Genomic DNA, 71,439 nt, shown 5'->3' with positions numbered 1-71,439 from the left:
GCGATCTCATTTTGCCCTTGCAGGTGCTGCAAAGGCCTGTCTGGCAGCCCTCCCCACACCCAAGGAAGCCTCTCAGACCAGAGATGATCTAAATCTCCCTGATCGAGACCCTCGGGAGGGGTTGGCTGCTGAGATGGCACTGATAACCTCGTCGCACGGCACACAGACTGCTTTCCGGTTTCCATGTGGGCGTTTTCCCCTCAGAGGAATTCAGTGTCCTTGAGTCGTCTCTCCCCTGTGGAGGTAGCCCTAACCAGCGTGAGGCCGTCCAGGGGAAAGGCCTGCAGCCCCTGGCTCGGGGCCCGATCACGAGAACCTAGCGGGTGTGAGGGTAGAGCAAGGCCTTGGACCCCACGATTGGATTTTTGGATTCATTCTGCTGCTAGTCATCGGTTGTTCCCCAAGCTTCTAAATATTTTCCATCCATAGAAACGAGATAATAACAGTAGCTGTCACGTGGGGCTATTAGGATTAAATGCCATCATGTAGGTAAAGTGCTTGCATGGAGCGGGCATGTGGAAGGACAGCCTTTGGAGCAGGAACAGGATAAAGATTTGCCAATGGAATGAAAGCAAAAACAAATGAATGAGGAGGAACATTTGTTCTAAACCCTGGGTTGTACAGGAATGATTTATCTCTGCTCTCGGAATATGTTGAGTCCCAATGCCATGCCCCACGGACTCGCTTTCTAATTGTGTTTCATCTTCTCATCTTGCTTCATTAAGAAGTAATATACTGAGGGACTTGGCATTCAGGAGTGTCACTCACATCCCACCCAGGGCTCTGTGCCTGAGTGGGTGGTCTCCTCGCCCCTTGGGCAGGGCCTGGGCTCACCAACAAGCCAGAACAACCCGGGGCTGGGCTGGGACCCTCAGGAGCCCTAGCAGGTCTGATGGGGGTGTGACAGGGTGTGCTGGAGTGGGCGGGGCAGGAGTCTTCTCATTGGTTTAAACTGGGGCAGAAATGAAGGATGATGGTGACAACTTTTTACAACTTAAAAAAAAACCTTTTTGGGACACAGATGTTCGGATTGCTGCATAAGCTATTTATAGAAACGCACGTCAAAGGAATGAGCAAGACATCTTCTCAAACAGATGATGAACCAAAGACCTTCTGATGCCGTGTAAAGGCTGCCAGTTCAATTTCTCCAAGGGCCAAAAGCTGGGCAGGGCCTCTTCATTCCATCCCCTCCCCAGGACATGGAGAAACCACGCCATGGGAACAGGGGGGCTCAGGACCCATTTCAAGGATCTTCCCAGAGCAAGCAAGGGTCCCAGAGGGTTTCCACTTTGCCTTAAATGTATTAGATTAGTGAGACCTACTCTTTTCACTACAGCTGGCCCTTTTGTGTTTCCATTTTCCATTCATCTTGACAGAGTAATGCTTTATAAAGTATCAAAGAACGGCACAAGCCCACAATGCTAAGAAGGTGGGTGGCAGGCAGTGGTAGCTCCAATGCTCATTCAGCCACTGATGTGGGTGATTCAGATTCAGCACCAGAGGGGATGTTTAGAGGTGTCTGTGGACAAGGAATGCAAGTGCAGAGGGCCTGAAAGGCACACAGACAAAAGTTGAAGTGACCCCTCCCTCCCTCCCTCCCTCCTTCTCTCCCTCCCTCCCTTCCTCAAACATTTATTGAGCAGCTACTACCTGCCAGACTCTGTTCTGGGAACTGAGGATACAACACTGAACAAAGTAGGCAAAAAAATCCCTGCCCGCGTGGGGCTGCCATTCCAGCCTGCCTCTCCTCTCTATATGGTCCTCTGCTTGTGGTGTGTAAGTCTCATCATTCCAGGCAGGTGCCAAGATCTTTCACTGAATGTTTAACAAGTATTTATTAGCACCAGGAGCAACTGGAGAGTCAGCACAATGTCCTACCCATCTTTGCATCCCTAGAGATGGGCAGAGAAAATGACCCATAGTGGACACTCATAAAATATTAAATTTTATATATGTGTGTATATATATATATATATATATATATATATATATACATTGGTCAGGGGTGGGGCAGTAAGGACAGAAGAAAAAAAAAGCTTGAGGAACTTATAATCTTTAAAAAAAATTTTTACTGAAGTATAGTTGATTTACAATATTGTGTAAGTTTCAGGTGTACAGCATGAACTTATCATCTTGATGGAGAAAATATGAAAAAATAAGAAAGTAAAATAATATATAGAATCGAACAATAAAGTAAATGGATAGTGGGTGGTGGGGCCGGGTTTCTTCCTGCTGGAGAGGCAGGTTATGGGTGAACAGGAGGAGGCTGGGGTACCCACGTGGTACTGGATTAGAGTTGGAGGCATTAGTGTGAGCTCATGCTTACCTTAATATGCATACAGGTGGCTGCAGGTGGATGGGTTTATGGATTTGTATATGCACACAGGTTAGTACACACACATACATTTCCTTGCTCTGTCAGCTACGTGGGCCTAGAGACATCTATGCTCCAGGGGCAACGAGTACACCTAGTACCCAGTGCATATCTTGGTTTCTAAGATTATTCTCCAACAAGAGGAGCCAGGGCTCCTTGGTGAAATGGCTGATTCTAGGACTGGTGCAGGGATTATACTAGATGAGCCTGGAGCATCTTATAGCCAAAAGGTGAGGAAGTGTTCAACAGGCAAAGAAACATACCATGATGGGGTCAGTGAAGTGGTCCTGGAGCCAATGGAAAGAGCCCCCAATGGCCAAAGCTGGCAACTTCGACCAACAAAATAAAGCAGTGTTGGATTAGAGCCCAGAGTAAAAACCCATGAACCCACACTGACATAAATAAATGATTGAGTAAATAAACAGAGGAAAACAGACAAATCTCCCATGCAGAAAACTTCCACATAATTTATGTAGATACTTCATCCTCAAGGGGGTGAATCATTACTCCCTATTCCTTAAATGTGGGCTGTGCATAGAAACTTCCTTCCAAAGAGGATGGTATGGAAAGTGGGGGGGGGGGGGAAGAAGAGCTTTACATGGAGAAACCTGACAAATACTGCTTCAGCCAGGTGATCAAGGTCAATATCAGCAGTGATAACAGTCATGATGACAGATGGACCATTGATGGAGTGGGAGGCACACGGCCCTTTACCTCTGTGGTCCTCTTCCCCCAAACCCATAACCCCACTCTAAGCATGAGAAAAACGAAAAACCACAATTGAGGGTCATTTTACAAAGTACCTGGCCAGTATTCAAAACTGTCTTTGTTATCAAAAACAAAGTCTGAGAAACTGTGAGAGCCAAGAGGAGTCTAAGGAGACATGTTGATTCCATGTCATTTGGTACCCTGGATGGGGTCCTGCAACAGAAAAAGGACATTAGGTAAAAATTAAAGAGATCTGAATAGCATGTGGACTTTAGCTAGTAATAATGTATCAATATCAGCTCATTAATTGTGATACATTTGGCATGCTAATGTAAGGGGTTAATAAGACGGAAAACTGAGTGTGGGGTGTAGAACTCTGTACTATCGATGCAATTTTTCTGTAAATCTAAACTATTCTAAAATAAAAAGTTAATTTTAAAAAATGAAACATGCGGGGCTTCCCTGGTGGCGCAGCGGTTGAGAGTCTGCCTGCCAATGCAGGGGACACGGGTTCGAGCCCTGGTCTGGGAAGATCCCACATGCCGCGGAGCAACTAGGCCCGTGAGCCACAACTACTGAGCCTGCGCGTCTGGAGCCTGTGCTCCGCAACAAGAGAGGCCGCGATAGTGAGAGACCCGCGCACCGCGATGAAGAGTGGCTCCCGCTTGCCACAACTAGAGAAAGCCCTAGCACAGAAACGAAGACCCAACACAGCCAAAAATTAAAAATAAATAAATAAAAAAAAAAAAAAAAAAAGAAATATGCCATAAGAAAAATGGGAAGAAGCCTTGCCTGTAACCTGAGCAGGGAGCAGGGCAGGCGTGAGGACCAGGAGCAATCAGCACAGACACTAAAGACTGAGTTGGCTCCGTCTTCCTGGGTGTGATAGACTGTGGACCGGGTCCTGCCACCTCCCTTCCCTCACCCTGATGATGTTCTCCTGTGTTTACCAGCCTGAGCTGCTCCTGCTGTGTGCCTGCTCCCGGGCACCTGCTAGCCCTGGCTCGCCACCTCTGGACTCCAGGGAGCCCAGGAATGTTGGGAATTCAAGACGTGAGCTCTGCCCGGACACACTTCCATGCCAGGTTCCCCTGTAACTGTCTCTGCCCAGCTTGTGAGCCTCCTGAAGGCGGCGACCCCGTCCTCTCTCGGTTCCAGGGCTCCCTAATGGGCCTGGCCCCAAGGGTGCCCGTTAAAATATCATGACAGAGAAAAAGAAATACCGTATGCTAACACATATATATGGAATCTAAGGAAAAAAAAAAAAAAGTCATGAAGAACCTAGGGGCAAGACGGGAATAAAGACACAGACCTACTAGAGAATGGACTTGAGGATATGGGGAGGGGGAAGGGTAAACTGTGACAAAGTGAGAGAGTGGCATGGACATATATACACTACCAAATGTAAAATAGATAGCTAGTGGGAAGCAGCCGCATAGCACAGGGAGATCAGCTCGGTGCTTTGTGACCACCTAGAGGGGTGGGATAGGGAGGGTGGGAGGGAGGGAGACGCAAGAGGGAAGAGATATGGGAACATATGTATAGGTATAACTGATTCACTTTGTTATAAAGCAGAAACTAACACACCATTGTAAAGCAATTATACTCCAATAAAGATGTTTAAAAAAAAAAAAAAGTCATGAAATGAACATCGCTGAGCTCGTAGCCGTGAGACAGGACTCCAAACACCATCAGATCACATAGTGAGAAAGTGATGCTCTTTTAAACTCTGTGCCAGCCTTTCTCTGACATCAAGGAGAATGTCTCACCCCCACCCTTGCCCATCCCCACATGTAACCAAGAACAGGCGGGTCTTAGGCGCAGATTCAGCAAACCAATGTATCTAGCAAGAGTAAGAGCATTGCTTTATTTTAGAATTGCCTTCAACTTGTAGCAAGTGATACTGGTTTTCCATTTAAAATAGCAACGATAAAGTTTCCTTTAAATGTGTTTTAAATTTTAATACAATTTCATACTTAGAGAAAAGTTGAAAGAATAATACAAAGAATTCTTGGATGCCCTTCATCCAGATTCCCCTAGAGTTAATGTTTTACGGCTTTTCCCACTCTCTGTCTCTCTGTCTGTCTGTCTCTCTCCCCTACCCCCACCCCGGCCCCACATGGATTATTTTTTTAACCATTTAAAAATAGGCTGTCCCTTCACTCGTAAATACTTTCATACTTCAGTTGTAATTCCTAAAAGCAAGAGTATTTTCTTACATAACTATAGTACACTTAACACTGATACAATACTATTATCTAATCTGCAGACCTCATTCTTATTTCACCATCTGTCTCAGTAATGTCCTTCATAGCAAAAAAAAAATCCCAGCTCATGGCTTGCATTCAGCTGCTGTGTCTCTTTTGCTCCTTTAATCTGAAACAGTTCTTGAGTCTTTGTATTTTGTGATAATAGCATTTTTGAAAAGTGCATGCTAGATAGTTTATAAAATGGCTAAGATTTCTTTATAAATAAAGTTTAAAAAACATGACTCTACTTAAAGAAAAACTATTAAGTAAGCAAGAGAACAAATCGTTCACAGATAAAGAAAAACACGTAAACACACAGAAAACCGAGGTTTGAGAACTACTGGTTTAAATCAGCTTCATTCTGGGGCGGTCAGGGCTGGCACGCTGGGTAAAGGATGGTGGGTAAAGCGTGGGACAAAGGCTGTTCCAGACTCTGCGCAGGAGCTCACCCTCGGTGGGAAGGGATCGGGTGCTGGGCTTTCTCCTGAGTGCTGGTGAGTGGCTGGGAGGAAAGTGTGCTGTCGTGTGAGTCCATGGTGCATGCAAACCCCAGCTGTGTAGGTCACCAGAGAACAGGCCATAAAGTCAGGGATGGAGAAGAAAGCCTGACAAAGCAGCTGGAAGACTCGTGTGTGGACAGGAGAAGAGGTGAGTTTCCTGGAACCGGAAGTGGGGCATCTCAGGATCTTTACTGGGCAGGGCTCCAGAGTCCATGCTGTGGCCGTCACCCCTACGCTCTGGGAGGTTCCCCACAGACGGAGATGCAGGGTGACTGGCCTATCTCTGGCCCTATCCCCAGGATAGGTGGCCTGGGAGCTGACAGCCAGGACGGTCTTCTGTGACCCTGGACCCCACAAGGGCCTTCTCGAGGGATGGGTTGCTCTTGCCAGAGGGTGAGTGTGGGCATGAGCCGGGTGGTCCACAGGGAGCCGGGCCTATGTCTTGGGGCTGCTGGGTGCCTCTAGTGCACGAGGGCAAGAGCAGGGCACAGCAAACTTTGGGAAGCCAGGGCCTGCCACAGAAGGGGCCACGGGGCTGGGGGAGAAGAGGGTGACCGTCACAAGGGTGACACAAAGGGCGTCACTGTGTCCAGGTTGTGCAGAAGAGCTGGGGTAGTGGTGGTTACTGACCCCTGGGTGTTTCAGCATCTCATCCTCAGATGAGAGCCACCTCCACTGGCCTCCATGTGGGGCTAGGGAGTCTGAGTGAGGCCCAGGGGAGGGGTGGCCACGCCCCAGAGGGGAGACCGGGATTTGCGGGACGCTCGTGTATTCGGAGGGAGAGCGACGCACGGCCTGGGGGGGCCGTGGGGGACAACGTGCTCGTGAGTGCAGGACATGGATCATTTTTCTCTGCCTGCCGTGTGAGGGTGGAGGGGAGACTGTGGGCCTAGCTCTGCTCAGCCTGCAGGGCAGGAGACCCCACAGGCAGGGAGGGTGCTTGGGAACCAGTCCCCCAGAAGGAAGCTGAATCTCCAGCAGAACCATGGCCCTGGGGGGCAGCTCCCCCTCCTTCTGCACTTGTGGGTGGCCGGGTGTGTGGGCCGGGGGAAAGGGAGCCAGGAAGGGGCACCTGCCTTCAGCCAGGATGGGCTGCGGTCCTCGGGGCGGGGGCGGGGAGGAATCCTTCCCCAAGAAAGGATGCATCTCGATCCTCCCTCGGCCTCCGTCCTATCCCCGTTGCTCTCCAGCATTGACCTTCCCATTTTCTTTTCTGTTCCCCTTCCTGCGTGCTGTGTGGAGCCCTGCTGACTGGCTGAGAATCTGGCTCCCAGGTCGCAGCTGGGTGACCTTGAACTAGTTCCTTGACTTCTCTGGGCTACACTTTTCTTACCTGGAAAACAATGGAAATTAGGATACCTCACTGCCCTAGGAGGGTGTGAGGATTAAGTGGGGCCACAGGTGTGAGGGATTCGGGACAGCGCCTGGCTCGGGGAAGCACAGATAAAGGAGGGAGGCAGCTTGGTGGGGCCTTGCTGTCTGTTCCATTGTCTGCTCAGACCGGCATTGCCTCCTCTTATCCGCCTCTGTCTCATTACACACACTCTCTCTCCTCTCCCTTTGTCTCTCTCTTCTTTGTCTTCCTCTGTTGCTATTTTGGTCCTTCCTCCATGCTGGCGGTGAGGGGTGAGCCTCTTTTCATGTCAGGATGCAGAACCCCGTCAAACTGGTAAACAGCTGAAGGATGTGGTGGGAGATAAACTTTCCACTGAGGCTGCTTTGAACTCATCCCTTCCTTGATGGGTCTCCCCAGCTCCTCCCCGCTTTGGAGACTCCATCCCATCTTCGTGAAGTGGGGACGAGGGCCTGGGGCCACGGCCAAGAGGCATCCATGCCGAGTGGCCGCACGGGGCTCCAGTCCCCTCTGCCCATCTCCAGAACCTCCGAGAGGGTCTCAGGGAGGGGCGGAAGTGGAAACCACAGGTGGGGTGATAGGGAGGGATGGGGAGCTGAGCGGCGGCTCGGCAGATATGCCTCGGAGGTGAGGTTTCTAGTGGAAAAGGTACCAGTAGGCGATGCCCAGCCAGGGCTGGGAAGCCTGAGCCTGTGCCCCTGGGAGTGGTCTCAGAGCCTTGGAACCGCGTCAATGCGGCCCAAAGAGCAGACAGGAGCCGGGGACCCTAGTGGGGTATCCTGCCCAAGTCTCCTAGTGGCCTCATCCCTGGCTGACCCATATCTGGAGGACACAGATGAACTGTGGGCCTGAGAAGCAGTAAGATGCTCGGCTAGGCATTCCGACTTGTAAGCACAGAAACGAGCCTTCAGTGTGGACCTGACCACTTCAGGAGGCTACATGGAGTAGCGGCAGGGCCCGGCCACACCGTGATGAGCTGGTAGCTACGGGAAAAACTCAGAAGCATCCCGAGCCTCAGTTTTCTCCACCATAAGATGGGGATAATAATAATACCTCCCAGGGCTGTTGTGAGCACAAATGAGTCAGTACCTGCGGTACACCCAGAACGGTACCTGAAGCGTTGTAGGTACTCAGGGATGGAAGCTATTATTAATGTCACTGTCCTATTACCATCGTGGCTGGAGGCTGCTGTGTTGGGAAATCACCTCCCATGTATGTGATCACTCTCCAAATCTTAGACTCCTTCCCCATTCTCCAGTCCTGGCCACCAGTGCTCCATGGCCACCTCCCAGGTAGCCTTCCTCAAACCCACCTCCACTTTGCAGCAGTGATCTTTCTAGAGCATCCATCTCATCAGATCAGTTCCCTGCCTTAGAAACTACTCATGACTCCCCAGTGCCTCTAGAACAATGACCAAACTCCTGGGAAAGTTTCACAGACCCTCTGAGATGCTCTGCAGTGACCTTTCCCACTTATGCACTCCCTGCCCAGCCCCAGGCTTCAGCCAACATGCACCACACAACTGTTCAGCAAACTCCTATTCATCCTTCAATAGCCTATTCATTTGTTCCCTCTTTGTCATGCTATCTCCAACAAACTCTGGCAGTTGGTGGCTTCTTCCCCTCTGTCCACACAGCACTCTGTACAATGTGCTGGAGTCCTGAATGAGGCAGAGGTTACGCGCTTGGGTAGCACATGGGACAAAACTTGAATATGGTCAACATTACTTTTGAAAATCCCTTGAGAGGTGAAAAGAAGCAAGGCGCCTAGGAATGTGGATAGAATGCCCTTTTTTGTATAAGGATGGGTGGGGGAGAAGCAAGAGGTATTCCTATTTGCTGGTGTTTGCATCAGAGAAATAAGTGTTTACTTGGGGATGGGGGAAGAGAGGGGAGAGGGTAGATGGGTGGGTAACGAGATATTAATGATATACATTTGTATGTTGTTTGGAGTTTTGAAGCATGTGAATATATTTACTATTTAAAAGAAGGAAGGAAGGGTGGGAGGAAGGAAGGAAAGGAAAGGGAGGAAGGAAGGAAAGTAAAGGAACGAAAGAAGGAAGGAAGGAAGGAAGAAAGGAAGGAAGGAAAAGAAAATGCAAGCTCCTTATGAAGTCTCCTGTAGTTGAGTCTGTCCTGTGCTGCCTCCAACCAGATGTTTCTCCCTCCAAAGTTAGAGCAGCCAGATGAAGCAATGGGCTTGTGTTTCAAGCCCATCACATATGAAAAATGTGAATCATTAATAACCAAGATCCCATCCGGTGTGGTAAGATGCCCACTCAGTGAATGGTTCTCAGGGTCTGAGGGAACAGAGTCCCGGCTCCCATCTCTCGTCTCTCTTCCTGGGTGTTTGTTCACTGATGGGCTCAGTTGTTCTTTTTCTTTCTCTTTTGTGGCTGAGTAGATACACTTAAGTTCCTGTGGTTTAAATATGCCCATGATGCGCCCCCACCGTTCAGTGTGGTGGTTTCACATTGGGCTTTGGAGTTAGGTAGAAAAGTTGTACTACTTGCCGAGCTGCATGACCTCTGGCTAGTCACTTAACCTCTCTGGGCCTCAGTTTCCTTATTTATAAATTAGGGAGGATACTAACTTCTCAGAGAGCTCTTTTGTGGATTATAAGAAATAATACATGCCTGGCACATAGTAATTGCCACTCACTGTCCTCATTATCACCATCATGGTCACCACCACCACACCCATGGAATATATTGCAGTTACTGGTCTTTGTATCTGTCTCCCGCAGGGAAGGGCCAGGTTTCATTCCTCTCCGTGCCCCAGGGCCAGCATAGAGCCTGGCCGCATACGAGTGCCCAGGCAGTGAGCTATCCCATCCCTGAATTTAGCATCTGAGCGCCCAGAAGTTGCCTGTGCTGTCGGTGGACAGACAGGCTGTTGTCTCCAGATCTCAGAGCTGGCTGGGGCTCTGTACCCAGCAGTGTAGCTCCAGTGGGCACAGGGACAGGGATGGGTTTCCACTGGAAGTGCCATGGTTAACGCTCAGACTCTGAAGCCAGATGGCACATATTAAAATCCCAGTGTTGCTGCTTTTTAGCTGTGTGACTTGGACATTTTACTTAACCGCTTTGAGCCTCAGTTTTCTCACCTATGAAATAGAGTTGGTGTGAGAATTGGCTGTCCTCAGCCTCTTCTCAGGCTGGACCACCCTTTACCTTGAAAGACACCTGGTTTCTTGCTCTGTCTTTGCTTATGCTATTCCTTCAACTTGGAATGCCCATCCCTCTCCACTCCCATAGCTAACTCCTACCTATCCTTTACGACCCAGCTCAGGCATCACCTCCTCAGGAAGCCTTCCAGGATGGCCTGCCTCCAGCAGGGTCAGGGGCTCTTGTGGGCCCCATGCATTCCCTGTGCTTCATTCTCTCACTGCACTCACAGAGCCGGAAAATTGCTGGAGCTCCTTCATTTCAGATATAGCCCCTCCCCCATATCAGTGTTTCTGAAATCGGGGTTCAGCTGCCACATCCATTTAACATCTTTGTGCTTCCTCTCCCAGATCATTGAGGCATATATAATGCAAGGTCCCTAAAGAGTGGAGGGTAAGCACACCGCTTATGATTGTAACTCCCCTGCCGGGCTTCCGTTCCTTCCGGTCACAGCGATGTCATTCACCCCAGCCTCTGCAGTCCCAGCTCAGGGCCTGGCTCCGTAAGGAATGGTCTGAGTGCTCTGGAGGCGTAGAGGTGGGGGAAAGGTCTTCCCTGGGAGCAGCTCCCATCACCAGGCCCAGGAGGATAGCTCTGGCAGGAGACCTTGCGGTTCAGGATGCCAGCCCTCAGAAAGTCCCCTGCCATGTGTGACCCTGGTGGTCCCAGGCTGCCTGGGGGCTGGGAGGGAGCAAGGGAGACATGTCTCAGAGTTTCCCCACTTTCTCTCTGTGTGTATGGAACAGAGGGGCCCAGGGATGGGGAGGTGGCTCTGGTGAGAAATGAGGGAGAACTCAGAGGGTGTCACCATCTCCCTGTCTGACTCCCAAGGGGCAAAGGAGGGGAGGGGTAGGGCCAAATTGTGAATCGGCTACTAACTCTCTGAGTGACCTTGGACAAGTCCTTTCCCCTGCCAGGGCTCAGCATCCTCCTCTGTAAAATGAGAGTGAGACAAACCTCCTCCAGCACCAATGTGCTAAGACCCCATGAATTGCTGTCTTCTCTTCTCCCCTTTCTCCTTTTATGGAGATCTCTTGCCTCTACTGATTCATCTACCAATGAGAGGGAACACTTATTGCCAAGCTTCTAACCCACTGCTGTGTGCACTTTACAGACAAACTTTATACCAAAGGCTCAGAGATGTAGAGTGACTTGCCAGAGACCACACAGCCAGGACAGGGTGGAGCCGGGATTTGAACCCTGGCTGTCTGAAAAAAAAGGCTTTCCACAAATCCCACAGACCCTGGGAGTCTGATCCCGCCCACCCCAGCACTATCTCCTCCCCTAGGAATCCCCCACAGCCCCAGGAGGGTTCAGAGGGCCGGAGGAGGGGGCCCCATCACAGGGCGACCACATCCTGTGACGGTTGCCCTGGGGAGTGCCAGCTTTCTTTGCACCTCTGGGACAGGTGAACGGAAAACAGGCCCTGCTCAGCCGCTCAGGGCAAGATCCACTGAGTGGCCTTCTCCACCATCCCTGGCTCTGGGAGGACTCAGAGGAAACCTGACCCCCAGCCTTCTCCCTGCAGGCAGAGCTGGGCATTGGCTGGTGCAGCTAGGCTAAAAGCCCAGCCTCTGAGCAACCTGGGATCAATGCCTTTTCCAGGCAGGTCTGAGATAATATCTACTCACCCTCCCCTGCCTCAGAAGCTTTTGGAGGCCCAGGTCAAAATGCATTCAGCGCAGCAACCCTGGCCCCGCTGATCCAGGGCTCATTGGCAGATCAGGAAGGGGGTGCTGAACTCACAGGCATCTGTCCATCACCTCCAGGAGGGCAGGCGCTGTGTCTTCTTGTTGCTGCATCCCCAGCATTTTTCATGGTGCCGGGCCATAGTATTCAATACATTTCCAATTCACCCTGACATTTGCACCTTGATGGATAGAGCTGCCTCCAACCCAACACACACAGACACACACAGACACACACACACACAGACACACACACACAGACACACACACAGAGGCAGAGCCTGGGCTCTGTGAGTTCAAAGACTTGTCACTCCACCCCCAGTTTCATTCCGCAGTTGGTTTAATCTCGGGATACTCAGAGCAGGACACCAGAAGCTGGCCCTGAGCCCTCAGGCCTCTCCCTGGAGGCTGCCTTGGACACGGTTACGGCTCTAGGAGTGACACTGATATTTATGTGTTCATTGGGGAGGATCCCATCAATCCAAGCAGACAGATGGGGACTCGGGGCTTAGTGCAGCTTCTGGGCCCCTCCTGGAAGACATCTCTGTGCTTCTGCCCCACGGGGACTGAGCCCCACTCTGGGTCTCTGGCGGGGCTGGATGGGACCGTCTTTGTAAACCTTTGGAAGCTCAGAATAAGGACTGCTGTCCAGGAATGGTCACTGCAGATCAGGGCTGTGTCCCTGGTGGGCTCTGAGGCTCTCTAGAGGCAGGGCTGGCCTCAGGCCCCGGGTGGTCGAGGAGGGGCAGCCATCCTGCTCCCTGTCCCATCCTGGGCTGTGCCCAGGAAAGCTGGACTCCCTGCCAGGTGCAGGTACCAACCTGAGCTTAGCCTGAGCCCCAGCACCCACCTGTCAGAGTAACAGCCGTCCAACGGCCCCTGCACATGGGGCCTCCCTGCCCCTCGCAGAGTACCTCTGGGCCCTGAGCTGTCAGAGACTCGGGCAACCAAAGCCTCAGACACATGAGGGTCGGAAGGGACCTCAGGAATCTTCCAGTTCAAACCTTCCACGTGGCCTGCCGAGCAGTGGCCTAGACTCTGCCTGTTCACCCCTGAGGCAGAGAGCTCGGCCCCTTTCAGAGGCAGCACCTCTTCCTTGGGGCTGCTGTCTGGGGCTGGGGGAGGGCTGTGCTGGCAGGTTCTGTTGATGGATGGAGGCTGGGCCATCCTAGGTGTGGAGGTTCCTTTCACATCTCCAGGGGAGGACTCTCAGCTCCTGGGGCATGGAGGGGAGGGCAGGGGGAGCAGGCAGAGCCGGAGTCCGGAGACAGGGAGCGCACAGAGCCGAGCCGGGCCCAGGCTAGGCTGCTCCAATGTCATCATAGTCTTCATTGGAGGAGAAGTCAGGCTGGGGAGTGAGGGACCCTGTGCGGCCGGGAGACTCAGGTCAGTGAGAGGCCCCGTCATTGCGCCTGCTGAGCAGGGACAGAGCTGAGCAGGTCTGGGTCCACGTTCCTCTCCCCCGGGATGCTGTGCGAGACCACCTTATAATCTTGTTCATGGCTACCTCCTTCACTAGAATGTCAGTTCTGAAGGCATAGCCTTTTCTGTGTGGTTCAGGGCTATAGTCCGCGAGTGCCGGGAGCCCCTCTGCTGCCACCGTCTCCCCCAAGGGGCCATCTGGCTGCTTCTGCTTGAATGCCTCCACTAATGGGGAGCTCACTTCCTCTCAAGGCGTTCTCTTTGAATCTTTCTCTGCCCCACCTACATCCATTTTCCCTACCGCCCATATTCTTGTTTGCTTTAAAAAATCCCGTTACTTCTCTTTTTTCCCCCGTGGGCCAATGTATCCAGAGCTACCCCATACATCCACCCTCCAGTCCCTCTCTGTGACCCCTCCCAGAACCCCCTCCACTGCCCCTGGCACCTGGACATCCAAACTGCTCTGCAGATGGGAGCTGGGGCGGCGGCTGGAAGTTCTGGTACCACTCTCCGGAGGAGGTGCTGGAGCTGTCATCAGCCGAGGGCCCTGCTGGAAACCCCCAGAGCCAGTCACCCTCTGCCAGGCTAGTTCACGAAGTGCCAGAGCTGGGAGGCCCTCAAGACTCAGTAGAGTCAGGTCCTTAGCTTGACAACTGAGGAAATGAAGGCCCAGAGAGGGGAGGAGACTTATCCAAGGTCACACAGCACGTGGCCGCCGAGCTGGGACTAGAGTCCTGAACTCAGACTGGCTCAGGGCTCCCAGCTTTACGCTTCCTCTGGCCAGGTCGGCTATAGGATGGGAGGCTGGAGAAGGCACACAATCCTCCTGGGCCCACCTTACCTGGAAAAGCCGCCTGGGAGCCAGCCAGCTCCAAGTTCAGGGGCTGCCCCAGCAGGGGGTTCCTCTCTGAAGAAAACACTTGAGAGTTCCACGGAGGTAGCCTGCTGCTGGGGCTGTTACAGTACTCCTCCCCTGAAGATGTGCTGGAGCCACTCTTGCTCCTTGGGTGGTGCGGAGGGCCCGTGGAGCGGGGTTCTGCAATGCAGTGTTCAGGGTTGGCAGGTGGGACCTGGGAGGCATGCACCTCTTCGAGTCCTGGGCCTGAAAGAGAGAATCATGATAAAGAAGATGCAGTGCAGCAAGAGGGCTTTAGGTTAAACTTGAGAAAGAACTTACTGCCAATGGGAATTGTTAAAGTCAGGAAGGACCTGTTGAGGGAGGTTGCGCTGATGCTTCTCAAGGCGAGTGACCTGCTAAGTCGGGAGGCGGGGCTGGCACCCCAATCACCACCCTCCACGTCCCTCCCCAGCCTGACTCACCTTCCTCCAAGGGGGGCATCTGGAACCTGTTCTGCTGGACCTCTTCATCCGTGAAGCGGTGCCGTTGGGAATCTACAAGCAGAGATGGCGGTGAGGAAGGAGGCGGATAGGCTCCACCTCCTTGTCTGGGGAGCCCGGAGCAGAGGCTGGTGCTCTGTGGGATTCGGGAGGCTGAACAGGGCAGGAGGACAACCCTGATGGCTTAGTCTTTTTCATCAGATCCCAGGCTCAAGTCCTAGTGCAGGCAGACCCCGAGCCTCAATCTGAAACCAGCCTGGGGACAGGCTGCTTCTGGCCAGAAACCCCAGTGCCCTGTACCTCCCCAGCCCCAGCTGTCCCTCCTGCCACTTAAGGGAATACGGGGAGTTCTTCTGCTTGGGCAGCTCAGGGCAGGAAAAGGCCAGATGTTGCCCCTGAGGAGCCTTCCCAGAGTGAAGCTGAGGGGCTGGAATCTTTGTATCCTGGGCTCTGCGGTACCTCTGTTTCAGAATCAGAGCAGTGCAGATTCACAGCATCTTAAGAACTTGAGTGTCTGGAATCTGGGAGTCAGCTTTTTGAATGTGTTACTACTGACTTTTAGTCTCAGTGTCACAGGACTTTGGACCCCCGGTCTTGCATTTTACATGCCTGGACTCAGAATCTCAGGTTCTAAGGACACTCATCTCTGTGGCTCCCAAATTCTGGACCATGGCCCCGCAGAGTGGAATCATCCACACTGCCCCCCAGGGGCCCTGGTTCAGCAGGTGGGGCAAAGATGGCTGCTGTCCCCAGTATCCATCCTACTGCCCCGCCCCCGGTACTAGGAGACCTCTGGGCTTTATCTGGACACACAGCTGCCCAGGACAGAGGCTTCATCTCCCCGCCTCTCTTGCAGCTGCTGGGTTTAAGTTCTGATGGGTGGAAAGTGCATGGGAGCCGTGTGGGCATCCCTGGCGTCCTGCCATACAGGGTAGGGCACGCCTCACCTTCCCCCTTCTGAAGGCCTAGAATGCAGACATGGTGGTGTGCCACTCTGGACCATGTGGACCGGGCAACGTCTTAGGGACTGCAGAGTAGCAAGAAAGGAGCCCGGGCCCCCTCCAACTTCTCCGGATGATGTCATTTGGAGTCTGTGTCACACACAGCCAAACGCTCATCCTAGCTTATAAAGGAGGTCCCGGGTGGGGCTCAGGAAGTTTCAATGAGCTCCCAAGGGATTTCACAGTAGATGTGAGAGTCTCTGCTCTCGTCTGACCTCCCGGCCTCGCGTGGGCCCTGCCTGAGCACTGGCTTTCCTCCTTCTATATCCCCAACAGGCAGAGAGCAGAGCTGGAGAAGCCGGATGAGAAGTGCGAGCTGGGCTCATGGTGGAGGTGGGCGAGGAGGTGAGATTGACGGGGCAGGATGGGACGCAGAAGGGGTGAGAGCACGCGAGAAGCCATCTGAACTGGAGTGCCTCGTATCACACACAGACGCAGCCACAGTTAGGTGAGTGTCGAGGGACTGGTCTTGAGACCTGCACGGCCACAGACAGGCACGGGAGAGAAGGTGGTCCAAGGGGAAATGGCTTGAGATGTCTCCAGGGTCACAAAGCACTTTGAAAACTTCAGTGCAGGACCATTGAGAGTCAGTCCAGCGGTCACAGCGAGGGAGATGCCATTCTCCTCATGCAGGGGTCACCGAGGGGGCAAACTAGTGCAGGTCTCCCAGCCAGCTGGGCCCTCTCCCTGGTGCGGGCAGGTGGGCCCTTGGGAGTCCGGGCCCAGGCACTCACTGTAGAAGGTGGTCAGGGCCACAGGAGGCTGGCTGCTGAAGTCATAGTGCTCATAGTCTGAGTCGGAGCTGGAGTTCGTGTCTTCAGGGGGCGGAGCCTGGACCTGGATGGGCAGCTTGGGAACTGGGGAGAGAACAGAGTGGGGAGCATGGCAAGGCAGGGGGCAGAAAGCTGCAGAGGGAGGCGGCAGAGAGCGTGGACAGCGGGGACCGGAGACAGAGGGGCAGGGAGTGTGCCAGGCAGCCCGTCTTGTACAAGACCGTCGGGCCTGGGTTTTCCAAGCTCCCCCGCATCCATTTCAAACACGGGGAGCTAAATAACACTTATTTACTTAACAAACACATAGTAGTCCCTGCATGCCAGGCACTATTCCAACATTTATAAATATTATCTCAGTTAATGCTCATAATAACCCTGTGAGGTAGTTAGGTGAGTGTCCCCATTTTATAGCTGGGGAAACTGAGGCACAGAGAGATTCTCATATTGCCTAGAGAAGCAGGCAATGTGGCTCTTAACCTCTAGACCATAATATTCAGTGAGTGGCTGCTCTGTGCCTACTCTTGTGCTAGGTCTGGGTTCATATTCTCTTCTCAAATATATGGATATCCTGCGTGCTAAGAATCTTTATAACATACGGCTGAGTTCTGTATTGGTTTTTGTGTCACTGAACTCTTTCAAATAAAGGCGATTTAATATATTCATAATGCAGTATGATTAAACTCGAACTTCTTCCCAAGACTCTCAAGAGGTAATGCATGGATGTATCATTAAAGATGGATGACTGATCCCATTTTTTTTGACTCGGAAAATATGAAATAAAATTATGTTCCAGGAAAATCTTGATGGGGCTTTGCAGGGAGGCTGATTGGGCAGACCATTGGAAGAGGCAATGGTGTTACAAACCTACTGGCCAATTAGCAGAACAGAGCTTTCCTTTGAGAACCAAGGTCCAAAATGTCCTGGGCCTGTTTTGGTCCAGAATTCAAAAGCTTAGAGTTCTAGAGTGAGTGCACTGGAAAGTCACCGGCCTATCAAGGCCCAGACTGAGGCTGAACCTGCTCAAGGTCCCACAGCCACTCGTGGGCTGGCCCAGGTCTCATCTCCAGCTGGGGCACTGCTTTGACCTACGCAGTACTGACCCTCCGAAAAATATCCCCTTCTTGTCCTCCCCCGCCCTCCTCACCCCCAGGGTGGGTGACATCCTACTTTCTTCTTTGGCGATGGTGATGGGAACCTCTTGATAGCTTGTGGTCCCCGCTGGGGTGGTGGTGGGTAGGTGCTGGTGGTTCACCATAGCGGGGAGGGCTGAGGAAGGGGAGGCAGAGATTCTACAAGTCATTTTTGGCACCTTCCAGTCTTCCTGGTTCTGCTCTCATGGGGACACCTCCCTCCTCACCTCCCCCATCCCCAAACGCCCTCAAACACACACACACACACACACACACACACACACACACACACACACACACAATCTGGTCCTCCTGTGGACAACTTCTGGGGGGCATGCTGGGAAAATCCTTCCCATCAGGAGGTGCTTCTTGGGGCCATTGCTGGATCGCTGCCATTCCTGTTGGGGTTCCCCATGGCTCATGTACCCCTGGGAGGACTGTGCCTCAGGTCTGCTTCTTTTCATACCTGGGCCTTTCCCGTGGCTCCTGGGACTCTGCACCTACCGTATTTTCCTTTAATTCTCAAGAGGATGATGGCTATGAAACTGAGTGAGACAAGAAGGAGAATTCCCAGAACGATGCAAAGGATGAGGAGCATTAGCTCTCGAGATTCCCAGTCCTTCATTTTCACCGTCACAGAAGATTCTGGAAGCAAGAACCCCAAATCAGGGAGAAAAAGGAAGGGGCAATGACTTCTCCTTGCCATTCTCACCTCTCCTTCTTCTCTGCATCTGACCCACTTCCCTTTTGGACGTGTCCCCCTCCTCCCTTCTTTTTTTTGAATTTTCCCGTCTGCTTTTAGGTGCCTGGTATATAGTAGGTGCCTGAGAAATGCATATTGAAAGAATAATTGACTGAATGAAACTTTCCCCTGGCCACGAAGCCAGGAGATCTGTCTCTGCTCAACAATTATTGAGCACCCATTGTGTGCCAGGCACTAGACCTGGGGAGACAAATGTGACGGCAGTGTCACAGGCCTTGAGGGTCTCTGTCTAGTGGGAAGATCGACAAGCCGACTCAGTCCAATTCAGAGTTTCCTGCTGTGATGAAGGTATAGACAGGCATGCGGCCCTCCAAGGGGCACCTGATTCTCTACAGGGAAGACCAAGGCTGGATCCCCAGAGAAGGTGGCTCTGAGCATCTGCTGGCAGGGAACAGACCATCAGGAGAGTGAGATCTCCTTTCCTTGCCCCAGATGAGTCCTTCTTACCAGACATGCACCCTGAGGGCGGGGGTGAGGGCCATGATTCCAGACCTCCCAGCTCTGCAGCCCTGGTGTGACCTCTTGCCTTCCCCTCCCTCTTGGCCTCACCCCTGCTGAAAAGAACCCAAAGCAGAGAATGGATGGAGGCTGCAATGAGGCCCTAACCCTCATCATCCCAGAGACACGAACCATCTCCTGCTCAGTGCAGAAAGCCTGGGGTGCGCAGGCCACAGAGCTGGAGGAAGGGTAGTGACAGTAACGCAGGAGGTTGCAGGGATGAGATCACCCAGACCCCCTGGCTGGTGGCAGTGTCTGCTCCCCCTGGGAGATTACTGCACCCGCCCCCCCAGTCCTAATTTTCTCCCCTCTCCCTTTCTGTTTGCAAATGGGGCAGACTGGGCTGGGGTAGGAACTGGATTTAGCAGCAGCAAGCAGGTGCAAGGGAGAGACTGGACTGTGGGGGGCTATGGGGAGACCTGTGAGTGTGGGCCAAGAGGGTCAGGGGCCGAGGGAGGGGCTGCAGAACCAAGGGCTGGAGTGTACTCCTTGGAGACCGGCTCTCCATAAGCGGTCTGCTCTTCTGAGGGCGGCGTGGCTCCCACCCTGACCTCAGCAACTGAGAGTGTGCGAGGGTGTGTGGGTCCTGGCAGGAGCTCGCCCTCCAGCCTGCACAGTCCCCAGCGTTTCATTCCCTCTCCGTGCCCTCAGCCATTGCCAGGTTCTCTGGCAGGACTTGGTGCCCCTCTGTCCCCTCCCCAAGCCGCCCACCCACCTCTGGAGAGGGTCTGAGAGAGGGAGCCAGGAGCCAGGGGAAGGGGTAAGCCTGTGAATCCGGGCCAGCCCCTGTGGTTATCTCGGGGCTACCACGGGGCTCCCTGCCTGGACTAAATAATCAATAAATAAGAATAACTGAGGCCCAGACTGGGCTTACTATGTACTAAGCCCTGTTGTAAGTACTTTATAAAAATTAATTTACCGGAGACTCACAACAATGCTAGGAGAGAAGTACTAGGATTATCATCCTCGTTTTATAGTCAAGGGATCTGAGGCTCAGAGAGGTTAAGAATTGCCCAACATTATACAGCTAGCAAGAGGCACAGCTGGGGGCTGCGCCCCAGGAGTTGGCTACACACAAGTGGAGGACAGACCAAGTGTGGATTCAGAGTTCAGAGCCTTGAAGGCAAATTCCAGCCGACACTGCTGGCCATCACCTCACCCTCTGAGCCCGAGCTTCTGCCTCTGTGTAAGGGTTGTGGGAAGACCTCCCCCAGGGGGCTGCCGGGAAGATTAAAGGGTTGGGAAATAATGACTATAAAGCACTGGCCGGTGCCCAGAACATTATAAACACACTGGCTGTTGCCCTCGGCGTCCCCAACCCCCTGGCTGGTGTCGGATCAGCTCCAGTTCTCTACAGCTCTATCCTCTGCCCTACAGGATCTCACAGAGAGGGGGGAGAGAACTCCTGCCTAAGAAATATCAGGATTCAGGGAGCTGTGGAGCTGACATGATAGAGGCGGGCGAGGTGAGAGGAGCACGAAGCATCCAGAGAGCCCCGGGGATGGTGGGGGGAGTCAAGTTCACTGTCTGGAGGGAGGGGATGGGGGACAAACTGTCAGACCCCTCCCTCAGACACACACACAGACACACACACATACACACGCACACACACACACACACGCATGCACCTGAGCCTCTGAGAAACTGCATCCCCAGGGACACTCACCCACAGTGACCGGCTGACCACTTGCAGGGATTTCAGAAGCGGACAGATTGAGCAGGCTCCGGGCACCTGTCAGAAAGCACTGTTCATTCACTCAGCACATGTGCCCGAGCACCTACTGTGGCCAGGCCTTGTGCTAGAAACTGGACAAGACAGACAAGTGGCCTGCAACTGGGGGTGTGTTCCCACCGGGGCCCACGGCTGAGTCTTTCCCACACCCCACAATAAGGAGGATCTCATGGATTAAATGCCAGGAAGGTTTTTTTGGTTTAAATAAAGGGCGAATGAAAGAATTAGCCCTTCCTTCTGTATAATCTGCTATAGAACACAAGTATTTCCCTTTTCCATCTAGTATTGGATTTGGTCTTCACACCTGCCTCAGGAGGTGGGAATCTGACAGTCTCGTTATTATCATGATCATTTGACTGGTAAGGGATGGGGCTTACAACGTCCCTTGGTGGATATTATCTGACTTCCCGGCTACCCTGTGGAGTGCCTGGTATCAGCATCCACATATTCACAAGACGAAGCCTCCCAGCTGGTAATTGGCAGAGCTGGAATTCATAGCCTGGTGTCTGAACTCCATAGAGATGCTAACGCTGTGTTTGTTTAACGCTCTTGCTTTTTCACATTTTAACACCTCAGAAATCGGGGTGATGACATGTATCGTTACAACTGATGGCACTTCAAGAGTTTATTTTGGCAGCATTTTTGTCCTTTATGGTACATAAAATAATAACAGTGTGCCTTATCATCAATGCCATCTTAGACTTCGTGAAACCCAATTCATAGAGCAGATGGGAGGCTCTGCTGAAATATATACTGAGTGCCCAGCAATGCCTGGCACCTGATTAGGGCTCCAGACACTGTGGCTAATATTATTAGTGTCTCCTAATGTTATTTCTATGATGATCACCAGCCCTGGGATGGCAAATTGGTTTTATCTCCTGAGCCGGCTCCAGTCAATAGGGAACACTGCTTCGCATGTAATAATGCCTTAATAAAGATTGGATTCATGATTCTGCGACTGAGTCAAGGATCTGGGGAAAAGAATGCCCTGATTAATCAGTAATGTCTGCCTGGGCATGGGAAGGGCAATGGTCCCTCTTATGCCAGTATTTGCCATTCCTGATCTAGCCCAAGCTGTAGTCCTTGGGCTATAAGTTCTTAGGCTGTGGATTCAGTTGCAATTCCTGGTCCAAATCTGGGGGTGGGGGGGAGTGGGGTTGGGGGGAGGAGGGATACCTGAGCAGAGGACCCTGGCTGCCTGTGATTGGCTGCAGAGGTTGGAGTTATTGAACCGCCAGAAGCACTCGGAGAGCGTGGGCTCCCCTCCCTCGCATGAGTAGTACATCTTGCCAGACAGGGAGTGTGGCAGCCCCTTGGGCACCCGGGCCAGAGTCCCACAGCCCAAGTCCCGGCAGAGCACCTTGGCCTCTGGTTCGTACCACGTACTGTCACACACTGTGCTCCAGACCCCTCGGAAGTATACCTCCACCTGCCCCTCGCAGGGGTCAGCGCCCCCGGTCAGGCGCCAGGACTGGTGCTCTGCAGGGGGTGGGGGGGGGTCAGAGTCAGGTCAGGATCCTTTGGGCCGAAACCCCCACCAGCCCCAACCCACAAATGCAAACTCCCCAGAGCCAATCGGTCTCCAGATCTTGTGTACTCTCCCTCCTGCCTCTGCATCCCTCCTCTCATCTGCCCCACCTGCTCCAGCTGACCCTGCTGCTGTCTACATCCTGGCTGCTCAAATGTGGTCCTTGGACCAGCAGCTTCCGTATCACCTGGGATCTTGTTAGAAATGCGGAATTTCAAGCCCTGCCTCAGACCTACTGAATCAGAATGTACATTGGACGAGACCTGCCTCCCTCCACATTCTTGGGCACATAAAGAGGAGCACTGGCTCCAGAACTTCCCGTCCTCATCTGGGCTGCCGACAGCCTCCACAGCGCCTCCCAGCCTCCATCTCCTCTTGCTCTTCTGAACCAGGTGACAAACTCCCGCTCAGAAAAAGCCTCACCTCTAATGTCACCTACTCCAGGAGGTGGGCAGGCTTAGCCCTCCAGCTCTGGATTGCCTGCTGTCTCTTAACTCCACCTGGCTTCCTTTCTTAAGGCATTTGCCACCCTCTCTCCTGGATTATGTTTGTCTGGGTCTCATCTTCCCTCTTGGACTATGACCTCCCATGGGCAGGGACCATCTCTCCAGCACTAACTGCAGGCCTGGCGCCCAGCAGGCCTACAGTAAGTGCTGGATAACCGTGGTTCAGCATCGCCCACTGACCTGAGCACACCACGCCGGCGTCCTCCTTGTGGCCACAGTAGCCGTTTCCCGGCAGCCCCAGGCAGTCCCACAGGTAGGTCTCCGACCCGGAACAGTTCACTTGGTCCCGGTGGATGCGTCCATGGCCAGGGGCAAAGTGCAAGCCGGGCAGGGCCTGGACCGCCCAGCCGCAGCTCAGTTGCCGGCACACCACGTGGGCATCGTCCAGGTCCCACGTGTCGTCACACACCGAACCCCACTGTCCGTGCTCCAGCATCTCCACGCGGCCCTCGCACGGGCTGCCACCACCCACCAATTTCAAATCGAGGTTTTCTGGGGATAGGAGAAGGGGTTTGTGGATGTGAGGAAGGAGGGAGAGGAAGGGAAGTTGGGGGGAGGATTGTTGTGCCTGGGGCTGTGGACCCAGTGAGAGGGGCGGGTAACCTAGTGGGCAAGACTGGGGAACACTGCCTGTCTGGGCTGTGGACCTGGGGTGGGGCGGAGGTGGGGAACTGGTCAAGACTGGGGACCCAGGGGCGGTGCTGGATACCTAGTGGGAGGGGCTGGGAGCCTTTTGGGAGGGGCTAGTAACCTGGTGGGCGGTGCTGAGGAATCGTCTCAGGGCGGCGGGAGGGGTAGGCTGAGCGACAGACTAGTGGGTGGGGCAAGAGACCGGGTGGGCGGGCCTGAAGAGCAGGTCTCGGGGCTGGGGGGCGGCAGTGCTAAGAGATCCTGGGAACCTGGCATATTTCTGTACCAGGGGTAGAGGCGCTGCAGCCCTCCGGTGAGGGAACCAATTGTATTCGCGTCGGTGGTGGGTCGGGGTAGAAGTCTGGAGGGCGAGACTTGGGTCCAGTGGCCAGGGCTGGGGACAGGAGGCGGGGGCAGTGGCCGAAGAACTGGGAGGTAGGACAGGGAGGAGCCCGGCGGCGGGAGCGGGTTGGTCCGCTCGTACCTGCACAGGTGACCTGGACCGGCCTCTCGTCGCTGCTGCACGCGTGCTCCACCACCTTGCAGAGCTGCCATTCGGGGCCGCTGCACTGGACGGTGGGCGCCAGGGCCCACGTGGTATTCGGGGCCCAGCTGGCGTTTCCCGCGGCTGCACCAGGCGGCAGCGCCGGGGTCGGCAGGGCGGGCTGTTCCAGCGGCTCCGCCCGGCCGCAGCCCAGCGAGCGGCACACGGCCTCGGAGGCGCGGAGGTCCCAGAGTCCCCCGCATGCGGGCTCCCAGGACTGCCGGAACCAGACCTCCACCGTCCCGTTGCAGCGGCTGCTACCGTTCATCAGGCGGACCTGGAGTCGCTCCCCTGGAAGGGCCAGACCCTAGCTGAGCCTCGGCTGATTCGGATTCTGCCGACCTCAGGGATGGAGGTGGAGGCGGACAGCTGCCAAGGGTCCAACCACTGATCTGTTGCGTGACCTTGGACCATACCCTACCCGCTCTGAGCCTCAGCCTTCCAGTCTGCAAAATGGGGCTGGGCTGCCTCATCCCCTGACCTTTTGTTCCTCCTTAGAGACAGGAGAAGGTAGGGCCGAAGGTGACTGGAGGTTAGGATGGGTTAGCCCTGGGGTGTCCAGTCCCCACAAACTCTTCTTTCTTGCCTCTGTCTCCAGAGTCACCCTTGTGTGAAAGGAGGGCAGGGTTCTGGGTTGAGAGGCCCTCTCCCCCGCTACTGTGGGTGCCATGCTTCCCCTCCCAGGCCCCTCCGCTATTCTGAGGGTACTACCATGGAGGCTGCCATTGTGACACCGGAACCTTGGAGGATGGACATGCGGTTGGTGATGGGGTTGAAGATGGGCGGCCTCAGTGGATGGTGGTTCCCCCTTCCCCAGAGCCCTTCCTTGGGGAATCACCTCCTGTTTTTGCCCAGGGTTGCACACAACTTTGCACAGAGTAGGTCCTTAAATATCTGTTGAGTTCATTGAGGACCCATCTGATGGAACCCCACCACTCCTACCAAGTGTCCTTTAGCTTGTTCTCAACAAATCCCCTTTAAATGCCCGCTGAATACCTTGCCCACATGTGCCTGACCTTTGATCAGTGGCCTCCCAAAGATGGTGGCGCTAAGACCTCAAAGAGAATCTAGTGGTGGAGCCTCAGGCATTGCGTCAGGAAGGAGAAGTGTTGTCTGAAGTCAGGGAGCCTCCCTGGTACCATAAAAACCCACTTCCCTTTCCCATCACCCCAACAGACCACCTACTTGGTCTCAGAAAGCTGACTGTGAGCCCCGCAAGATTGTTTCCTCACCTGGCTCCGAGAGCTGGCTCTCTTCACTGGTGGTGTTGGGCTGGCCAGATGGGGCTGGACTTGGGTGACCTGAAATTAACCAGGAACAGCCGTGGTGGGTGAGTGAGCTCAGGCCTGGAGGGCACACAGGTGCCTTGAAGGGTAGGGGGCACTTTCTGGAGCCTTCTGTGGCTACATGGGACCTCTGGTAGGACAGGGTCCTTGACCTTGGGTGCACTTACCTCCTTTCGGGGTAGGGAAATTCTCAAGCTTTGGAGTTGCAGCATCCTGCACTTCATCTACTAATCGTGCACGCATCCTCAGAAATCAGAGGAGAACAGAGAGGAATAACTGTGGCTTTGGGGCCAGACCCACTTACTGGTTGAGTGATCATGGAGGGGATACTAACTGCTCTCGGCCACAGTCCCAGTTTGTTGGCAATAACACTTACAAAAGTTTAGTGAGTCTAAAAGGAGGCAATACCTGTAAAATACTTCACATACAGAAGCTCAAAAATGGGAGTTACTATCAGGAAAAACCTTTCTGGTTTGGAAAATTTGTCTGAGAAATTCATACCAGACTTTAGGGTAATTGGAGCATCCTGAGCTGGGAACCATTGGACTATGAAGTACTTTCAGACACTAAGAAACTAACATTGGCTGAGGACCGATTATATGCCAGGTCTTTGCATATGTTATTCCATTTTCCTTCAACAACAAGGTGAGGTAGGTATTAGCATCCACTTTTTAGACATCAGGAAAGGGAGGCCCAGAGAATACTAATCAATTGACTGTGCCAGATTGTGTCCATTCGTCCCTCCAGAGACTCTGTCCACTTTGCCCTGGGAGGCTGACCTGTTTCGACTAAATCAGCATCTTCCAGGGCACTTGGGCTTCTGTTGGGCTCAGCCAATGGGGAGCCCCAGCAGAGAGAGGAGGGAAGGAAGAGCGTGAAGTCGTGGTGTTTATCCTCCTGGTTCCCTCCCAGTGGGATCCCTTGGGCAGGTTGTGTCCCTCATCTGAAGGTCACTGGTCCTCTCCACGGGGTCACTTCTCCTTGACTTTCTCCTTCCGGGTCTCAATGACCACTCTGTGGTCCTGTCTCCTCAGGCTCAGGGTGATGACAGCTCAGCTGCTCCGAGTTCCCGGTTACTGCATTAGCCTTTCTAAATAGTCCTTTTCTAAATAAGACCCTTTCAAACTCCTATTTTGAGCGTGCCACCTGTTTCCTGTTGGGACCCTGGCTGATACATGGCCTGAAGCCACCCAGCTAGCAAGTGGCAGAGCCAGGATTTGAACTGTCTCCGAGGAATTGGATCCATGCCGGGCAGGGATATTTCGGTTGGCAGAAACATAAAAGGAGGGATATGGCTGGGACCGTAGTGTTCATAAAGGAGCTCCTCTACACTTCTGGGTTCTCCTGCCCTTAGGTTGGGGCCATTGACGTCTAGGCAGAAGGACGTGTGCCCACTGCTGGACCAAAGTAGGTAGGAGGCAGTGAGCCTCTTCCATCTCTTCCTGCTCTGTTGTGGCCAAATTAGAGGCCCTGGGTTCCCGATGCAAAGACAAGGTGGAGGGGGACGTTGACCCACCTTGAATTTTGTGCAAGAAGTGAGCCTTTCTAGTGTTAAGCCATGAAGATTTTGAGATGTACTTATTATCACAGCCTAGCCTGACCTGGCTTGACTGCTGCAGGGGCTGAAGATTCAGGCATGACTGCTATACATTCTCAGCCTCACCTGAGAATATTCCATGGACTCACATCTAGATGAGCGTACACACACACACACACACACACACCCCTGCAGACACAGCTCTCCTACAAGCATCCAACTGGGCTACTCCCTCACTCAGAAGTAATCAAGCCTTTAATTGCCTGTCCTCACCGACTCCCCGGTTGGCTGCCCAGCCGCACCCCCTGAATGGGAAATGATTCAGAATTCAGAGCACAAACTCTGCAGCTAATGTCATAGTCAGAGCGAGGATTCAAATGCTCCCAAGCTAGGATTTCAGAACCCCGGTTCCCACAGCAATGGTCCCAGTGCTCCTGTGCAGTTGTTATTATTTCTCCCTGTGCTGGGGTGGGGAGGGGGCTGGAGGGACTGGGGTGCTGGCTGCGGTGCGTGTGTGTGTGATTGTGGGGTGTGTGTGTGTATGTGGCTGTGACAGTGTGTGTACCATTATGTGTATGTCTCTGCGTGTATATGTGAGTGTGTATGTTGTTGTGACTGCCTATGTGTCTGGGGGGCGGGGGGGTCTCTGCGTGCCTCTGTATACCTGTCTCTGGTCTGAGAAACTATTTCTCATGCATAAAGGCACACATGTTTTCTGCCAGATCAGAAAACCCTGGAGGGCAGAGCCAAAGGCCGGGTCAGCCCCATACCCCAGAGCGCCCAACACAGTGTTTGCTGATTGACTGAATGAATGAAAGAGTGAGCAGGGGCCGCCAGCTCCAAGGGCAGCCATCACCGAGGCAGTTTATTAATACCAGATATACTCAAGGGTTTGTTTTCTGTGTCAGAGGCATTTTCCTGTCCCCTATCCCAACAAGGGAGACTGGCTTTTGTGTTTTGACTTCTGTGCGCAGGAACAGAAGTTACCTCTCAGCCTCCTTCCATCCAGGCCTCGGTTCACAGAGAACCCAGCGCAGGATCGGCACTTCCCAGACCTTGTTACTGCCTTTGCCTGGCTCTGTGCTTCACACTTTTCTATAAATTTAATTCTCGTTTTTGCTGCAACAAATTTATTTGAAAAGGAGCCTTTACCCTATCCTGTGAATTTGCTTTACGACGCAAAGATGCCCGAATGTAAAAGTATACATTGCAGTTTTTTGAACAGCAAACAATTGGAAAGAGTGAATGCCCATCTGTTGGGAAAGTTGCAGTATAAATATGGTCTATTTACAGCATGGCATCTTATGCAGCCTTTATAAAGAATGAAATAGGCTTATACCTATTTCATAAGTATTTATTTATAATAAGTATTTCATAAGTTGGAGGGATTTCCACGCTCTGTTGAGTAAGGAAGCGAGATACAAAGAAGAAAATATAATATGATACAACTTTTGTAAAACAATGGCCAAAAAACCACTCTTACGAACTGGTATGATTATGTGAACATGGAGGAAAGTATGGAAGAACACAGACCAAGTTACGAAAATGGGTAAATTAGAAAGGTGGGTGGGAATTCCCTGGCGGTCCAGTGGTTAGGACTTTGCGCTTTCAATGCCAAGGGGGCGAGTTCAATCCCTGGTCGGGGAACAAATATCCTGCAAGCCAGAAAAAGGCAACCCCCCCAAAAAAAGGAGGGCTTCAAGGGAAGGACAGAGCAGGGCCAGCTCCGTGGCCGTGTGACCTGCACTTAAGTGTCCTGGACTTGGTTTAATGCTCTACCGTCTCCATCTTGAAATTCTTAGTAATTTTAGAACAAAGGGTCCTGCATTTTCATACCGCACTGGGCCCTGCAAATTATGTTGCTGGTCCTGGGGGTGAGTCATGCCACCAAGACTCATGGGAGAAGAGAGGCGGGAGAGAGAGAAGAAACAAGTGGTGAAAGAAAGAGATGAAAGGTTGTACTAAGAAAAATCACATATACAGATGATTATACATAATTTTATATAGATTCCATCTACATAAGATTAGGTACAGGGCTTCCTTGGTGGCTCAGTGGTTGGGAATCTGCCTGCCAGTGCAGGGGACACGGGTTCGAGCCCTGGTCTGGGAGGATCCCACATGCCGCTGAGCAACTAGGCTCGTGAGCCACAATTACTGAGCCTGCGCGTCTGGAGCCTGTGCTCCGCAACAAGAGAGGCCGCGATAGTGAGAGACCCGCGCACCACAATGAAGAGCGGCCCCCGCTTGCCACAACTAGAGAAAGCCCTTGCACAGAAACGAAGACCCAACACAGCCAAAAATAAATAAATAAATAAATAAATAATAAAAATAAAGGAATTCCTTTAAAAAAAAAAAAAGATTAGGTACAGAGGTACATAGGCAGAAAAACTAGAAAAGATAACAAGATAAATGGGCTTTTTGTATTGCTTGCCTAAAATACAAGGGAATTGTAAAAATAAGTATACTAGAAATAAAGCCAAGCTAGAAATATTGAAAGACATGTCATCATCAAATAGAGACTCTTTGAGGAGAGCAGATGATCTCTGAGGATGACAGAGCATTGAAAATAAAATAATTAAATACCTTTTTTACCTCTTTGTTCAGTGTTATTTAATGCTCAGTTCATTTACCACTTGGAATTCTCCTGTGTGCCCAGAAAACCATCTTGGGTTGAGCTTCACATTCTGGAAAGTTATGGAGCAAGAGGGACAAGGGAGGGAGGGGCGGGTTTCTGACTGGGAGGAGAAAGAAGTTGGGAGAGCTACCCAGCCCCCCCAAGGAAGGTGGCAGCTTTTTTAGGCTGGTCCCAAGCAGAGTGGGGCAGGACGCTGGCTAGGGCATCAAGAGGAAGATGCCAGGGGAAGATGAAGTGAAGGAGACAGAGAATGGGGAAAATGAAAGCACTGCAGAGCCACCTTGCCAGGAGCCTGAGAAAATGGGCCACTCATCCCCTTCCTGGGTCACCCAGGCCCATGGGATTTCCCCGTAGCTTTTGGAAGGTGAGAGACACAGGGAGGGAGGAGGCACAGACACTGAAGGAAAGGGGGGCGTTCTCCCAGCCAAGGCCCCAGCTGGCCGGCCCAGTGTCAGAGCAAGTGTGGCAGGGAGAGTTTCAGGTCCCTGTAGGGGCTGTGGAATGCCGGCCTGGCCACACACCCACATGGGGGTGAGATAGACATCAGCTGCCACTGAGGGCACCCTTGGCCCTGGCTCCACCAGGTGTGTCGAGGAACACGTAGGCGCATAGTAGATGCTCACCCAGCGGACGGTGGATGCAGAGATGCTGTATAGAGGGGGAGGCACGGTGGAGCAGGGCTACAGAACTGTGGGGGGAGGAACCCACCAAAAGAACCAGTGTGGGAAGCGTGGCAGGCAGCATCGGCCAGAAGCTCATCTTTCTCTCCTTAGTATCAGTGCAAAAGTGTTTGTGAGCACGTGTGTCAACAGCCTTAAAAACAAAAAAGTACAAACCAGCCCCTTTTGATCCGGTAATTCCACTTCTGGGAACCTATCCTAAAGAAACGATCCAGAATACCACACTACACAGCGGTTAGTGTCCACGCGTCGGAATTGGAAAGTTCTCGATTCTTTTTGCTAGCGGAACCCCTTTCTAACTGTGTGACTCAGGCAAATCATTGACCTCTCTGAGCCTCGGTGGCCCTCCTGTAAAACGGGAGCAACTAGCATCCACGTTGCGGGCTTGCCATGAGGATTAAGAGAGATGGTGCCGCCGGGGCGCCCTGAGTGGCTGCCTTGTTAGACAAAAAGCCTGCAGCCACGTGGCTTCTAATCGTTAACAAACAAAAACAAAACTGGAGACAAGGAGACAACTGAATTGTCTAAAAGGGATCGAAGGATTGGTTAGGAAAACACAGCATGTTAAAAATTTTGCAAAAAAAAAAATTTACCACGAGTTTTTAAGGATGTGAGGGGAAGACCGTGTTGCAAGGTTCAGTGACGGAAGCAGAATACACAGTTCTCTCTCCCCAGGGCTCCCGCCCCAGCCTTGGCTTTAAGCTTCTGAAGGTCTTCCAGGACCCAGAGGGACCCAAGTTCAATGCCTCGTTCTAGCTTCTCATCGTACCCTGGGCTTTTCCTCTGTGACCCCAGCCACAGGTGATTACGTATTTTTTTTATGAGCAGTTTTGTGGCTGTCAGTCCCACTGAATTCTAAGCGTCCCATGTGTACCCCAAGGCCCACAGACTCCCAGTGCAGTGGCCTCCCAAGTTCGCCCAGCTGCTGCTCTAGGGCACTGCCGGGGCGGGGGTGGGGTGTGCCCTGCTCCAGGATTGCGACCAGGCCCCAGGGACTGCAGTGCCCACAAGTTTTGGGAGTGGCATGGGACTGTTGGCCGGGAGACCACCACAAATTGTGTTCATGCAGACCAGCCTTTCATGTCCTGAGCAAGGATGACGAAGGCTAGTTGAACCCAGGAGGACCTGCCTCCCAGGCTCTAGCTTGGGGCCCAGATATTCAAAGAGGGCAGCTGTCCAGAAACATCCACTGGCCCTTAGTCCTGAGATTCACTGGGTGTGCACTGGACTGCCATTCCCAGTTTGCAGATGGACATTTGGGAGACAACCAGATGGGTAACTAGTGTTCTATTTCCATCCCACACCGATGGGAGCCGTTACCCATCTCAGGCATCTTGAGTCCAAAGTGTAGAGAGATAAGGGAAGGACTTTGTGATTCTTCCCATTGCTCTGATGGAGAAAGGGGAGGCCCCAAGACATGCCAAGTACCCACCACAACCTCCTAGCACAGCTCAGTGATACAGCTGACATGTATTCAGTACTTTCACATACCAGGCCTTTTAAAAATACTTTAGATGAATTAACCAGTTTAATTCTCACAGCAAGTCCACAAAGTGGGGAAACCAAGGTGCAAAAAAGTTTAGTAGTAATTTGCTCAAGATGACACAGCAAGAAAATGACAACGCTAGGATCCAAACCCAGGCTGCATGGTTCAAGAACCCACACTCTTAACCACTCTACTCCACTGGGTTGGAATCCAACATCCTGGTTTCTGGTTCAGTGACTGACCATGCCAAAGGCGAGGGGCAGGGAGCTCTGACAACCCGGGTGGTCTTCCAAACTCCTTCCAGCTCTACCACACTCAGCCAGCCCTGCACTTAGATAGCCCACCTCCAAGGGTGACGCAACTCAGCACTCAGTCAAGCCCCAGGGACCAATTCCCAAACGGGCCCTGACTCTAAAGATGTGCAGCCGTGAGGAAGCCGTCCTTCCCTAGGTCAGGAGCCCCTGAGATGGCATTCTGCCCACCATCCCCACAACAAGGACAAGATGAGGTCTGGCAGCCCAGCCAGGAGCTGCTCCACCCCTTCCCCACCAACTCTCCCACACAGGCTGGCTCCGGCACTCCCTGAGCCCCCTTGTTTCAATTCTGAGGCCAGAGGATAAACGGGTTACTTGGAAGAGTCAAGGACTAATAGCCCCAGGGAGTTTAGGGGGAGGAGCCCCGAGTGGGAGGGTGCTGGGACTACAGTGAATGTTCTTCTTTGAAAGACTCTCTTGAGGTTGTTGATGGAGAGCAATTTTTTTTTAAGTTTAATACTAGTTTTATTTACTAATAGCTAGTGATCTTTAGTGGAATAGTAAACCTCTGAAATGCTTTTTTTTTAAATTTTTATTTTATATTGGAATATAGTTGATTAACAATGTTGTGTTAGTTTCAGGGGTACAGCCAAGTGATTCGGTTATACATATACATATATCTATTCTGTTTCAAATTCTTTTCCTGTTTAGGTTATTACGGAGTACTGAGCTGAGTTCCCTGTGCTATACAGTAGGTCCTTGTTGGTTATCTATTTTACATATAGCAGTGTGTACAAGCAGTCCCAAACTCGATGGAGAGCAATTGTTAAAACAACTGGAAAGAAAAGACAAACTGTCTATAATTCCATTAAAATTGGAAAGAAGCATAGCGCTGGCTCGCACAAATAACTTATGACTTGATTCAGAGGGAATAGCTGTGTCCTGCCTTTGAAGGGACTTGGAGAGGTTAGGTTGAGTTTATTTTGTCGCAGAGACTGAGGCTGTCCTGGGGGCTTGGTTGGACAGTGTGGTCCTCACTTCCAGAGGTGACCGGCATCGATGGCTACGTGACTAGACCAGGCTGTACCCACTGGGGACTTTCGAAACCCAGGAAGGTTGGGCTGACTTCTCCCCCATGGGAACCCAAGAGAAAGTCAACAACTTGGTGTCTTAGGCTTATTTAACTTATTTTACAGGATTTTTGTTTGTTTGTTTTCATTCTCTCTCATCATACCTAGGAAGGGCTTAGGGACACAAGGAAAACTCAATGCACAGGCTATGGACTGAATGTGTATGTCTTCCTAAAAATTCATATTTATATGAATAAATTCATATTCGAAGCCCTAATCCCCACTGTGATGACGTTAGGAAGTGGGGGCTTTGAGAGATAATTTGGGATAGATAAGGTTATGAGGGTGGAGCCCTCATGATGGAAAAAAAAAAAAAGCAAGAGACATAAGATCTCTCTACCGTGTGAGGATACAGCAAGAAGGCGGCTGTCTGCAGACCAGGAAGAAGACCCTTACCAGACACAGAAGCTGTTGGCACCTTGATCTTGGACTTCTTAGCCTCCAGAAACGTGAGAAACAAATGTTCGTTGTTTAAGCCACAAACATTTAAACCACCTAGTCTATGGTATTTTGCTATAGCAGCCCAAGCTAAAGCAGCACGTGATTGACAGAGAAAAGTGATGACAAAGGCTTCAAGAGTCCCAGCCCCAAAGGTCCTCAGTCACGCAGGTCAGAGAAATCCAGACTTTTTAGCTTGTATTTGTCACCATATTATATAACAGAAGATGCTCACCTGCATGACATCCGCCCTATGTGCCAGATTGAATTCCCCTCCTTCCCATCACCAAACCCAGGGGAGGTAAAAGACAACAGTTCATAATCTGCAGTGAGAGGAAACTCAAAGATCAAATCAAGGTACACCACCGGCTTTGGGGTATGATCTGTTTCTGGAACTCCCCGTCTTACTCTCCTGCTCAGGAAAGTGAGGGCGTGTGAGCGATGTTTTCCTGAAAGCTGAGAAAAGAGTCTATTGCTGTTCTGCATTCAATTCCATTAACACTTGCTGAACTTGTACCACGTGCTGGGGCCTGGAGCAGGTATTAGGGAAGTAAGCGTACATGGGATGACCCCGGGAGTAGGAGGGTCCACAGCCTTCCCAGCACCAATGCATCAGCTCCACAGTTGTCACTCTTGGGAAATTTTTTTTTATTTTCAAGTTTTTTTTATTGTCTTCTCAGTTACTAATAAAAGAACAGACATTTAATCAAAGAAGACATACACTTGGCAAGTGAGCACAAAAATGTTCAACATCATGAATCATTAGGGAAATGCAATCAAACCATAGTGAGATACATCTCCACACTTTTAAAACAGGTAGGGGCTTCCCTGGTGGCGCAGTGGTTGAGAATCCGCCTGCCAATGCAGGGGACACGGGTTCCAGCCCTGGTCTGGGAAGATTCCACATGCCACGGAGCAACTAGGCCCGTGAGCCACAATTACTGAGCCTGCGCGTCTGGAGCCTGTGCTCCGCAAGGGGAGAGGCCGCGATAGTGAGAGGCCCGCACACCGCGATGAAGAGTGGCCCCCGCTCGCCGCAACTAGAGAAAGCCCTCGCACAGAGACAAAGACCCAACACGGCCATAAATAAATAAATAAATAAGTAAATTTAAAATTAAAAAAAACAGGTAATACTCAAAGTACTGATCATACCAACCAAGTACCGGTGAGGAATAGAGGGGGACTGGACTGCTCCCATACTGTTGATGGGAGTACAAATGGGTACAGTCTTTCATTTAGAACAAGAAACCATATGTTCGTATAAAGAATTTTATGTACATGTTCATAGTAAACTTATCTGTGATAGCCAAACTGGAAACAAACAGGAAATTCTTTTTTCATGATTTAGAACGGAGACTTTGGGGACAGACAGAATAGTGATCCGAACCCATCTCTGTCGATCACTAGCTGTGTGACCTTGGGAAAGTCGCTGAGCCCTGCTAGACTTCAGTTTTAACCTGGCACTGGGCATAATACATAAGCCACATTGGATCGCTTTGAGGGGGTGCATGGATAACATATGTAACATGCTTAGGACGTGGTACATGGCCGCTGCCATTATGTCCCCCCACTCTGCTTTCTCCTGTTCAGTCCCGATTGGACATGGGAGGGCAGCTGGCCATTGACTATCTATCTATTCATTCATCCCAGGCATAACGATGGCTCTGAGGGTGCCTCAGTTTTCTCTGCAAAGGGACAATTCCAGTTCCCCCAAAGCTGCCTTCTTTCCTCTTGCCTCCCCGTCTTTCTTAGGAAGCTTAGCAGAGCTGCCTCACACTCACAACTCGCTGTTCCCTTCCTTGGCTCTACAAACATGGCATCCAGCGTTCCTAGAGATGAGATGTGGACTGCAGTTGCCATGGTAACAGGAGTTCCTCTAAAAGCAAAGGCTCCTGTGGACCTGGCCCCCAGGCTTGCTCAGGTTCCCATGCCAGACTCTACCTTCTTTGCAGCTACCAGATGGTAAGACGGGATACCACCAAGCATAGAGATTCATGAGCAACTCACGACTGAGTTGCTCCAAGTGAGCCCAGCAGGCCAGAGACACTGGCCTTTTACAAGCCCCATCTTCTTGATCCCCCAGACCATTGTGTGCAGGAGGTGGACGTCCAGGTTCCTCTTCTAGAATTCCGATTCAGTAGGTCTTGGATGGGGCCCTAGCATCTGGATTGCGTAGAACCGTCTACCAGGTCTTGGGCAGCAGAAAGAGCATGGGATTGGAACTGAACAAGCCTGGGTTTCTAAACCAGCTTCTTCCTTACTATGGAAACCTTGGGCAAATCTCTTCATATGCCCAACTTGCCTCCCTCACCTCACAGGTATAAAAACCTCACAGGACTGAAACAAGATCACACAAAAATCCAATACCTGGCCCCAGTAAGTAGCGAAGAAGATCCTGCAGAATCAACAAGCACAAATGTATATATGTGATAGATGTGTGTGTGCATATGAGTAATAGGCAGTAAAAGATTATAAACAAGATACACAGGCTGACCATATTCTTGTAAATACAATGCATAGAAAAATGGCCAAAGAGACCTCATAAAGTTGAGGATGCTGATATCTTGACTCCAAAATGATACTTTTCTAGATATAGCTTAGAAAAATATTTGCTGGCAAGTTCACATGCAGACATATACAGGGATTGTCACTGTAGCACTATATGTAATCAAAGAAAATTGGAAGTAATCTAACAGTTCATCAGCAAGAAATAATTAATGATACTATGTTATATTTATAGACTGAATTATTTTGTTAAAAGAATGAACTAGATCTATGTCTATCCACTTGGATAGATCTTTGAAACATATATTGAGCAAGAAAAGTAAACTGTAGAACAATACATCCAATATGATACCATTTATAGAAAATATGGCACATGTACTATCTGTTGGGTATTGATACATTTTTATGTAATAAAAGTATAAAAACATGGAAAAGAAGGGTACACACACCACACTTTGGAGCGTGAGTGCTCTGGGGAGGGAGGGATAAGAAAATATCTCAGCAGCATCTGTATGGTTTTCTTCCTTATTAAAATAGATCTGAGCAAATATGCGAAAATGTAAACATTTCTTAAATCTGGGTGGTGGGGATGCCTAGGAGTTGTTGAAACACTCTCTGTACTTCTGTGTGTTTTTCAATATTTCTCTCTAACAAAATGTCTGGAAGATTCTATAACAGGTTGGTAACAACAGTTACCGTTACAGGTAAATTTCTTTCTTTGTTTTCCTGTAGTTACTAAATTCTGTACTATTTACATTATATATAATTTTAGTGTTGAAAATGAAAACAACAGTTTTTTAAAATGACAACATACGTGAAAAAGCCTTTGTAAATTGCTTGAATCATATCAATGCCCTCTGCCAATGAGTCTTGTGTGCTTACATGCGTTTTTAATAGTTTTAAATTCTTTCATCTCCATCATGATGCTCAGAGGAAGGTATTATTATCCCCACTTTACAAATGGGGAAACTTAGGGCCCAAGAGGTGTGGAGGAACTTTCCAGAACAACAAGGCTCACAAAGAGGCAAAACAGGGGAACTTCCCTGGTGGTTCAGTGGTAGAGAATCCGTCTTGCAATGCAGGGGACGCGGGTTCAATCCCTGGTCGGAGAGCTAAGATCCCATACGCCACGGGGCAACGAAGCTTGTGCGTCACAACTAGCGACCCCGAGTGCCACAACTACAGAGCCCACGTGCTCTGGAGCCCACTCGCCACAACTAGAGAGAAGCCCTTGCGCCACAACTAGAGAGAAGCCCACGTGCCGCAACAAAAGATCCCACGTGCCACAACGAAGACCGGAGGCAGCCAATAAATAAAGGCAAAGCAGGATTTGAACCCAGACAAAGGGTTTCCTGGGCTGCCTTGATTACACTTGTTCAGGAAGTTACTGCAAGAGAGGTGACCTTTGGGCCAGGGCTTGGGGTCAAGGAACATTTCATTGGGGCAGAGGGAGCAGATCCATATTTATTGAACAGAGAGCTTTATAAACTTCATTCAGAAGCATCATGATGATCCTGTGAGGAAGTGCTATTATGAAACCCATTTAACTGACCAAGAGGCTCAGAGAAATTGTTACTACTCCAAGGTCACAGAGCTTGGTGGTGAAAGAGCCAGAATTAAAATCCAAGCATGTTCCCCAGATTCACTCTTTCCACTGTGTCAGGCAGCTTCCACAAGTGAGAGAAGGCAGAGGGGCATTTTGGGTAGGGGGTACAGCACATGCAAAGGCCCGGAGGCAGGACAGGGCCTGCTGTGTTAAACTAGAAACTCAAGTATGTGAAATTCAAGAATAAAATCCCCCAGAGTTTGGCCTCTGTGCGAAGGGCAGGGCTGGGTTTCTGGGTTTCAGTGGAAGCTGAAATTCTGCTGGGCCACACAGGATTTTCCAGGGGGCCCGTCCCCACCCACCGGCTCTCAGGAGTGACTCTGGTTTGAAGTCTCCGAGAGCTGCTGGAGCAGCAGTTTCTGGGTGAATGAAGCTTGAGTGTGGGCAAGGGGTGAAAATCCCCCCAGCTCTCAGGGGTGATACTGACAACTTCCTGAGGTGGCCGAAAGCCCCCTTAAGAGAAGGGCCCCCTTAACGTCAGGCATCTAGCAGCTGTTGGAAGTCATCATCATTCCTCCTAGGAAGGAAACACAGCCCTTCCCAAGCAGGTGGGACTTCAGGATGGGACCAGAATGTCTCCTAGTGTGTAGGGACCAACCCTGGCTCAGCAGCTGTGCCCATTAGCTCCAAGGGGCCCCTCCCCTCTCACCACCCACCTCCTCTCTCTAAACAAATCCCGGCCCAAATCCAGGTTCAAAGGGGAAGCTGGGGAGGCACGGGGGATGTTCAGCCTGAATCTCCACGGCCGCCTTGTGTCATTAGCAGCTGAAGGCCGGCAGCAGCCAACGGCCACAAGGCCAACCAGGCCCATGAGTTCAAGTTCAGGAAGTAAATTTGGGTTCCCTGGGAGGAGGTAGCAGGTGTGTGTCCCTGCTTTACATACAGCATGCCCTCTCCTATGACTCTCCATTGGGCCCACTGAAGCCTCAGTTTTCCAGGTAAGAAACTTGAGCGACTTGCCCAAGGCCACAGTTACTAAGATGTGGAACCAGAATTCAACTTCCGGTCTCTCTAAATTCAAGCCCACTTCCCAGCTGTCTGGCGCTATGGTCACCCCACACTCCCCTCCATAAGTCACGTCTAGGGCACTTCTGAAGTGGCTCAAAATCTTTCACGTTTCTGCCTATCTTAGCCCTTAGTCAGGGAGGTGCCATTCCTTCCTTCCTTCCTTCATTCATTTGTTCCTCATTCTTGGCCAGGCTCTGTGCCAGGCCCCAAGCCATGGTAGAGGACGAAGATATACTCAGAGTTGATTATGATCAGGTAGAAGTGCTATCCCAGGGGTCAGAATAAAGTGCTCTGGGAAGGGTAGAGGTGAGAGGGAATCATTCTGACAATTGGGAGGGGCTTTAGAGGATGAGTAGGAGTTCTCAAGGATGAGAACATGATGGAGAGCAGGAAATATCCAAGCCTTTGCCAAACAACCTGGGAGATCTAACTTGTACCTTTCCAGGGGGCGAGCGGGCTCAGAGGAGAGATCATGTGGGGCAGTGACCTACCACTCTCCATGCCACCCTTTCTCCCCGCCAGTGGCCTGACACCACAGGGCTTCCCTATCCTTCCTTGCAAAGGTGCTCGAGCTCTGACTTAAATGCTGGGAAGACATCGTTGCTTTCTCAGTCCCTGAACCCCAGCAATGGGGAAGATCTCTGGTCAGCGCCTCCCCCTCCGGTGTCTAAAGAGGTCTTCAAACTGGGGCAAGGAGAGAGCCAGCTGAATGTTTGGTCAATGCCAAAGTATGATGGACCCTTGGGAAGCTTTGCAGAGGTTTGAGGAGGGCATTCTAGCTCTGGCAACCAGCACCCACTGCTTTGGGGTGAGGGTCTGGCTCAGCCAACAGACCTCCCACCTACTCACTCCCTGCCGCATCCCGCCCTCCCAATCCACTCCTCTGGCTGGGGACTCTGCTTCTAAACTCCAGAGTCCTGGGGAGCAGAGAAGTCAAGAAGCCACCTCCATAGGGTTGGGGGCAGTATGGCAGAGTTGGAAGCAGGGGGGCTTTGGAGTCAGACAGATGTGAGTTTGAATCCCATCTCTTCCTCTTAATACCAGGATCTGGATTTCTTTTCTTTTTTAAAAACTTTTTATTGGCATATAGTTGATTTACAATGTTGTGTTAGTTTCAGGTGTACAGCAAAGTGAATCAGTTTTACATATACATATATGCACTCTTTTTCCTAAACTCTAGTATCATCAGTGACCTTTGTCCGCGTAAGCAGTGATGTTCATAGCCACCTCCTGGGGCTACTGGGAGATTAAAAGAGAAAATGATCATCATGGGGCCTGGCTCTCAATAGCTATTTGGCAACACGCTTGCACAATCTTTAATGCAATTCTGAAGCCCCAGATACCCCTGGGTTTTTCATGACTCTGTGGGTGGCCTTCCTGACCTGAAATGATGCCGGCTCATCCATGGTCTTTATTTATTCTACGTGGTGTGAAAAATCATATATTTTGTTGCAGAAATGTTAAGGTATTTGGTTACAGGGGCTGCTCAGGCCCCTGCTGAGACATTACATAACATAAACATGTCACCTCTCTAAAATCCTAACATTCTAGATTCTGATTTGAACCTGGTCCCAGAGATTCCAGAAAGAGACTCAGGGCCTGAAACGGTTTCCTGTCTTTCCCTTGAAGGAGCAGCTGTGTGGATGAGTTCTCGAAATTTAAGGCCAGAAATGATGACCTAACTTCCCCCTTTATCTTCTTCTTTCCTCACCTTCCCCAGTGGAAACCCTCCTCAGAAAAGAATCTTCTTCCATTAACCAATGAGGAAAAGGCAAGCAATAGAATAATGGGCAAAAGGCAGGAGGAGGCCCTCCACAGAAGAAGAAACACACAGGACCCTTGAACATATGAAAAACATCCAGCCACACAGCCACAGAGGAAAGCAACGTCAGGCCGCAGGGAGAGACTGTTTCACAGGCACTAGATTGTCGACAATTAAGAAGGGTGGTAGGGCTTCCCTGGTGGCGCAGTGGTTGGGAGTCTGCCTGCCAATGCAGGGGACACGGGTTCGAGCCCTGGTCTGGGAAGATCCCACATGCCGCGGAGCAACTAGGCCCGTGAGCCACAACTACTGAGCCTGCGCGTCTGGAGCCTGTGCTCCGCAACAAAAGAGGCCGCAACAGTGAAAGGCCCGTGCAATGCGATGAAGAGTGGCCCCCGCTTGCCGCAACTAGAGAAAGCCCTCACACAGAAACGAAGACCCAACACAGCCAAAACTAAATAAATAAATAAATAAAAATTAAAAAAAAAAAAAAGAACAGAGCTGTAAAAAAAAAAAAAAAAAAAAAAGAAGGGTGGTAATATGGAGTGTTGGTGAGGATGGGGATCAGTAGGGACTCTGTATATTGCTGGGGGGGGGGCGGTGGAGCAAAGCTGTCACAACCACTCTAGAAAGCATTTCCATAGTCGTGACCCAGAAATTCCACTCCTGAGTCACGTTCACACACACGCGCGCGCACACACACACACACACGCATGCACGCACTGCTATGGACTGAATCGTGTCCCAGCAAAACAGATATGTTGGAGTCCATACCTCCCAGTACCTCAGAATGCAAACTTGTTTGGAGATTGGGTCTTCACAGAGTTAAAATAAGGTCACTAGGGTGGGCCCTAATCCAGTATGACTGGTGTCCTCATAAAAAGGGGAAATTTGGAGGCAGACGTATGCACATGGGAGGGCAGAGATGGGGATTTGTTTCTAGAAGCCAAGAAATGCCACAGATTGTCAGCAAACCACCAGAAGCTAGGAGAGAGGCGTGGAACAGATTCTCCCTCACAGCCTCAGAAGGAACCCACCCTGCTGACACCTTGATCTTGAATTTTCAGCCTCCAGAATTGTGAGACAATACATTTCTGTTGTTCATGCACCCGTTTGTAGTACTTTGCAGCCCTAGGAAACTAAGTCACACGCCTACCTGCAACAAAGGTCACCTCTAGGAGGCAAGAGCTGGCAAAAGCCCACAGCTGCTTCTAGGGAGTCTTGGGAGAGAAGAGGAGGGGAACCTGCAGGACGGATGGATGTGCCCTCCTTCACTTCCAGATCGCCAGAGTCAAAAAATCCAAAAGTGCTTTGTGGGACTCAGTTTCATGGCTACATGGACGTGGCTGGAACTGAGCCAGCTCCCACAGATGCAGGTGATGAAAAATGGTCTCTAAAGATCTTCAGGGAGGGCTTTAGAGTCTATCTAGAGAGCGAGAATTGGGGAGCTGACATTCCGGTCATACCCATTTCCCCTCAGAGAGGTTTGGAAACTTGCCCAAAGTCACAGAGAAGGTGGTGCGGCCTGGGATCCCATGCTGGTCTCCGAGACCCCAGAATCCACGTTCTCACAGCCATTCTGACAAATATTCATCACAACCAACACAGCGCCCTTCAGCACACCCACCTCCGCGCTGATGCGACTAAACGCCCACGACGCTACAGAGACTTACACACTCCCTCCCTCAGGAACGAAAGGCCTCACTGTGTGCGCGTGCTGGGTGAGATCTCTTTTAATGTGGCTGTTATAACATTTTTACAATAAGGATGACTAATGTTTACATCGCGTCTGAATTCTCAGCTGGAACCAGGTGGGAGTGACAAGGAGAGATGGTAGAATTGAGACCAGCCATTGTTATGACCTTGGGCGAGTCCTTGTCCCCTTTGCCCTCCTCCGACAGCCCCTGATGTGAGGTTGCCAAGAAGACTTTGCTTCCCTCCCTCACAACACAGCCCCCGCTGCCCCCACTGCCTCCCCCCAACTGGTCCTTCCACCAGTTAACGCAGTATATCCCACACCAGACCAATTTAAGATCCAAGATTAAATAGTATTGAATCACACAGTAAGCAGATGACTCCTTTTCCAATTCTTCAGTCCTGGGGATTACAAGTCTTTAACAAAGGGAGAGCTGACTTGGGTTTGGCTGGCAGGCTAGTGAAGGACGCAGTTGTTCTGAGTGTCTTATCTGTTTATACAGATATATTCAATTTATTGAAGCAACATTGGTCTGAGATATATGAAACCTAGAAGATATCTAGGTTTAAATAAACTTACTTAGGCTTACATACGAAGTTGATTACAAAAAATATTTGTTAAATAATTGTATACACATAAGGGCAAATCAAATCACATCCCTTTATACTTAAAACTCTCTGATGATTTCCCATTTCCTTTGGATTAATTCCAAGCCCGTACGTGATCTGTTTTCCCTGACATGTGTCAACCTCTCCATCTCCATCTCCATCTCCTCCACTCTCCCCTTCCCTCTGTAATCTCCTCCAGCATGTGAACCTCACTCCTGCTTCAGGGCCTTTGCACCTGCCATGCCCTCTGCCTGGAATGTCCTGCTCACTGATCTTGGCACGCCCAGCTCATCCCATCAATCAGATCTCAGCTCACATGTCGTCAGAGGCCTTACCTGGATCCCCATTCCAATCTCTCTGTCTTCCTTCCTTTGCTCTATTTCCTTTGTTGCACATATTCCTCTCTGAAATGGTACTATTTTTTTTTTGGTAGTCATTTTTTAAAATTAATTTTTATTGGAGTATAGTTGCTTTACAATGTTGTGTTAGTTCCTACTGTATGGCAAAATGAATGAGCAATGCATATACATATTTCCCCTCTTTTTTGGATTTCCTTCCCATTTAGGTCACCAGAGTGTGTTAAGTAGAGTTCCCTGTGCTATACAGTAGGTTCTCATTAGTTACCTATTTTATACATAGTATCAATAGTGTATAGGTGTCAATCCCAATCTCCCAATTCCTCCCATTCCCCCCCGCTTTCCCCCTTGGTAACCATACATTTGTTTTCTACGCCTGTGTCTCTATTTCTGCTTGGAAACGATACTATTTTTTAAACGTTTATTCATTTGTCTGTTTTCTCCGCTAGAATATAAGCTCCTTGAAGTCTGGGACTTCGTCTCACATCCTCAGTGGCTAAAAACAGTGCCCAACACGTAATAGGAGCTCCACAAATGAATGGCAGGAAGCTGTGAAGGTGGAGGGAGGACGGGCCGGGGAGCAGGGAGGAGCCCCGCCAGGCTCCACAAGGAGGCAAGGCAAGATGGCGGCCGTCAGAGGCTCAGCCTGAGAGCTCACACTTGGCCCCATCAGCACCAGCCTTCAAGACACTGAGCCAGCTGGTTCCCACTCACTGAGCCAGCAGAGAAAGCTGAGTCTGCCACTGTATCTGTAAAAGAATGATGGCGTTACAACATCACCATCAAGAAACTATCATGATGGGCTTCCCTGGTGGCGCAGTGGTTGAGAATCTGCCTGCCAATGCAGGAAACACGGGTTCGAGCCCTGGTCTGGGAAGATCCCACATGCCGCGGAGCAACTGGGCCCGTGAGCCACAATTACTAAGCCTGCGCGTCTGGAGCCTGTGCTTCGCAACAAGAGAGGCCACGAAAGTGAGAGACCCGCGCACCGCAATGAAGAGTGGCCCCCACTTGCCACAACTAGAGAAAGCCCTCGCACAGAAACGAAGACCCAACACAGCCAAAAATAAATAAATAAACAAAAAAAACAAAACAAACAAAAAAAGAAACTATCATGATAGTAACTGATTCAGGCCAGAAGCAGCCATAATATTACGAGTGGGTAAAGGTTTGAAGGGAACCAAAAAATTTACGTATTCTCAAAGAATCTGCCCACAAGAGACATATTTATTACAAAGGAGAAGAGTGACTTTACCTAGCAGACATCACCTTAGCCAAGCAACCAGAGTTAGACCATAGGTAATGGGACAAGCTGATACCATGTCTGAGAAGGACACAACTTCACTTCTCTGAAACTCCTGCCAGAAAAGACACAACTAATCACGAGGAATCATCAGACAAGCCCTGCTGAGGAACATTTTACAGAATAACTGGCCTGTACTCTTCAAAATGATCAATATCTTGAAAGAAAAAAATCTGAGTAATTGTTCTAGATTAAAGGAAAATAAGGAGAATGAAATGCAACACATTCAATGGAATTTTCTTTTGCCTCTAAGGCAAATTGTTTTGGAGCAATTGGCAAAATCTGAAAAAGTTCTACAGATTATTTTTGTAGCAACGTTAATCATCTGATTTTGATATGTGGACGGTGGTTACATAAGCGAATGACCTTGTTTTTTTTTTAAGACATGTTGAAGTATTTAGGAGAAAGGGAAGTTACGTCTACAACCTACTCTCAAATGGTTCAAGAAAAATGTAATAGAAAAATAGAGAAAATGATAAAAATATTACTAGTCTGGAATCTGAGTAGAGAGCATATGGAAAATCTTTGTATATTTTTGCAACTTCTCAGTAAGTCTAAAATTGTGCTGAAATAATTTTTTTTTTTTTTATAAAACTAAACAAAACAGTCGGGGAGCCGTTGAGATGGTGGAGGCAAAGTGGCCGCAGGAAGCCAGCTCCTCGCCTCACAAAGCTGACATCTCAGAGCCCAGGGTCAGCTGTGTTCACCTCAGACCCACGTCGGACCACAGCCCTCCCCTGCCGTCTCCACATCGAGGTGGGGGGAGCTCAGGACGCATCTGTGGGCACAGGCCAGCGCCACACCCTCTGGGTAACATGGGGAAGGGGTCCCGGGCAGAGCCTGCAGACACTTCTCACCCCTGCTCCTGACCTTGGGTGCCTCACTCCCCATTTTGCACCTCAGTTTCTTCCTCTGACAAATGGGTAGATGTCAATGACTGGCAGCCCTCTGGGGATGGAGTCTTCCAGCTCAGATACTGCTGCGGTGTTTCTAGAACCCCATCTGGAGAGTGCAGCACATCTCTCCAAGGAGCTTGATTCATTTGGCAAGTGTGTTTACTTAGTTTAGCTGAAGGAAAGAGAGGAAGGTGGTCTCGCTGAGCAGAATGGCGAGTAGACGTCCTCCCTGTCTGGGACATGCTTCTCCACCTCTGCCCCCGCCCCGGCCCAGCTCCCAGGCACCCCTTCTGGCAGAGATGAACATCCTAGCAAAAATTTTATTGAAGTGTAGAGAAAACCTTTCCCCAAGCCCCATTTAGGAAGAGGCAGCTGGCGGGGATGGGTTGGTCGGTGCCCAGAAAGTGACTCTGGTCCCAGTTTTGTCGGCAACTCGCTGTGTGGCTCCAGCTTTCCAAGCATCACTTTGTGCTTCTGCAAGACGGACAGAGCCATGCTTGGATTTGCACACGGCTGACGACACAGTGGTTTCACCTCTGTGTTCTCCCTGGCTCAGGGCTCAGTAGGTGACTTCCAAACTGGAAGTGGGGCACACAGATGGGATCGCCAGGACGCCTTGAGAAACTCTCAGTTCTGAGGAGCCCCCTCACTCACACAGCCTGTGTCCCCGCACAGCCCCGGCCCCCAGCCCCGGGTGCAGACTCCCTGGGCTATGCTGGCCCTACCCGGAAAGCCCAGACCAGCTCAGGGTCATGATGGAGTGGTCGGGGGTGTCCTGGAAACTTACAGGCTGGAACTTCTAATGTGCCCTGCCATCTCCTAACACTCAGTGGAGATCCGGGGGCAACCCCCTTGCAGGGGAAAGTAAGGGGGTCACTTTCCCATTACGGTACCCTAATCCAGCATCTCCCAAGGGCTCCGCGGCCTCCTTCTCAGACCCTCAGCCCTGCCTCCCTGCCCAGCCTCTTGGAGGCTGTCTCAGCTGCCACTTTCAGGCAGAGGCAGTTGGGCCGCAGGAGCCTACAAAACGGTGGGCGGAAACCCGGGGTTCCCTCTGCTCTCCCCGCGAGCTCCTGCCCTGGCCCCAGCCCCAACAGCAGCTGTGGCCACGGGGTTCTTTGGCGCCCGAGAAGCCCCATGTTTCCCCAAGTACTTCACAGCCATTGTCTCATGGAACTTCATCCCAGCCCTGGGCTCTGGAGGTTGCCACTGACCCCACTTTATGGCTGGGGAAACTGAGGCTGAGTGGAAGCCTGGCCAGGAAGTGGCTTCTGGCACACAGGTTCCTTCAAGGGTTTTTTCACCCAAGTTCCATGACAGCCCAGCTGTTGGTAGCTGTGGTGAAAACCCCCCAGAGAATGGGGGACCTTTCCTATAAAAATCTTGAGGTGTCTGGAGTCCCAAACCCCGCCCATCTTCCAGGGCTGGGAAATATCGTGGATTTGGAGTTATAAAGTCAAGTTAAAGATCTGGCGCCTATTAGTTAGCTGTGAGTCTTGTTATAAACAAGACAACAGGGCTTCCCTGGTGGCGCAGCGGTTGAGAATCTGCCTGCCGATGCAGGGGACACGGGTTCGAGCCCTGGTCTGGGAAGATCCCGCATGCCGCGGAGCAACTGGGCCCGTGAGCCACAACTACTGAGCCTGCGCGTCTGGAGCCTGTGCTCCGCCACAAGAGAGGCCGCGATAGTGAGAGGCCCGCGCACCGCGATGAAGAGTGGCCCCCGCTTGCCGCAACTAGAGAGGGCCCTCGCACAGAGACGAAGACCCAACACAGCCAAAAATAAATATAAATAAATAAATAAATAAAAGATTACTATTAAAAAAAAAATTAAAAAAAAAAAAGAAAAAAACAAGACAACAGGCCCCAAGTGGAGTTGTTTATGCTAAAGCCCCACATCACCAAGCTGAGACTTAATTATGGTTTCAGCTCTCCCAGAAATGGAATCTTAAACCAGTCAATCAGGAATCACCTGACCAGCACTAGTTAGGTCATCTGCCTGCTAGACCCCGCCATCCCCTAAAAGAAAGTAACTTTGAGATAACCAACAAGGACAGCACAGGGAACTATACTCAATATTTTGTAATAACCTATAAGGGAAAAGAATCTGAAAAAAAATAGATATATATGTATGTATAACTAAATCACTCTGCTGTACACCTGAAACTAATACAAGATTGTAAATCAGCTATACTTCAATTTAAAAAAGTAAAATTAAAAAAACGATAAACGACAAAAGAAAAAGTAACTTTGCAATAACCAATCTGCTTTTTTGCCTCGTATAACTTTCTTGTTCCTACTCCCTTCTGCCTGTAAAAGTCCCCTTTTATACCTGTCCTTTCTATCTGCTAGATCGTATGCCGCCGATTCCAATCGATTTTTGCTCAGTTTAAAAATTTTAATATGCCTCAGTTTATCTTTTAACAGTCTATTAACTGTGCCATCCAGGAAAAGTCACTTCACCTCTCTGAGCCTCAGTTGCTTAATCTGTAAAATGGGGGCAATAACTCATACTTCACAGGACTGTGATGAGGAGAAGACAGGTATATGAATTTACACCCGTTGGCCTGGCGAATGTAAATGTAAATGTACGGTTTCTGTGGGCCTTCTCTGTGCCGGTCTCTGTGCCTGGCATGCTCACTGCATCCTCATGACACAGCAGTCTGGATGAGTCAGCAGAAAAAGAGCCTGGAGCCCAGCTCCTCTGGGAATTGGGGCCCTACCTACCCAATAGGCCTTAGACCATGCTCTCCAGATTCTGCTCAAATGGGCCCTTTTGCCTGAAATGCCTTTATTTTCCCCTTTAACTTTTTATTTTGAAATGATAGACTCACAAGAAGTTGCCAAAATAGCACAGAGAAGTCCCATGCACTCATCTTCCAGCTTTCCCTGACGGTGACCTATTCCGTAACTACAGTAAATTACCAAAACCAGGAAGTTGATAGTGGCACAACACGACTATCTCACCAGCCTTTGCATGCACACATTGAAAAAAATGCCTTCGTGCCTAGGATGTTTTTGCCGTCTTTCTTTAGTATGCAAAAGCCTTCTTGTCCCCCGTGTCCAGCCCCTCTGGGACAGTGATGTCCCCCTCTCCGGGAAGCTCAAGCTCTCCCTGTTCTGACTCCTGGCTCCCAGAAATAGCGCAGCCCAGTGATGGAGAACATGGGTTTGGGAGATCTACAGACATGGATTTAATCTCAGCATCAGCCACCAGCCCGGGGCAAAATACAGAACTTTCTGAGCCTCCATTTCCCCACCTATAAAATGGGGACGAGTGCCCCAGTGTCATTGTAGGACAGGATAAGCATGGCCGGTGCTTGGAGAATGTAAGTCCCCTGCAATGGATGGTGGTTATGGCTGTCATCGGATTGCACCTGTTGTCACATCTATCCCAGAACGACCCTTGTATGTTTTGCCACCTTCCTCAACATTTAACATGTTCAAGGTCAAACCTTCATGTCTCAGTGCCAGCCCAGGGCCTGGCACATAGCAGGTGTTAAATAAATTGTGGGTAGATGGAGCCCCCTGCCAGGCAAACTTTCCTTTGGCTCACTGTGTCTCTTCAGCTTCACTTCGTTCATTCCTGGCCTGGGTGGGCAGGGTAAGTGTACAGCAAACCCATGAAGGCTGGGCTTTGCTGAAAGAGGCAGCCCTTTTGCTCCCATCCGATCCTGGGGTCCCAGGACCCCAGAGGCCCCTCGGGGCTGTCCCTGGATGCAATGTTGAGGCTGCAAACCCGGGAGGGTACAACACCTTGGGGAGATGCCTCATCCTCAGAGGGAACCCCGGGGGCAGCCAGCCAGGAGACAGGCAGGGCCACTTTTTCCCGTCAGGACACCTCAGCTCAAGCGTTGGCACATCTTAGCTCCAGACTTTGGACAGGCCTCAGCCTTGCTATACCCCGGTTTCCTCACCTAACACCATGGGGTTGTCACGTGGGTAAATGAGCTTATTGTGCAAATGGCATCATGTTAACTGCTAAATCCTGCATTTACATATAAGAGATCTTTGTCCTGGCTGTGTAACATTTATAAGCTCACATTTAGGTGGTCACTGACAGGATATTAAATACCACATGTCTGGCCAGAAATGAAGAACATTGTTTCCACGATGTTTATTTTCACCATTGTTACCATTAGGTGATGTACAATGGCTTTATCTTGAAGGCAGCAATATAAAGTTTTTTCTAAAAATAAACGTCTTTATACTTTAAAACATCCATTAAGGGTATTAAGCAAATTGTCAGGAAGGATGGCAGCTTTAGTAGTCACCGGGAAGGGAAGGAATGAGGGCCCCCAGGAAATGCTGCTCTGACGCCCCTCGCCCTGACCTGGCCGATGGGAGGCCAGTGCTGAGGGTGGGATGGGTGGTCTGGAGGACACTGAGACTGGGGCAGGCAAGCGACCTGGGCATTCCAGCCCCACCAGCGTCTGTTCAGTGCAGGGCTGAGCATCTGGCATGGGATTTAGTTGTGGTCCAGGCAGGAGGAGGGTGGGCCCCATGCCAGGGAGGTCTTTTCCTCCAGGGCCCTGTCCCAAAGCCTCAGCTGGAGCCACCTGCTTACTCCTCCCTGTCCCAGGGGGACAGCTGATGCTTCAGCCTCAGAATCCGACAGCTGGGGGCCCAATTTAATTTTCGAGCATTCCTGTGAGAAGTGAGGCTGGCTCGGAGCAGGCCTCAATAAATGCGAACTGAATGAAGGAGGCTGTGGGCAGCGTTTCTCACTCATTCTAGATCTCTCTGGAATCATCTATGTTTGGCTAAATATGCCAGACCCAACGCCCTAGGAGCTGCCTTGTTTCACATTACCACCATGGTCACGGCCATGCTAACTCTCCCCACCAGTCATATGACCAGAGAGCCAGACTAAGCTAGGAGAAATATGCAGATGTCTGTCATATGTTATTTATAGATCTATGACTTGGAGTCTTGCCAGGCAGGAAGAACATGGGGGGAAAAAATAGAATAGTAAACATTTGTTTAATTTAATCCAATCAAGTGGTCAAACTCCCTGGGCTGGGGGGAGACAGAGAGAATTAGGTTTTTGAAACCTGGATCGTGGGTCGAGCAACCAGCCCAATCAGAGGCCATGGGCTATCCATCGGCAGCACAAGAGAATCATATCTTATATTTTGACAAAACAACAAAAAAGCTGTCCTCATCTCAGTCCACTGAGATGGAAACTCCAACCTGCTCGGGATAAGCCAAGTTACGTGCAATGGTACGATTCTTTTCTCCTTGGTAAGTGATTTTTCAGCCCAGGAAGATTAGAATTTAAAAAATAGAGGTGTGAAATAAACAAAAACCCGTAGTATCTGTACCTTTCTGTTAAGTTTAAGTTGGGTCAAGTTCTGTATGTTGGTGTATAAAATCCTGTATTTTAATGTTTAAGAACTTTTGGCTGTAGAGTTACTCATGTTTGTGACTGAGTAACTGACTTCAGTTGAAATCTGTAAACTTGATTAGACTACTTAAGAGAACTTAATATTCACTTTCTTAATAAGTTAGTTTTTTAGATCTATAAGCATTCTTTTAAATCCTTGGGAAGGTTGTATTTCTTAGAGGTATTTGAAGCATTTATAAGAAAATCAAATTCATTAAATTTATAAATGTAGTGTAGAGTATCTAAGGTGGTGCTAGCCAGTATAAATGTAAGGTGAGCTCCATATGTCATTTTAAATTTTCTAGGAGGCACATTTTTAAGAAGGAAAAAGGAATAGGTAAACTTAATTGTAACAGTAAAACTTATTTAACCCAACATATCCAAAATATTATCATTTCAATGTAATCATATAAAAGTTATTAACGAGATATTTTACAATTCTTTTTTCGAACACATCTTTAAACTCTGCTGTGTATTTTATATTCCGAACACATCTCCGTTCAGACAACCGCATTCCAAATGGAACATTCTAATAGCAGCTAGATTAGACATCACAGATCTAAGGGAATTCAATCAGCTACATTTGTCAGTAGTATTTATTATTTAAGGAGGTTTACTCTGTTCAACCTGACTTGCTGAAATATTAAGCAAAGACCCCTTGAGAGCCATTGCTAAAAACTACTGGACTTGCAAAAAAAATGAGATCTGTGTATTGAATTTACAAGGTAAGGAAAAGTAGATTTTTTAAAATGTGTTAATTTAAGAAACTGTTTTTTTAAAGTAAAACCACAAATAGCCTTTTCAAGTGCACAACAGCAGCCCTTGAGGACCTTGCCAACCACGGTCCGGATGGAATTCGAGTCACCGACCTCGGCTCGGCCCTGGTGGGAATGGCCGGGTTTTTTGTTCCTGCATCTGATGCAGAGTGTCAGATCTGACCAAGCTCTTAAGGATCATCTGCCCAAAGAGCCCCATTCCACCCAAACTGAGGTCCAGAGCCGAGAAGCACCGTCACAAGGTGAATTAAAGGCAGGGTGGCAGCAATCGGCTGGTCTCCTGACTCCCCTCCCCGCCAACCTCCCTGGTCAGGGGCTTCTAGTTCATTCTCTCCACCTCTCCATCCCCACTTGGCTGATCTGGAAACTGAGGCAGAACTGGAGGATAAGTGGACAAACAGGTCCTGGACCCAGGCCTCCAGGGAGCACCAGCAGAGAATTGGGAAGCATGGCTCTCTAGGCCCTGGTCCCTGCCCTGGTCATTCATCAGCACAAACCAAGGCCTGCCGAGAGGCCGGCCCAGAATCCAGGCCAGCCTGGCCAGAGAAACAGCTGTGTGAGGCCCAGGATGGAGCCTGGAGGTGGGACTGCAAAGGGAAGTAGGAAAGGGGAGGCCGGCTCCACCAGGACCCAGGAGGGCCAGACTCCACGTGCCTGTGGTCTGAGGGCACAGCCTGGTGACCCGCCCAGGCCACATGCAGCCCTCGGGGTGATACCCTGGAACTCCCTTATGGACCTCATTCTCCCAGCTCCCTTTCCTTCCTCCCTCTTCCCCGTTGTTTTTCTTTCTTTCCTTTTCTTTTCTCAAGTTCCCTTCTGCCCAGAGTGCCCCTCCTGCCAGGCCATGTTTCCCAGCACTAGGACCTATACCACTGTGCACCCTTAGCAGGGTTGAAGGGAGCGGCATTTAATGCCATTAAGTCGCATAGCGAGGAAACTATTCCCGCCCAAAGGGCTTTCAGACCCCCTGAAAAGTCAAGAAGAAAATAACAATTTGGAGGCAGGATGTCTTTATCATGCCCTCATCTTCCCTTTAACAAAGAGGGCTGGCAAAGGCTTCAGGCTCAAGGGCCGTTACGTTCTTTTAACTTTTTACTAACACATCAGAGGAATTGGTTTTCACCGCCATTTATTTTTATGCTTAACTTTACCTCTTATTTGTGGCAAATGATGTCAGTTTTCCATTTGTAATTGTGACGTAAAGTTTCCTTTCAAAACTGAACTTGTATTAGTAACAAGTGAGTCAACTGACTATAAGTACAGTTTGGAAAACACGACGTAAGTAAATAACTATCCTGAGAGTGGAGTGGGCCGGGCAGAGACAAGGTGATGTGTAAGGAACTGGGCCCCAAGGGACCCTCCGCTTCACCTTCCTGGGCTCTGCCCAGCCCAGGTTCCCACCTCCCTTCAGGCACTGTTCAAGGCCAGATCCCGGGGCCCAGGGCCCGGTCCGCAGACCTCTCAGACCCAGACTTAATTCTGAGCCGAGGCCGGCGGCTCGTGGAGAACAGAGGATGGAGATGCAGAGCAAGGGCCCCACTCTCGGACCATCTGTCTGTTCAGCTCGGGGGCAGAAAGTGGCCGAGCTCCAGGGGCTCCTGGCAGAGTGAGACAGGCAAAGCCTCTCTTCCTGGGCCCAGATGCGGCCGAAGGAGCACCTGTTCCCGATCCCAGAGCTAAACGGCTTTCCTTGAACCAGTGTGAGGTCAGGAGGCTGGGAGCACGTGCCTCTAGATAGACAGAGGCAGGGAGAAGAGCCCCCCACGGCTCCCCGAATGCTCCAGCCTTCCTGATGGGGCTTCCTGGGTCTCCCTAACACCACACTGAAAGCACTTAGCATCTCTACTGCCAGGTGGACTCAGACTCCCAGGCCCAGAATTCTGTTTCCATACCCATCTCCTTATCCCCCAGTGTGAGGGCCCAGAGCAGCAGGGTCTCCTGCCCAGCTCCTGCCACCTTGGACCCTGCACCCCACAGGGGCCAACAAGCATCCGATGAGCACAGCCCAGTGCCCGAAACTTCCTGCCACCCGATGCCTGGCCCAGGTTGCGAGGGTGTTTTGGCATCCAGGTGGAGCTCAGGATCAGGGAGGGTCTGAGCCTCCAGAGCCTTTCTGTTCATTTGTGCCCTAAACTACCCCCAGGGGAGCAACCAGCGGCCAGCTGTCCCCAGCTCTGCTTAGCTTCCCGAATTCTGCTTCAGGACGGCTCTGCTGCGAGCGGTACAAGCTTGGTGAACCCAGGCCCTCAGCTTTGGGGTTGAAAATACGATCATCAGTGGTCCTAGTTCTCTGGAAGGCAAACGGTTCCTTCCTGAGAGTTGGCAAGAAATAAGGATGCAGGGGTTCCTGAGCTTGTGGGTGGGAGGTGTCTCCCTCCTCCGAGCCTGGGACCCCGTTGATGAGACACCCCACATGCTACCCGCATTATCTGACACTCAGGGGTCCTCTTAGCACTACCCAGGCACAGCCTCAGCCCCTCACGGGGGTCCCTGTACCCTCTCTGCGCCCCTAATGCTGTTGACACTGCTGGGACCATCCTGGTACCAGAGTATAGTCTTGGCTAAAAGGCTCCAGACAGGTGAGCGTGAGAAAGCAAGCAGAAAAGGGGCCAGGAGGGCAGTTCCCAGGCTCTCCTGCAGGAGCTGCAGGAGGTGGGGAGAGGGCTACCTGAGAGAGCTGCCGTCAGCAATCCAGCAACCACGAAGAAGAGCATTACGTCTGGTGTCATCTCCGACCGCTATGCATGCCCGCCAGTGGGAAGCACCATCCTAGGGCCAGAAGGTGGGCAGGCTACCGAGTGCCCCTCGCAGCTGCTCTGCCCTTAGCTGCTCCCGTTTGTGTATCTCTCTGTGCAGGAGACAGCACCCCTTTGCACGCATGCGGCCAAACCCAGCCTGTGAGTGTCTCTCACGCCTCTGTGCTCTACTTGTGGTTTCGGTCTCCAGGAAGCAAGGCTGGTAATATAGGCGATGAGAGCCCAGCTGCCTCGACTGTGAGCCCCCCAAGCCTGGCTGAACCCCAAGAGTCTCAGAGTGAGACACACACACACACACACACACACACACACACACAGGGGCCTCAAGGGTCTCCTAAGGAAGAGGGAAGCAGAGGGGGCATGCCTCATTTCTGGAGACCTGGTACATAGTAAGTAGAACGCTCCATCAGTACATATTAGAAGAGTGAATGAGTGACCCATTTCTGTCCTAGTCCGTGGGATCTGGCTCTCATGGGATTGAATCCCAAGCTTTACCTTGTTCTCAGGTGCAAAGATGGCTGGGAAGAAGGAGGGCGTGGCCTTGCACTTTCAAGAGGGAGCACCTCCACCTCCCCTCAGAGAATGGTACATCAGGAGGGGTCTGAGAGATGGTTTTCCCCACCTCCTCTGCAGGCTGGAAGCAGCCCCGGCGATGGCGCAGTAGGCTCCAGTCCCCGCTCCGCTGGGTCCTGGGTTGGGGGTTCATTGCTCTGTGGAAGCAGGCACGGGAGCCGGGCCCAGGAGGATAAGCAGGATTTCAACAGACGGTGACGGGCAGACGCCGCTGGGCCAGAAGTAGCAGCAGGAGCAAAGGGGCAGGGGCTTTGCAGGGGCAGAGGCAGGCTGCCCAGGGCTGTTGGGGAAACGCTGGGCTGTCCAGTTGGGCTGCAGTGGACACTGGGAAAGAGGCAGACACCAAGGGTGTTTAATTCACCACTGCGCTCCCTGTGGGGTCTACAGTTGATGCCGAACAAATGCTGTTGAGTGAACGAAGGAACAGATCAGTTAATTTGGTCATCCAAACAGAACCCTTGAAGAAGTTGAGTCCAGAGGAGGCTGGTTCTGTCCTGACCCTTCCCCATCATGACGCCATCTCAGATTCACCCTGCCTGGCTTGACCCTTCCCTCATCCTTGCTTGTCTTCATCTCCCCGCCCTGTGGAATGGAGAGGGGGTATCTGAAGTTACAGGTTTTTGGAGCCACAGGGAACTGGGCCCCCCCTGCCCCTCCCTGCGGGGTGGATGGAGTTCTGGCACCAGCTGAGGCTGCCCTCTTGTGGAAGGTTCTGGTAGCACAGGCAGCAGATGGATACCTCCCGCTTCCATTCTCAACTCCATTCAACCGACCCTTGGAGAGACCTCTTCAGGAGGAAGAGAGGAAACCACAGCCCCACCCTCAAAGAGCAGGTAGTTCACAAACACAGGTGACCAACCGCAGGCCAGGATAGGATGGACACAGTGGGTGGTCTCCTGCTGATAAGCAGCATCCTGAGAGACACATGTTTGCACAGGAAAGACGGCTAGACTTCCGTTTCTGGCAATACAGGAGATAGCAAGTGCTGGAAAGTTCTCCTGAAACAAACAACTAAAAAAAAAAAAAAAAAAAAAGAGCTGGATAAAAATGTTTTAAAGCATCTTTAGAAATGCCTAGCAGAGGTGGCAAGAAATTAAGGATAATTATCAGAGGCCAGAAACAACAAAAAGCAAACATCCAAAGAGATCACTGAGGGCAGAAGCAGAGGTTGCTCTGTGGTACCTGCTGATCCCAGGTGGCCAAGAACTTCAGTTTAATGGGTCAAAACCTAGAGCTTGAGCAAAGTGAAAAACAGAATCAGTAGCTCCCACTTAAAGCAAAATGATGAACAACAACAACACCCACAGTGGATGACCTAGGAGAGGAAAACCTCTAGAAGGGAGCTGATGTAGAACTTGCTAAGCTCAGCCTTGACACTGAGTGAAAGAAAAAGGAACGTCACCCCTGAATTCTCCTAACCACCAGCCTGACCCCAAATGGGCCTGGAGGTGGGATTCACAGCATGTGTGTGGCAACAACACAACAAACAAACAAACAAAAAACAAAAACAATGGGAAAATTTAAAGAGAGTAGATAGTTGTTCCCTAGGTACTCAGCAGAATCAAATAGGAAAATCCTCTCTGGAGTAACTCACCTTAAACTTAGGCCTCAAAGAATCCCCACAGAAAGTTTCACAGGAACATGAGTTCATATGCCAAAAAAAAAAAAAAAAATCATAAAATGCAAGACACAAGCGTATGAGTCAGGGTTCTCTACAGAAATAGAACTAGTAGGATATATATATATATGATTTATTATAAGAAGTGGCTCACGTGATTATGGAGGCTAAGAAGTCCCAAGGTCTCAGTTAGCAAGCTGGAGACTCAGGAATGCTGGTGATGTATTTCTAGTCTAAGTCTAAAGACCTAAGAACCAACAGAGCTGATGGTGTAAGTTACAGTCTGAGCCCATGTCCAAAGGCAGGATAAGATCAGTATGCCAGCTCAAAGACAGGCAGAGAGAGACAACTCTCTTCTACTCAGTCCTTTTGTTCCATTCAGACCTTCAATGGACTGAATGAGGCCCACGCACGTTGGGGAGGGCAATCTGCTTCACTCAGCCTACCAATTCAAATGTGAATCTCATTCAGAAACACCCTCACAGACACACCCAGAATAATGTTTAACCAAATATCTGGGCATATGGCCCAGTCAAGTTGACACATAAAATTAACCATCACAACAAGTCATTTTAAGTGAGAATTACACATAGCAAAAAATAATAGACTCAAAACTTCAAAAACTTTGGATATTGGAATTATGGTGTACATAATATAAAATTAGGATATTTCATATGCTTAAAGAAATAAAAGTTAGTTATCAGTGGTATATATATGGAATGAGATTATTTTATTTTTTTATTATCATTAATTTTTAAACTCACCACCTCTGCTTTATTGCTAAGCACTTCAGACACACATGGACTCTGCCTTACCACCAGGCCCCTGGACTGACGTTGATTTACACTCAGGTTCGCCAGCCAGGTCAATCGATGGTCTTGGAGGGAGAAGTAGATCTGGAGGTTTGGACTTTCCCAGTGGAACTGGGGAGGAGGGGAAGAAACATGTGGAATGCTGAGGACCAAGGTGGAGCTCAGGCTGAGGCTGGACCCAGGGCTAGGCTGACCTGCTGGTTTGGGTCACCTCCTCAGCCCCACTCGGTGCCCGGTTCCTCCCCAGACCATGCTGCATGAAACCTGAAAGAAGGAATATTTCAACCTTGTACTTGATCCTGAAAAGAGGAATGAGACTATTTTAAATGACTAGGAAAATTTGAAAAACAATAAGATAGTACTTCTATAAATGATGAATATAATCTTCAAAACAAACTAGCAATCCAATGGACAGATTAAACAGCAGAATAACATAGCTACAGAGAAAACTCATGGGCTGGAAATATATCTGAGGAACTTATGGAAAATGCAACACAGAGAAACAAAGTGATAGAAAATGGGAAACAGAGCTTAAGAGATATAGAAGATGGAACAAGGACTTGAATAGGTCTAAATGGAAAATTTCCAGAATTGATGAAAGGCAAAATCATCAGATCCTGGAAGCTCCCCCAATCCATGTGTGATAAGTAAAAAGAAATCTACACCCAACACCGACAGTAGCAAAACTGCTAATCACTGGAGAGAAGAAGAACTATAAAGTAGACAGACACCTAACTTCTTTTTTTTTTTTTCCACGCACACACACTGTATTTAATTTTTACAAGAGATAAATAGACTGACACCAAGCATTGTAAATGGATGACCACAACAAAAGCAACAATGATTGCAATTACCAAACACGAAACACACTCATGCTATGTCATAATATTGACATTCAGTCCAGTAATCCTCCACTGTAACAGCTCCTTTACTTTGCAGTGAAAATTGATTTGTATATTCTTTGCCTCTGAGTCCTTGTGGGATTTTTTTTTTTTAATTCAAACAGAAAGTCACAAAAATTATAATCATCCTCATCAGTTCACTCAGTCCCATGTAATTAACTTTTTTTTTCATCTTGATCTTTTGTTAGCACTTTTATGAGTTCATCAGTTTTTCATTAGAGTTCTGAAAATGCTTATTCATTCAGTTCAGCAGTACAGTCAGTTACCAGAAACCTGTACTTATCAGAGTCTTTTCCATGAATTCCTTGAAGATGAAACCCTTTTATAGGAACATATTTGCAAAAGCATCACAGTACACCCAGAACTGTCTGTAAATGACAAAAGACTTAAAAACGACCACAGTTAAAGATTTGATGAAAGTTCATAATAATGCAATTGACAAGGAAATTTAGTTATTTCTGAGATATACATTTTAAAGTAATAACTAGAATTATGACTTATAACATTATACCAGAACATATAAGATTTTTAGAAATTTCATGTAATGTCTGAAACATTTATATTAACATATTTCCAGACAAATAACCCAATGAAAGTTTAGTATTAGTTGTTTTTTTTATACTGCATGTTCTTATTAGTCATCAGTTTTATACACATCAGTGTATACATGTCAATCCCAATCGCCCAATTCAGCACACCACCATCCCCACCCCACTGCAGTTTTCCCACCTTGGTGTCCATATGTCTGTTCTCTACATCTGTGTCTCAACTTCTACCCTGCAAACCGGCTCATCTGTACCATTTTTCTAGGTTCCACATAGATGCATTAATATACAATATTTGTTTTTCTCTTTCTGACTTACTTCACTATGTATGACAGTCTCTAGATCTATCCACGTCTCAGTAAATGACTCAATTTCGTTCCTTTTTATGGCTGAGTAATATTCCATTGTATATATGTACCACAACTTCTTTAACCATTCGTCTGTCGATGGGCATTTAGGTTGCTTCCATGACCTGGCTATTGTAAATAGTGCTGCAATGAACATTGGGGTGCATGTCAGACAGCTAACTTCTTAATATCAATAATTGAAGCCAGAGGACAGTGGAAGAACATCTCAACGTGCAAAGAGAAAATAACTGTTAAGCTTGAATATGTTTCAGATACATTTTCAGATAAAAATTCAAAACATTTACAACAGACCCTCACGTAAGGAAATTCTAAAAGATGTTCTTCAAGGACAAGGAAAATAATCCCAGAAGGAATGTATGAGATTCAAGTAGGAATAGTGACCAAAGGAATATGTGAACATGGAGATAAATTAAATAAGCATCAGTGGTATAAAATAATTGTAAGAATGTCTAATTTGTTGGGTTAGGAAAATAAACAAGATAAAAACAAAGAACGAGGAAACAATAACAAAGGAATTGGTAAGGAGTGATCAGAGTTTTAAAAAAAAGGTCTATTACTTGCAGGAACACAAATTTTTGAGTAGCTTTTAACTTGGTTAAATTAAATGTGCGTGTTAAATGTGGAACAATTAGTGGGGAAAGCCTTCTATAAAACCAAGAAAGGAGAGGAAAAGAAATGAAATAAGAAAGGCAGGACAAACAGTAGGATGGGTAGGTTCAGCAGGTAGAGACAGGTGTAGGGTGGCAGGAAGGATGATCCTGGCAGAGGATACAGGGTAAGACGAGGGAGGACCACATGGTGGAAGCATCACTGGGAACGCATATGATTCACCTGAAGTAGCCTATGTTTCGTGGACACAAAACTCTGAACAGGAAGCTGGCAGATGCGCCCAGCTGGGTGCCCAAATTCATGTGCTCATTTTTAGAACTCTTGGAGCCAGGACTTTTTAAACCCAATTTGCAAGAACACCTTATCTTTCTTCATCATGTGGACAACCAAGCATTTTTCATCCATACTGAATCTCTCTCCTGACCTTGGCCCAGCAGAGAAGAACAAGCAACATTATTGAGGGAAATCTGATTCTGACCAGAAGGAACGGAGGCCCTAGGGCTGCACCCCCCGCCATGTGACAGAGGGGAAAGTTTAATGCCAACTGATACTTAGTGAGCACTTCCTAACTGTACTAAACACTTGACATAGGATCCCCCTCTCAAGTCTCACAACAACCCAACTAAATAGGCACCAACCTTAACACATCGTTGCAGACAAGAAAACTGAAGTTAGAGAGGTAGTTTGCTCAAGTTCCCACAGCTAAGAGTAGTAGGGCTGGGCTCTGAACTCAGGTCTGTCTGACCCAAGACCCTGCCTCTAACCACAGGCAATTCAGCCTTGCTAGGGGTGGTGGTGGGGGGAGTTGTCACTAGACAACAATAAAGACTTGGGCTGAAACATAGCACCTCTGCCAGGAAAGGCTCTGGCTCCGTGGGACTCTGAACTTTGGACCAGCCCTGCCCCCAGCCCAAGTCAAGCCTACTGCTTAGTCTCAAGTCCTGAGACTCCTGAGTCCTGACCACAATCTTCAAACCAGCCAGAGCCAACCCATGTCTTTCCTGAGGTCCAGAGTTCTCTACCACAGTCTAAATATTCAGCCCTTTAATATACATGCCATTAGCGCTAATCACTTAGCCATTCATTCAAACAACTTTATCCTGTGTTCTAGGTGCTGGGGACACACAACTCTGAACAAAACAAACAGATGTTCCTGTTCTTATAAAACTCACATTTCAGTGGGAGAGTCTCATAATAAACAGTAGACATAATAAATAAGTGAATTATATGGAGAAAAGACACAGAGCTGAGCAAGGGAGGTTAGGAGTGCCAGGAAGGGGTTATAATTTTAAATAGGGTAATATCTTAGCCTGCCCCCACCCCCCAAATAGAGCCTTTGCTTGCAGGTAGGTTATTTGGGAATGTGATCCCAGGGAGCAGAGAGAGGAACAAGAAGCAGTGAAATAGGAAAAGAAGGAAAGTCAGTAAAAGGATGCACCACTGAGTTGGTCACACTATGTGCAACTAGTGTTCCATCTCAGACTTATGAGATGGTCCTCAGAAATGTCCACCCCACATGTGGCCTCCATTCCTGTCACCCACTGCAGCAGCACCGGTGTGGCCAAAGGAGAGACGCTGGAAACACCTGCAGGAAAAGACGTCATGCCCCCTTGCTTGCTTGTTGGAGGTCTCCCTGTGTACACCTTCTCTGCTGGGCATTAACATAAGACATCAAGAACTGCATGCTTTGTGCTCACTCCCACAGACCCGTCCCTATTCATCTACCCCAATATCTTTATCTCTGATTTTGCAGTCATGCTCCTTCCAGGTTGCTGCCCAGGAGTCCAGGTATATCCACACCTCCGGCCACTTTTCCTTCCATGGGCAGTGGATGACCAACTGTACTCTCACATCTCTGCCTGCTGGGAGCATTTCCCTTCATCGTTATCCTTTAGGACCACCTCTAAGTGAGGTTTTAAGGCAGCTTCTGTCCATTTCAAGTTAGTAACAACCATTGTGCTGTCCCATTTGTGAACCAGGCCTGAGGTTTGCCTCCAACAAGGGCAGCTCCCTTGAGGCCAGAGGTATGAGTTAAAAGAGAAACATGGAGGCAACAGAGGTGGGGACCTTCTGTTCATGTAACTAACTTGCACCTTCTGGGCCTCTTTGGGCCTGAAGCTGTTGTACAGTGAATCACTGCTACCCTCTCCCTAGATCTTACAACCTGGTGTGTATGATAATACCCAGATCATGACGGGCCCTCAGGTTGCCTGGTCATCGGCGACCCATCATCAGGCACAATCTCTACCAGGCCCCGGTAGCATACCAGGAGATGGTTTTCAAATGACAGGTGGTTCTCTGTGGCAGGAGTCACGGCTTTGCTCCAGGACCCTAAAGGTTTTTGCTGCAAATTCTCCTCCATTAGAGCCTTCCAGAGACTTCACACAGCATCCTTAGCCACCTTGGTGTCTCTGGCATGATTAAACTGTATGGGTCTTAGGGACAGAATGGCACAATGGCTTGCACCACTGCCTGGACCTGCTACAAGAACATTCTCTTGCTCTGAGCCCCACTCAGAATGAACAGCTCCCCAAGTCACGTGAGAAGTAGTCAGAACAGAATCCCCAAAGGTGATATATGTTCCAAAATCCACAGAGGTCCACCGTGTACTGTGCTGTTCTTAGTGGTAGGGTATGTAAGGTGCAAAGCTTGTTCTTTACCCTAGAGGCAATGCCCCAGCGCACCCCAGACCTTTGGATCCCCCAAATCTTTCTCAATTTGGCATCCACCTAAATCTTTGTGTGGTTTATCTGCCATCGCTCAGCACAAATAGGGCAGCAGCTCTCAACCTCTTTTGGTCTCAAGATCTCTTGATATTCTTAAAAACTATCAAGCACGCCAAAGAACTTTTGTTTATGTGGATTATATCTGTCCACATTTACCATATTAGAAATTAAACTGAGAAATTTAAAATATTTATGTAATTTGCTCAAAAATAGCAACAATACTGAAAAAGAATACATATATGTATAACTAAATCACTTTGCTGTACACTTGAAACTAACACAACATTGTAAATTAACTATACCTCAATAAAAAGGTAAATAAATAGCAACAATAAACTCATTACATATCAACATAAGTAACACTTTTTATGAAAACATTAATATATATTCCAAACCCAAAAAAAATTATTGGGAAGGGTAACATTGTATTGCACGTTTACCAATCTCTCTAATGTCTGGCTTTATAGAAAACACTTGGTTTCTCATATCTGCTTCTTCATTCAATCTGCTGATATATATTGTTTTGGTTGAAGTATATGGAAAAAATGTGGCCTCATGATATGTAGTTGGAAAAAGAAGGAATATTTTAATTGTCTTTTTAGGTAATTTTAGATAGTCTTCTCTGACACTACTACAAAACTTAAGTGATAATTTCTAAAGGTTAGTTGCAATATGGAATCTGAAATCATATCAATGAACTTTAATGCACTGTTAAATTAAAATCCATTGGTCTATCTTGCACTTGAATGGATCTTTTATCCATGCGTGATTTTGAAATAACACGCATCGCTCATTCTGGAACATACTGGTTCACAGAATTATGTAGATCTTTCAAATGTTGACATATTTCATTACACAATGTAAAAAAAAATCACATTCATTAATATCATCTCTGATCCCATCAGGAAACTTTAAGTATTGGGAGGCTGTCAAGATCATGGAGGCTACTACAAGTTTTCTAAAATTCCAATTTTCACTTAAAAGCTCCAATTTCATCATTGGCAACAAATACTGTCAGTTGATTTCTCTGAAGTGACAAGCTTACTTCATTGATTTTCAAAAACTTGTCTGCCAGTCCTTAAGTCTGAATTACCATAGTTGCAAGTAAATATGGCGTTCCATGAAAAAATTTTAAAAAGCTAGTTCAGCTGGCAAAGCAAACAATAGCACAACTGCTCTTCCCAGAGGCAACCACTATACTGCAATATTCAGCAGAAAGAAGTGTTTTATACATTATTATGATATTATACTGCTCATTTTGTCATGTAGAATATTAAAAATTTGTGTACATTAGAATTGTGATTTAATCATATTAATCATTTTAATTGCTTCCTTAAGGACATTCTTAAGTAAAGTTAGCAATTTTTTTTATTTTTTAACTCTGGGTGCATGGGGGTGAAGAATTCAATGGCTACTAGTAAAATTTAATGCCCCCCCTCTGATTCATGCTAAGACACCAGCAGTTTTACCCATCACTGCTTTTGTACCAGGCAAATTATGTCAGTAAAAAGGCAAATTGTGTCTTCATACTTTAAAATTTTAATTTAATTTTTATTTTATATTAGAGTATAGTTGATTTACAATGTTGTACTAGTTTCAGGTGTATAGCAAAGAGATTCAGTTATACATATACATATATCCACACTTTTTCAGATTCTTTTCCCATATAAGTTATTACAGAATATTGAGTAGCGTTCCCTGTGCTATACAGTAGGTCCTTGTTGGTTATCTCAAAATTACTTTCTTTATGAGAATAGTTTTGACCTCATAGATTCCTGAAAGGGTCTCAGGGACCCATTAGGGTTCCATGGACCTCACTTTGAGAACTGCTGGTTCAGTGGGAAGGGCTATGGTACTTAGAGTTGAAACCCAGCATCTTGAATATCCTGGTTCTTCACCCAAGCATTGCCAGCGACATGTAAGCCCTCTCGGAGGAGCAGCCTTGTGGAGATTTGACAACAGGGACATGCTGCCCAGTTGTCTTTCCTCTCCCACGGGCAGGATTTCAAGTCCACTCCCCCTCCTGATCACTCCCCACTGAAATTTTAATGTGGTACCCGCTGAACCCAATACTCCATATTGGGTCTGATCAGCCTGGAGTTGAGCAGAATGATACCCCCGATACCAAATTTGAATTTTGTGAACAATCAAAGCCTGAGAAGCACAGTAGAGGAAAGCTGAAAATTAAGAAAAGAAAAAAAATCACTATAATCTCGTCACCTTGACAACCACTGTTAGGTTGTGGCCAAGGGTGACCTCAGACGATGTTGATTCATCCTGAATTTACCACTGATGAAAATCCCTAAGGCTTTTTTTGTCCTACTAGTGCTAAGCCACGTCATCCTGGCCCTTTCTAGCTGGGTCTGGGGCCCCAAGAAGAGGGCCTGACATTCAAATCTGTATACTTCATCCATATAGAGCTGCCCTGTAGACATCTTTTGGTGTCTGGAGTCCACTGGCTAAAGTTTTTACAGCTCTGTGTGATCTGCAGATGGGGTCCCCATCATCCATGTCAACAGCCTCTTTCATAAATTCTCCTATGGATATGTGAATCTTGGATTATAACGTTTAATGGTGAAACCACACTCACTGATGACATATCTCTTCTAGATTTATTTCCTGTGGCTGATGTAATAAATTACCAAGGATTTGGTGACTTAAACCATAGAAATTTATTTTCTCACAGTTCTGGAGGCCAGAAATCTGACATTGAGGTGTCGGCAGGGCTGCAGAGGCTCTTTGGGAGAATCTGTCCCTTGCCTTTTCCACCTTCTTGTGACAACAGGAGTTCCTTGGCATTTCTTGCTTGTTGCAGCATCACACCAATCTCTGCCTCTGTCTTCTCAGTGCCTTCTCCTCTGTATGGGTCTGTCTAATCTCCCTCTACCTGTCTTCCTTTCTCTCTCTTTTTTTTTTTTTAAGTAAATTTATTTATTTATTTTTATTTTTGGCTGCTTTGGGTCTTTGTTGCTGCGTGCGGGCTTTTCTCTAGTTGCGGCGAGTGGGGGCTACTCTTCGTTGCAGTGCGCGGGCTTCTCATTGGGTGGTTTCTCTTGTTGCAGAGCACGAGCTCCAGGCGCCTGGGCTTCAGGAGTTGTGGCACTCGGGCTCAGTAGTTGTGGCTCACGGGCCTAGTTGCTCCGCGGCGTGTAGGATCTTCCCAGACCAGGGCTCGAACCCGTGTCCCCTGCATTGGCAGGCGGATTCTTAACCACTGCGCCACCAGGGAAGCCCTCTCTCCCTTTATAAATTGACCCTCTTCACCCATTTCCCCACTCCCCATCCCCTGCCTCTGGCAACCATCAGTCTAGTCTCGGTTTCTATGAATTCATTTTTTTTAGATTCCACATATATGTGAAATCATACAGTATTTGCCTTTCTCTGTCTGACTTATTTCACTTAGCATAATGCCCTCAAGGTCCATCCATGTTGCTGCAAATGGCAGCATTTCCTTCTTTTTTATGGCTGACTAATACTCCACTGTGTATATATACCACATTTTCTTTATCCATTCACCCATCGGTGAACATTTAGGTTGCTTTCATGTCTTGAATAATGTTGCAGTGAACATGAGGGTGCGGATATCTCTTCAAGATAGTTATTGCATTTCCTTCAGATAGACACCCAGAAGTGGAATTGCTGGATCATCTGATAGTTCTATTTTTTCCTTTTCTGAGAATCCTCCATACTGCTCTCCATACTGGCTGTACCAATTTACATTCCCACCAACAGTGCATGAGGGCTCCCTTTCTCCACAGCCTCACAAAGACTTGTTATCTCTTGTCTTTGCCTTTCTCTTATAAAGATACTTGTGATGGCATTTAGGGCCCAAAAAGATAATCCAGGATAAGCTCCTCCTCTGAAGATTTTTAATTTAATCACATCCTTTGCCCTATCAGATAATATTCACAGGTTCCAGGGATTAGGATGTGGACATATCTTTTGGGGGGCCACCATTCAGCCCACGATACCCTCTCACAGCAGACATTTATTTATGGCCGTAGTTCTCAACCAGGGATGATTTTACCCCCCAGGGACATTTTGCTAGTGTCTGGAGACATTTTTGTTGTCACACGGAGGTGGAGGGATGCAGCTAGCATTTTGTTAATAGAAGCCAAGGATATTGCTAAATACCCTACAATGCACAGGACAGACCTATAACAAAGAATTAGCCGGTTTGAAGTGTCAGTAGTGTTGAGGTTGAGAAATTCTGATTTATAATAAATTATTATTATTATATTATACTCTCTCTAAGAAACCTCCACTGTCATCTCCATCTCTTTATCCGACTTTCTCATTATAGCCTTTATTACATGTGACACTAAATACATCTTATTCTCTTTTATTTTATTCTCTTCTCTTCTATTCATTTGTTTGTCTCCCCCAACATGTCAACTCAATGAAAACAAAGATTTGTGTTCGTTTTGTTCACTGTTGTGTCCCCAGCCCCTTGAATAGCACTCAGCACATAGTAAGCAATCTCGAAACATGTATTAATTAATTTATTAGTTAAATAAAGTGCAGGTATTTCCTTTACAGTACACCAGCCACAGTGCTGGGTTTTCTCATTTTGATGCTCACAAAAACCCCCGTAAGATAAGGAGTATTATTCTCCCCCATTTTTCAGATAAAGAAACTGAAGAGGTTAAGTAGCTTACTGAAGATCACACAGCTCTTAAGAGGTCAAGACAGAGCCTTTTCTCAGGTGTCCAACCCCAGGGTATATTCCCTTGTGGAGGTAGGGTGCCAGGCTCTGGAATACAGAGATGAAGAAGACACAATCCCTGTCCCCAGAAGTCTCTAGTCCAGTGGGAGAAACAGACAAGTAAGCAGACATCTATGACATGAGTCATGCAGGGGGCTCTGAGGGCTAACACAACCTTGGGAAATCAGGGGAGACTTCTCGGAAGAGGTGACATCTCAGTCAAGTCCTGAGGGACCAGGATTCATTAGTCATGGGAGGTTCTAGGCTGGGGAGCCTGGGGCAGCATGTGCCAATTTCTAGATGAGAGACAGGACCGGAAGCTGAAAGCAGAGTTGGGGCAGGGGCCATGGAGAGGGAGCTGTGAGGGATGAGACTCAGGAGTTGGCAGGGGATGGGAGGAGCCCTTGCAGGGTTTCGAGCACACCAACTGCAATGCTGACCACGAACTAGAAGACGCCGCTGCAGTGGTCCAGGCAGGGAAGGACGCAGCCTGAATGGGCCAAGTGCCACGGGACAGAGAGAGGTGGGTGGAGACGAGACAGGGTTGTCTGGCAAAATCATTGGGACTTGGGGACAGGACCCTTGGAAATTCTGAAAGAGGGGCAGGCTTGCTGGCCCATCAGTTTTGTGAAAGGTTGAGAATGGACATTTAGTAAAAGGAAATAATATGTAATACCTATCATCTGCCACGTGTTGCCGCCCCACCCAAACCCCAATCCATGGATGTTCACACTCACGGGTGCTAAGGGGACAGGAAGACAATGTAAGGACGCATCCTCTACTGCCACCTGCCCCCTGGGGGCCACGGCTTTCCACAGGCCAGTCCGCATCCATGCCAGACCTTCAGCCCTGGGAATGTCTTGCTTTCACTCATCGCCTTGGAAAGGCGTCCACTCTGTTCCATTCTTTTAAAGGCCCCTGGTTCTCCTGGTGGTCATGGAACGGAATAAACCAGCAGTTCTCAACCTTGTCCTACAACAACCCAACTAGGAACTAGGGTCTTCCGTGTGCTGCTACCCACCTCGTGGAGAACGTGAGTTCTGCACAGACATGTCAGCTGCAGGTTACATGCCATTCCTGGTGCGCCTGCTACACCCCAGGACGTGTTGGGATTGGCCACCCCTGGCATAGGAACCTGCTGTGGGTGGACACCTGCACAGCCGTCCAGGAACTGCCCCGGGCTGTCGCTGTCCTTCCTTCCACTCTGCCCCTCCTCACTCCACCGCTGCTATGTTTTCATCCAGCTCTGTTTTTGATTCCTACCTATCCTCTAACCCAGGATCCCCTACCGGTACAGGGAATAGGTTGGCCCGGTATAAGAAAAACCCAAATTGCCCTGCACGTGTGTGGCAGGCCTTGGGTGGGCCTGGGAGACAAACTTGGCTCCACTTCAGGGGCTGCATCCTGGTCATCCTTACAGAGTTGCAGTGAGGCTGTGCATATATGATGCTTACCGGGGTCTGTATCACCTGCGGGTGATGTAGCAGGACAGCACTGGGGTGTTGCTAAGAAACTGTACCTGCAGACTAGAAGTTAGATCTAGGTGTCACCGCTTCCTTTTTTCAACCAAAGTAACTGTGCTGGATTTTAGAAGGTGGGGCTGGAGGGCTAAGAGGTTAGGCAAACCCCACTTTGGGACTTCCCACAACCTGGCGTCTCTCACCTGGCCTGGCAGAGGCTGTCAGGAGGACGTGGGTGAAGCCACTGCCACCAAACATCCCCAGCTTGCAGACAGTGCAGTCCTTGCCTTTCTCACGTTCACCAGTAGCTGCCACTCGGTGTGTATGTGAAAAGGCTCCCAGCCTCTGACTGAGACATCTGCAGAGCCACTTCAGTGATTCAGTGATGGCCTCTCTAGACCGGGGTGGCGGGGCTGCCACTTGGCTCCATGTGAGCCTGCAGGCCCAGAGTTGCTGACCATCCCCAATTTCCAGAGCAGCCAGAAAGCCTGATTTTCATGTGAACATTTCTGAATTTTTAAGGGCATAATTTAAACATTTTTTAAAATTAAAAAACTAAACAAGAACTAAAATTACACACCATGGGGCCAAAGGTTGTTTGGGCCAAACCACATACGTTTATGGGTCATGGTCATGGGCCACCGGCTCTGGGTCTCCTCAGACTAAAATTCTGCTCTCTAGCCCATTACATGGGTAATCGATGTCAACTCGTGCCTGGGTGGTAGTCACAAGTATCTCCAGAACATTACTTCCGCTGTCTGCAGGACACAGATCACCCCTACCCAGCAAAGCAGGTCTCCAGGACTTTCCCCAGTCACCCCGCCTTAGTTCCTGGTCACCACACACCTCCGGGGACGGAGACTGGTCAGCAAGGAAGAAACTGCACTTATTTTTTTTGGCTGCTTTCCTCTCCTGATTTTTCTCCGCTGGCTACATTGTTATTAGGACCTTTCCTTTCGTTCACCACGCCATGAAGGTCACTGGTGGCAGGTCACCACTCTCATTGGCAAGGCTCAGCTCTCTGGGATGGCATTTGTCACCTCTGCCACCTTAGTGACCTTGTCAAGAGAGGACAGAGTGGAGTCTGAATGAGACATGCACTTCGTCACCACACCCTGGTGATCCTGAGCTTCTACCAATTCGAGGTAGAGGCAGATTAGTCCAAGTATCTGGGAGGGACTGGGAGACTCCAGTCTCTGCCCACCTCATCCACAGCACTGTCCCTGACTGACGTGACTGAAACAGAATCCAGGGTGGAGAGCTCTGCTTTCTCTCCATCACCCTGCATTACCCCTGCCCTTGCATGGGCTTGTCCCATCCATCACAGCTTGGCTTCTTACCTGATAGAAAAATTTAACAACCCAGATTTTGGTGGTATCTACAGCTTCTGCAAGACTCCATTTATTTTAGCTTTTAGCCTTCCTGAGGCTATTCTTACAAATCTTGGCTTGGGACAGTCTTTCATTTATTTATTCAACCAAAAGTTTATTGAGCACCTACTATTTGCCAAGCACTGGGCAGTCATTAGGTTAAAACAGTGAAAAGTTACACAAACCTCTTCCACAAATAGTGCTGGAACAGCTGGACATCTGATCCAGCAATCACACTCCTTGATATTTACCCAAAGGATTTGAAAACGTACGTCCACACAAAAACCTGCACACGGATGTTTATAGCAGCTTTATTCATAATTGCCAAAACTTGGGAGCAACCAAGGTATCCTTCAGTAGGTGAATGGATAAATAAACTGTGGTCCATCAGACAATGGAGTATTACTCAGTGCTAAAAAGAAATGAGCTATCAAGCCATGAAAAGGCATAGAGGCATCTTGAATGTATAATCCTAAGCGAAAGAAGCCAGTCTGAAAAGGCTACATACTTTATGATTCCAACTCTATGACATTCTGGAAAAGGCTAAACTATGGAGACAATAAAAAGATCAGTGGTTGCCGGTGGATGGGAGGGTGGGGGAATGAATAGGCAAAGCACAGAGGAATTTTAAGGCAGTGAAAATACTCTGTATGGTACTGTAATGATGGATGCATGTCATTATACATTCGTCCGAACCCACAGAACATACAACACCAAGAGTGAACACTAAGGTAGCTATGGACTTTGGGTGATTATGATGTGTCAATGTAGGTTCACCCTAGGTAAAAAAAAAAAAAAAAAAAGTATCTATTCTGGTGAGTGATGTTGATAATGGGGGAGGCTATGCATGTGTGGGGTGGGGGGGCGGTATGAGAAATCTCTGTACCATCCTCCTGATATAAACCTAAAACTGCTCTAAAAAAATAAAGTCTTAAAAAAAAGTTCAACAAGTTCCTTGATCCAATGACACTTCTATTCCACTGGAGGTGATAACTGGTAATTGAACGAGTATTATGTGCTCCGAAGACATTAAAACAGAGGCAGGATGCTGAGAATCCAGTAGGCAACTGCTTAGATAGGATACCAGGGAAGGTCTCCATGAAGAGGAGACATTCTAGCTGAAATCTAAATAAAGAGAAAAGGCCACCCATGCCAAGATGTGGAGGAAAAGCAGTTCTGGCAGAGGTAACAGCAGAGACCAAGGTCCCGAAGCAGGAAGGGGCTCAGCATGTGAGAGGAACAGAGAAAGTAGGTCAGTGTGGCTGGACCTGAGTGGACGTGGGGCTGCGTGATGTTGGAGGAGGGCAGGGACCAGATGCCGTGGGGCTTTTAGGTCAGGCTGAAGGCTGGCCCTTAATCCAAGTGCACCGCAGGGCTCTAAGGAGGGGAGGGCTAAGGCCTGATTTTGATTTAGTCTGAGGTCAGTCTCTCTCAATCTCGACTTACTTGTGGGCCCTCTATGGCGCCACAAGCTTCTTGAAGGTGCCCCCACTTCCTTCCTCATGATAGCATTTGCAAAATCTGAATTGCATTTGAGAGCTTCCTGTGTCTCTCAGGAGCCCGGGCAGTGGTTTACCCCTAGTTCAGCCACCATGAACCAGTCATCCCCGGACCTCCCTTCCCCGCCTCCCCTGGGCCTCAGTCTCTGCATCCACAAAGTGGGCGGGTAGAACCAAATGATGCATATGGTGTTTCCGGTCCTATCACTCTAGCTTTGGTTTGTGATTGGAAGAGGATGCAGCA

The 71,439-nt window shown here is 49.2% G+C and overlaps 1 protein-coding gene across 1 annotated transcript; it reads right to left on the bottom strand.

The window, feature by feature from the left end:
* Positions 1–13,339: 13,339 nt before the first annotated feature.
* On the bottom strand, positions 13,340–53,981 carry CD6 (CD6 molecule). The gene is made up of 13 exons (XM_068555578.1): positions 53,921–53,981; positions 25,137–25,205; positions 23,845–24,195; positions 22,911–23,222; positions 21,873–22,175; positions 20,631–20,696; positions 18,208–18,348; positions 17,741–17,839; positions 16,535–16,657; positions 14,782–14,853; positions 14,303–14,563; positions 13,907–14,011; positions 13,340–13,404 (listed from the first exon to the last, which is right to left on the bottom strand). The coding sequence occupies exons 1-13, from the start codon at positions 53,979–53,981 to the stop codon at positions 13,340–13,342; spliced, it is 2,028 nt and encodes a 675-aa protein (XP_068411679.1).
* Between the last annotated feature and the right edge of the window lie 17,458 nt (positions 53,982–71,439).

This window comes from Eschrichtius robustus, chromosome 11, assembly GCF_028021215.1.
Source record: "Eschrichtius robustus isolate mEscRob2 chromosome 11, mEscRob2.pri, whole genome shotgun sequence".
Lineage (NCBI taxonomy): Eukaryota > Metazoa > Chordata > Mammalia > Artiodactyla > Eschrichtiidae > Eschrichtius > Eschrichtius robustus.
This window is presented reverse-complemented; position numbering and strand designations above follow the sequence as displayed.

Bases quoted from the DNA above. Each gene is read 5' to 3' on its own strand.
- CD6 (XM_068555578.1), bottom strand. From the start codon at position 53,981: ATGACACCAGACGTAATGCTCTTCTTCGTGGTTGCTGGATTGCTGACG. The intron at 16,658-17,740 runs GTAGGATGTCAC...TTCTCTCCCCAG, and splicing joins CACCATCGCCAAAGAAGAAA to TTCCCAAGCTGCCCATCCAG. The intron at 13,405-13,906 runs GTGCCAGGGGCA...CCGGCCGCACAG, and splicing joins AGAGCAGTTTGGATGTCCAG to GGTCCCTCACTCCCCAGCCT.